The 71,525-nt window shown below is 45.4% G+C and overlaps 2 protein-coding genes across 3 annotated transcripts; one reads left to right on the top strand and one right to left on the bottom strand.

The window, feature by feature from the left end:
• Positions 1 to 27,547: 27,547 nt before the first annotated feature.
• IL2RA (interleukin 2 receptor subunit alpha) lies at positions 27,548 to 49,590 on the top strand. Its single transcript, XM_082239307.1, has 6 exons — positions 27,548 to 27,720; positions 36,383 to 36,577; positions 37,910 to 38,002; positions 39,886 to 40,126; positions 42,003 to 42,059; positions 49,324 to 49,590. The coding sequence occupies exons 1-6, from the start codon at positions 27,642 to 27,644 to the stop codon at positions 49,343 to 49,345; spliced, it is 687 nt and encodes a 228-aa protein (XP_082095433.1). The 5' UTR covers positions 27,548 to 27,641; the 3' UTR covers positions 49,346 to 49,590.
• A 2,868-nt stretch (positions 49,591 to 52,458) lies between these two features.
• LOC309541424 (endonuclease domain-containing 1 protein-like) lies at positions 52,459 to 60,615 on the bottom strand. Of its 2 annotated transcripts, none has more exons than XM_082239271.1 (3): positions 60,376 to 60,615; positions 54,534 to 54,844; positions 52,459 to 53,021 (listed from the first exon to the last, which is right to left on the bottom strand). In XM_082239271.1, exons 2-3 carry the CDS (start codon positions 54,816 to 54,818, stop codon positions 52,476 to 52,478), a joined length of 831 nt encoding a protein of 276 aa, XP_082095397.1. In that variant the 5' UTR covers positions 54,819 to 54,844; positions 60,376 to 60,615; the 3' UTR covers positions 52,459 to 52,475. The 2 variants fall into 2 exon arrangements, with proteins under 2 accessions (XP_082095397.1, XP_082095396.1); XM_082239270.1 differs by lacking the exon at positions 60,376 to 60,615 and adding an exon at positions 57,230 to 57,592.
• Positions 60,616 to 71,525: the final 10,910 nt, after the last annotated feature.

The following is a 71,525-nucleotide window of genomic DNA, read 5'->3' as shown; positions in this document are numbered from 1 at the left end:
AAACTTACTGTTGTTAGGTTTGTACACATTAACCCATTATCAAAGAGCATTTTAAAGGCTTTTTTTCTAGTTACTGACACTACTCTACAAGAACAAGTGTTGTTTTGTTGGATTTTTTTCAAATATCGAACTAGACAACATGCAAGGTCAAGGATATGTTAACAGCGCAAATATGAGAGGCAAAAATACAGGCCTCAAAAAATAATAATGCTGGCTATAAATCCACGTGCTTTCTACATTCCTTATGTGGCTCACAGCCTCAACTTAGTAGTGAATGTCACTAAAAGCTCACTGAAAATGACTTTTTTCCTGTTCAAGAAATATATGTTTTCTTTTCCGGGTCAACGTCACATCGGCAAATCCTCATGAACCAGGTGCCCACTTTCACCTTAAGACCATTATCAAACATGCAATGGGAAAGCAGAGGCGTTGAAAGCACTTCTGTTTTAATATGGAAAAGGTTTACAACACCTTATATTCTATTTATTCAGATAACAAGAGGTAGTGACACAAGGAACATAGCAAGTTCGTTGATGTTGAAATTGAAGTCTTTCAAATTCATTTGTTCTTTAGTGACACGGTATAACGTATTATTGAAAATTATTGTTAGTAAAATCTTACAAAAGTCTGTCGTTCTTCCGGAAGCAGTTAAAATGATACAGCAAGTCAAAAATGACTTGGCTTACAGTACAGTAAGACTTTTCATTGCCTGCACCCCCCAATCTTAAACAACTCCTCACCCACAATACAGCAAACAGACTTAACATGGACACTGGTACCAGAACCTGCAATAAACCCAGATGCCAACTTTGCTTCCACATCTACCCAGAGAACACCATCACTGGACCCAACATCCAACACACCATCTCAGGCTTGTTTAATTGCTCATTTTCAAACATTGTGTATGCCATCGAATGCCAACAGTGCCCTTCAGCTACGCCAAAGGATAAATGGACATAAATCTGACATCAGGAATCACAAGACAAGAACAGCCAGGAGAACACTTCAATCTCCCAGGACATTCAATACAGGATCTCAAAGCAGCCGTCTTAATACACAAGAATTACAGAAAGAGAAATTGTTGAATTACAACTTATTACTAAACTGATATGGAGGGACCTGGTCTGAATAGAAATATTGGATTCTTGTCTCATTACACATGCTAAAGCTGTTTTTGGTCATCTGCATACTATCCCCTGCTTCTTCCTGTAGGACTAATTGCAGTCAACAGGTTTACCATACCCATTGAGTCAATCACCCATCTCCTACTACCCTTCTGAGAAACACCCCACCCCACCTTCCCACTATATATAAGGGTCTGGTGACTTCTGTTTCAGTGTGTGAAGAAGTGTGCATGCACACAAAAGCTTACTCCCAGAACAAACAAGTTGGTCTCAGTGCCACTGGACAATTTTTTATTTAAAATCGTGCAGACTCCACGTTTGACGATATGCTGTTAGAAGCTAAATCAATTGCTGAGTAAATAGAATGCAAAACTGAATTTACATACACTGCATGCCCTTATGCCAGGAAACGCTTTTTTAGTTACGAGTCTACCAATGAGCCAATTACAGATCCACAGAAAAACTTTAAATTTTTATTTGTTCAACACGTCAATCACAAAATTAAAGATTTGAACTACTAAGTGAACACAATGACCATTTTTCATTTTTACAAAATATAGACAAATGGAGAAAATTAGAGACATGCCAGAAAAGAGCAGTGTTTCAATTTGCAACAGAAATTTGACTGCCGAAAGGGGGGCTGATATAGACGGAGAAGATTTATTTCACGAACTAGAACTATTACCAATTGTTTTCAAGACACAAATCCAGTGGATGTTTTCAATTATATATAGTCAAATAATTTGACATCCAATATTTTCTAACTTGTCCATATCACTACAGGTAACTGTAGCTGAAGGTGAAAGATCATTTTCGAAATTGAAATTAACAAAAATTATTTAACTCAAAGATCTGTTCAAGAAAATTGGAGATATGAAAGGAACATTTCGTACAAAGATTACCATAATGAAGGAAAAAAGTGGTAAGGACCTAACAGAAGCAGAAGATATCAAGAAGAGGTGGCAAGAATACACCAAGGAACTATACCAGAAAGAAATGGATGTCTCGGACACCCCAGGCAGTGTGGTTGCTGACCTTGAGCCAGACATCCTGGAGAGTGAAGTCAAATGGGCCTTAGAAAGCACTGCTAACAACAAGGCCAGTGGAAGTGATGGTATTCCAGCTGAACTGTTTAAAATTTTAAAAGATGGTGCTGTTAAGGTGCTACACTCAATATGCCAGTAAGTTTGGAAAGCTCAGCAGTGGCCAGAGGATTGGAGAAGATCAGTCTACATCCCAATCCCAAAGAAGGGCAGTGCCAAAGAATGCTCCAACTACCACACAATTGCACTCATTTCACACGCTAGCAAGGTTATGCTTAAAATTCTACAAGGCAGGCTTAAGCAGTATGTGGACCGAGAACTCCCAGAAGTGCAAGCTGGATTTCGAAGGGGCAGAGGAACCAGAGACCAAATTGCAAACATGCGCTGGATTATGGAGAAAGCTAGAGAGTTCCAGAAAGACATCTACTTCTGCTTCATTGACTACACCACGGGTGTCAAACACAAGGCCCGCGGGCCGAATCCGGCCCGCCAGACCTCGTCATGTGGCCCGTGTAGCCGCCGCCGGCCTTCACCTTTTATTCTCGCTTTTTTTTTGACACGAGAAAGCCGCCTCTTCAGCGCATGCGCGGCAGCCTACAAGCCAGAGAACGTCTGCCCTCCAGCGGCGGCGGCCGTTCTACACGGGAAACCTCCACTTTACATGTCCTTTACATAGTCCTACAGATACAGCCGGCCCTTTGAGGGTGACCAAACTGCTGATGCGGCCCCCGATGAATTTGAGTTTGACACCCCTGGACTACACAAAAGCCTTTGACTGTGTCGACCACAGCAAACTATGGCAAGTTCTTAAAGAAATGGGAGTGCCTGATCACCTCGTCCGTCTCCTGAGAAATCTGTGTGGGACAAGAAGCTACAGTTAGGGACTTCCGCGGTAATGGCTGAATTCACCTGATCGGGAGGAATTTGCTTCGTGGAAATTAGGGTCTGGCCGCCACAGCGAAGGCGGGGACCCACAAAAAACTCCAGGCGGGAGAAGCCTGTGAATGTGGGATTCGGCTGGCACCTTTTGCGCCTCCCCTACTTGCGGGGAAACCCATTTCGGGGATCCGGAGCGACGTGGGGTGAGTGGCGCGGTGCTTCTAATTGACTGCTTTTTTCACGGAGTGAAGCCACATTGCTGTTGCCGGAGAGCGCTGACCTTTTCCTGTGGACAATTTGATCTTTAAACAACTACCCGTGAGTAGAATGGAAAATTTAAACGTCTTAATTTGGCACCGAAACGGGGAGGTTTCAAACAGGAAGTCCACCTTCCCCTTTTGTAAATAGACTGAAGCAAAGAGGCTGCAAGCTAAAGTCTTGGAAAGCTTTTTATAATGGATTAAACTTCCATCGGGTAAAATCATCAAACCCCACTTGGCAGCAGGAGAAGAGGGGGGAAATTTTAGACTGCGTAAGCTTGCAGGAGAGAGTGAAGAAAGTCAAATTACCACCGCTCTGAACCTGGAAACGGGCTGCTTGTAAGACTGAAGTTTTGGATATGCTCATTAACTGTGAATAGATCGTTTGTTGACAGTAAGTTAAAGAGGAATACATTGTTTACATTGTCTCCTTCTGCCTTTTAAAAAGGAGTAAAAGTAATTGAAAATTGAAACTAACTTTATTGCTTGTACTGTGCTTAAAAGGAATGATACAAATAGAAATTGTTTCCCCCTAGAGGAAGCCCTTGAAATTGTTACATGAGCTGAGCTGGGGGAATTTCCAGCTGCAATAAGACTGAGAATCTGGGATTGACCTTGGACCGTTAAGAATGTTGACAGAAGAAGCTTTAGTGGTTGCATTATGTAAGATTAATGACTCACTGGAACAGCTCCATAAGACGACGGATGTGATGATTATAAAAACTGATAACTTGGAACAAAAAGTGACTAATTTGGGACAAAAAGTGAATATTAATACAGAAACTACTCAGGAATCGATACAGGGATCTACTTTGACATGGCAAATTGAGAAGGCGGGGGAGAAAGTTGTTGTTGTGGAACCTAAAGTAGCACAAGTGGAGAGGGAGAGAGCCCCAGCCTCACAGATGCAATTTGATGACTATAAGTTGATGCCTTTTATGACTGAATTTAGAGAAAGTCAAACTTTGAGGATTGGAGCCCCGCTTGGACTGGAGAAGGAAAGTTGGATAGATCCCTTCACACAGGAATTTATTCACCTTTGGGATCTGGACTTGGGTCAGGAGGAGACTGGAGTTGTGGGGACCGCCAGACTTGGAGGAACTTTGAAATACAACTGCAAATATCTTTTGAATTTTAGTTTTAACTATGGAGATCTGGCTGACTTGTCAAGAAGGAATAAAAACATTGCTAGGTGGGAATTTCCCCGAGATCTACTTTTCAGCATCAAAGGAAGGAAAATAAGAACAAGATCAGGAGAAGACAAAGTAAAGTGCATGTATAAATATGAAGACCTGCAGAAGGGACTTGGAAAAGAGTTAAGAGCCTCAGACAGAAGATCACCAGGTTGATGTACTATATGGAATTGACGGAAATGACTGGCAGAATCCGAGACCAGGGAGAAGAGACGGTGGAAGAATATTGGAAAAAGTTTAAAATCTATATATGGAAATAATGTAAAATTAATGAGTGTTAGAAAAATGTTGGAAGGGAATTATACAGCTTTAGTAGAAATGTTTTAAGGAATTAAGCATAAATAAGTATTATAGTATTAATGGAAAATAAGGTTAAAATATGTTAAGATAATCATATGACAGAAAATAGAGAAAGATGGAAAGGATTTGCTGAAATAATTACTAGAAATGGAATACAAAAAGGGAGGTGAGAGGTCGATGAAACAAGGGAATGAAAGAGGATATTGAGATGGTATGATGTGTTTTTTGAATTGTTTTTGCTTTCAACCAGGCAGAGGGCCTTCTCGGTAGTGGCACCCGCCCTGTGGAACGCCCTTCCAGCAGATGTCAAAGCGATAAACAACTACCTGACATTCAGGAGACATCTTAAGGCAGCCCTGTTCAGGGAAGTTTTTAACGTTTGATATTTTATTGTATTTTTGTTTTCTGTGGAAGCCGCCCAGAGTGGCTGGGGAGGCCCAGCCAGATGGGCGGGGTATAAATAATAAATTATTATTATTATAATGTGCTAATGTTGTGTTGTGTATTGTTTATATATTGTACTGTATTTTTTCTTTTGCTTTTTTCTTTTCTCCCTTTTGTAAGGTTTAAAAGTAATAATTTTTTTTAAAAAAAAGAAGAAGCTACAGTTAGAACTGGATATGGAACAACTGACTGGTTCAAAATTGGGAAAGGAGTACGACCAGGCTGTATATTGTCTCCCTGCTTATTTAACTTATATGCAGAATTCATCACGCAAAAGGCTTTCACCAATTGTGGGTAGTTAGTTGGAATTCGTTACTGTTACAAGTTATTGAGCATTATAAAAGGCAGCCAGCTTCACTGTTTTTCAGAGACTTAGAGCAGTGCTAATTGCTGTTAATGAAGAGCTATTGCTTAAAAGAGATGTCTTGTCGCCCATCTTTCCCACTATACAACACCTACAACATCTGCAAGCGCTTTCATTTTGTTTTAGTCTGGTTTGTCGCCGTTCTCAACTCTCCACGTTTTAAATCACGGCTGTAAATGATTTAGAAATGGTTTTTCAGAATAATAAAATAAAATGGTAGCCCCTTTGAGGTTCTCTTTGTAAACAAGCAGTGTCTCAATCTTAGGAGACCCATCTTAGAGGAGACCCACCAGGCAGAGCTGCCCCTGCCGTCTGAACTGGAAGGGAAAGATGATTTTGACACTATATACTTGAGGCGCAGGTTTGTGTGATGTGCATCTACTACTAGTTCCTTGGTGACGCCTTTCCAAACATTCATATGGTTTCTCCCCTGTATGGAATCTCTCATGTGGTTGACTAGAAGGGATTCCGCCCCCCATTCACGAGTTAACACATGTCCCTGGGGGCCACTACAAACAAGGCATGGAAATTCTCTTCAGCCTGCGTTTCAGCCCAGAACTAACCCTTTCCAAGCATGGTGAGGAAAGAAGGAATTATCCATTCTGTTGTGTATTGAGTCAAAGGATTTTATATCTGTATTATTATTGTCTGTATTTGCATTAGGGTAAAGTAACTGCCTTTTGGTTTCAGATGCTACAGCTACTACTGGTTCATTTAAGCTGCTGTATTTGGATCCTCTGTCTTATTGGTTTCCTCCAAAAGGCAGGACTGTGATTGCCTGATATTGTTCCCTCCAAAATGTATCCTTTCTAGCTAGTCCCCTGTCCCAATAAAAGTAGCTTTCCCCTCCTCAGGATTCAGTCTTGTTTGCTTTAATAAAGAAGTGTTACTAGAACTGTCTCCTGCATATTATGTCAAGAGAGCTGAAATCACAAACCCCACGTAACAACTGGCGACGAAGGTGGGATCCGGAATGCTGAGGAATGGTTGACCGCAGCCCTGCCTCAGAGACCGGATTGCAGCTAAGAACAAGACTCACTGGCCAGCTGAGAAGTCGACCCTGCCACAGGACAATGGAGAGTCCAAGGGTACTGGATCCCTTCCAGCCATTAGAGCCCCACACGTGGGAAGACTACGTCGAACGCTTCAAGTTCTTCGCAGTGGCTCAAGGGATCACCGATGACAGCAAAAGAAGGGCCACATTCCTGAGCTACTGTGGGCCTGAGACCTTCAAGCTGGCCAAGGCATTGCTTGCTCCAGCGAAGCTAAGTGAGACATCTCTCAAAGATATTCTTGCCTGCCTAACAAGCCACTTGGCGCCTACCGAGACCAAGATGGCCCGGCGGATGGAGTTTCATAAGAGGCAGCAGCGTGCTGGGGAGTCTGTATCTGCATTTCTAGCTGAACTGCGGAAGCTCGCTCAGCACTGCGACTTCCAAAATCTAGAAGAGACTCTCCTGGATCGGTTTATCGGTGGTCTGAGCAGCAAGAAAGCCAGAAGACGCATCGTGGCTAAAGAAGAGGTTACCCTTGCTTCAGCCTTGAAGGAGGCCACCGCCACGGAGAATTATGAAAGAGAGGAGATTGATGCCAGTCGCAAGGCCCCTAAGCCACAGATAGAAGTTGCGCATGCCATGGACGAGCTAGAGGCTACTCCGAGCCAGAGCCCAGTCCGTGAGGTCGAGTCAGTGCGTCAGGCCTGCACAGTGCACAAAGATCACTGAGGCAGGTGTCCATGTTGTGGCGGAAACCATGAGCGGAAGAGTTGTCGTTTCCGGGATGCTATGTGCCGGACGTGCGGGAAGACAGGTCACATCGCCAGGGTCTGTAGATCGGCGGCGTTGGGAGCGACAGGAGCACCTAGACTGGAGCATCGCAGACCACCCACAGCAACCCATTTTCTAAAGGACTGCCACTACGTAACAGAGATCAACGGGAGGGTCGTGCAGTTCCCAGCGCAAGGCAAGGCACACATCAAGGTGAAGATTGAGGGTCAGCAGTGCGACATGGAGGTGGACTCCAGATCTGGATTCACTATCGTGTCAGACCAGACCGCGAGGACATTCTTCCCCAGGGGTAAGTTGCCCCCTCTGGAGCCCTTTCCAGCAACCTTGCAGTCATACTCAGCGGGCCGCATCCATGTTATGGGAATGTGTGCCGTGAGAGTTCAGTTCCGGGACAAACAGGCTGTGCTCAAACTGGGGATTGCGAAGGGCATTCGCCCCAGTCTCCTGGGCACTGACTGGTTCCCCGCCCTGGGACTGAGTATATCAGGGCTTAATTCAATCCAAACCTGCCCTGAGATGAGCGAGGCATTATGCAAAGAATTTGCTGGTCTCTTTAATGGAAAACTGGGTTGTTATAAAGGGCCCCCAGTTGACTACGAGTTGGACCCTGAGGTGGTCCCAATCCGACTCAAGCCAAGGCGAGTGCCATTTGCACTGCAACCCAAGATCGAAGCAGAGCTGGATAAATTAGTCAAGCAGGGAGTTCTCTCACCCGTGGACTCTGCTAAGTGGGAGACTCCAATCGTCACGCCCCTTAAAGCAAATGGGGAAGTCAGGATCTGTGCAGATTACAAATGTACTATCAATAAGGCACTCAGGGGAATCATAGAATCATAGAGTTGGAGGAGACCACAAGGGCCATCGAGTCCAACCCCCTGCCAAGCAGGAAACACCATCAGAGCACTCCTGACATATGGTTGTCAAGCCTCTGCTTAAAGACCTCCAAAGTAGGAGACTCCACCACACTCCTTGGCAGCAAATTCCACTGTCGAACAGCTCTTACTGTCAGGAAGTTCTTCCTAATGTTTAGGTGGAATCTTCTTTCTTGTAGTTTGGATCCATTGCTCCGTGTCCGCTTCTCCGGAGCAGCAGAAAACAACCTTTCTCCCTCCTCTATGTGACATCCTTTTATATATTTGAACATGGCTATCATATCACCCCTTAACCTCCTCTTCTCCAGGCTAAACATGCCCAGCTCCCTTAGCCGTTCCTCATAAGGCATCGTTTCCAGGCCTTTGACCATTTTGGTTGCCCTCCTCTGGACACGTTCCAGTTTGTCAGTGTCCTTCTTGAATTGTGGTGCCCAGAACTGGACACAGTACTCCAGGTGTGGTCTGACCAGAGCAGAATACAGTGGCACTATTACTTCCCTTGATCTAGATGCTATACTCCTATTGATGCAGCCCAGAATTGCATTGGCTTTTTTAGCTGCCGCGTCACACTGTTGGCTCATGTCAAGTTTGTGGTCAACCAAGACTCCTAGATCCTTTTCACATGTACTGCTCTCAAGCCAGGTGTCCCCCATCTTGTATTTGTGCCTCTCATTTTTTTTGCCCAAGTGCAATACTTTACATTTCTCCCTGTTAAAATTCATCTTGTTTGTTTTTGCCCAGTTCTCTAATCTGTCAAGGTCGTTTTGAAGTGTGATCCTGTCCTCTGGGGTGTTAGCCACCCCTCCCAGTTTGGTGTCATCTGCAAATTTGATCAGGATGCCCTTGAGTCCATCATCCAAGTCGTTGATAAAGATGTTGAATAAGACCGGGCCCAAGACAGAACCCTGTGGCACCCCACTAGTCACTCTTCTCCAGGATGAAGAGGAACCATTGAAGAGCACCCTTTGGGTTCGGTCAGTCAGCCAGTTACAAATCCACTGACTGGTAGCATAGTCAAGACCGCATTTGACCAGCTTCTTTACAAGAATATCATGGGGCACCTTGTCAAATGCCTTGCTGAAATCAAGGTAGGCTACATCCACTGCGTTCCCTTCATCTACCAGGCTTGTAATTCTGTCAAAAAACTCATACCCCATTCCAGTCGTATCACATCTGTTGGCTAAACTGGCTGGGGGCAAGGTGTTCGCCAAAATTGACCTGGCACAAGCTTACCAACAGCTGCCAGTAACCCCACAATCAGCAGAAGCACAGACTATTGTCACACATAAAGGGGCGTTCAGAGTTAACAGATTACAATTTGGAATCTGTGTGGCCCCAGGGATTTTTCAAGGGCTCATGGAACGCCTGTTAAGAGGTCTGCCGGGGGTCTTGCCATTTTTTGATGACGTTTTGATTGCTGGAAAAGACCCACAGGAACTGGTTGCACGTGTCCGTGCAGTGTTGCTCAAGTTCAAGGAAGTGGGGCTGCAACTGAAAAAGGAAAAATGCAGTTTTGGGGTGCCAGCTGTGGATTTCTTGGGGTTTAAAATTGATGCATCAGGCATCCACCCCACAGATGCTAAGATTAAGGCCATCATCGAGGCACCACGACCACAGAACAAGACGGAGTTGCAGTCAATCCTGGGACTTATTAACTTTTATCATTCGTTTTTACCCCAGAAAGCTTCAGTAGCTGAACCATTACATAGACTGTTGCAGAAAAAGAATGTGTTACTAGAGAACTGTCTCCTGCATATTATGTCAAAGAGCTGAAATCACAAACCCCACGTCACAACACATTCTACCGTCTTACTTTCTACAAGTATCTGCCTGCTGTGAATCCCTCACGCCCCAGCTCCCAAGAGGATGAGATCAATTCTCTAAGGGTTATTTGTTGGGGAGATCACAATTAGCCCCCATCAACTTTAAACAGTTTATATGGCGAAAAGGTAGAGTTTACAGCCCTGTAAAAGCAGCAAGCCATCAGAAAAACACAACTGCAGGATTCAGCAGCACTTCTTTAAAAATATCCGGTCTCCCCCTCAACACCAGGCAAAGCAGGTGGACCCCACAGGACAGAATAGGCACTAGGTTTGTCGTAGAAATTAAGAAAATATTGTTTGTATGTGATGCCAATAAAAGGTTTGACGATGATGAATTAAGAAAATAAGTTGTAATATGTGGGGGTCCAGATCGCTGAGCAAACAATGGTTGGAATGTGGAAATATGAGGGAGGGGAGGCTTACAGAGTGGAAACTTGGTGGCACAGGAAGTCAAAAGCCAGTGCTGGCGGAGAAGGAAGCCAAGACGAATATTCTGCATTTCTTTAGGGGCAATAACATTTCTCTATTTTACTCAAAAGCACTGATAAACCTCATAGTACAAAAGCAAAACAAAACAATTCTGCAACATTAAAAATTTAGCAATCATTTCACCTACAATTTCCCCTCCTTGGTTCCCTCAAAATTTCAACTGATGCTGTGCATTATACTTTACTTTATACCAGGGGTCCTCAAACTATGGTCCGCTGGCTAGGTCTGGCCCGCCAGGGTCCTGAACCCAGCCCGCCTGGCAGTTGTCGAACCAGCCACTGTCTAATGGATCTATGGCAAAAGGAAGTACAGCGTGGCCTCTGCATCCAGCATCCGTTGCTACTGCGAGTGGTTAGTTGGTTGCGGGGAGGGGGAGCAGTGTGCGCACAAGAGGGACAATGCGATCCTGCACACACGCAGCAGGCAGGCTGGTGCTTTTGCGTTCTCTCTCTATGGTCCATGGCTGAGTTTCTTTGGCTGCGCTGCACAATGTGAGCGACGTGGGTGAGGCAGCTGGGGGGGGCGGTCGGTCGCCCCGGCAGAGCAGGTGAAAGGAGGTCCTGTCTCAGGATTGAGACAGGCAGCTGCTGAGCAATCTCTCCCCTCCAGCCCCCTTGGTGGGGGTCAGCCATGACCAGGTTTCAAAATGGGCTCCCCCAATTCACACAGATTATTGGTGTTTATTGGCTTAAGAGATCATAAGAGATCATAAAAAAGAGAAAACATATGAACAAGATGTGATGTGGAAACAGCAAGATAAGACTGGATAGAATTATGAACTCTGTTTGGACTGATTTGGACATTAAAGCAGTAGCAAGATGATCAGAATCCCCCTTCGGATCTTGAAATATGGGTCCCCTCAACAACAAAATTTAAAATTCGGCTCTGTAATTCGGAATTTATGTGATGTGATTTAATTGGCCGGTTAATAAAAATTATTTAAAAACAAAAACAAAACAAAATGGGCTCCCCCGTATTTAATGTGCATCATTGCTATTAAGTCATTGTTGCTGTTATATTGTTTTTGTAGCGTTACAGAATTTATCCTCGTCAATAAAGACAGACAAGGGTCCTTTTCCCAGAAAGGTCTGGTTTATTGTTTTAAGCTGCATAGTAGCACCAGCAAGATCATTCTCAAGGGCTGAGCCCCATTTCCTCTTTCAGGGGCCCTTTTATAATGACTGACAAACACATGTTAAGAGCGAGATTACAGTACATTATTTTGCAAATTAGCAGATTATAAAAAGAACAGTCTACCTTGCGCAGACAACCCAAGCAAATTCTAAATCTCTACGTCCTCATTTCTTCCCAGACACACATTGCTTGCACAAGATTTCAAGACCCTTCCACTTCCGCTTTTCTAACTGCCAATTCTTGCACTATTTCCTCAGTCAGACATTTTCTGGTCATGTTTGGGGCAGGGGCTGCTGGGGGGGGTACATAAATTCTATTTGATCTATCAGTAGCTCTGCATTTATTGGGTTTTTTTTACTAATAGATTGCTATGTCCAAAAAAAGAAAAATTGACCCTAGGGTGCAGGGTATTCAAAGAACAGTGGACTTACGATTACTTTTCCATGCGGTACAAAGAAAGCGGTTTCATTCTGCACCCGCTGTGGGACAGTTTCAAGAGCGTACAGTAGTCAAGCCTGGAGGTGACTGTCGAATGGATCACTGTGGCCAGGTCGGAGTGGGAAAGGGAAGGACCAACTGCTTGATGCGGCGAAGGTGGAAAAATGTTGCCTTGGCTGTTGCTGTAACCTGCGCCTCCATGGAAAGGGAGGCGTCAAGGATTACACCCAAACAGAAGGCAATGGTACTAATTGGGCCCCCAAAAGAGAAGGGAGTTGGCCCCATTGGTTTTGATGCTTACTCCTGTTTTAAGTCACACACACAGCCTCTATGCAATTCAGCTTTTACCATATTTAGTAAATTCTCTCTCAATAATAGCATCTGAATATATTAATTTCAGTAATACTAATCAGCATAAACACTCAACCATCTTTACAACACACTACCCAACTTTTCTCCTGCTCCAACATTCTCACTTCTCTACTCTCTCACCTTTTCTACTTCCCTTTACCTTCTCCAGCTCAGACTACTTCAACACCTTCTGCATAACATTTGGGACACAATTGTTCATCCCTTCTACAAATAAAAATACATATTTCAAAAATATAAGAAAGGTAGTGCAAAAATCAATTTTGGTATCAAATAGGGTGCTAATCCTTATTCTAAACTGAGCTGAGATTTATAATAAAATCTAACTTGCACACCCCTTTAAGTTTTAAAAGGTACAAATTATAATTAAAGCACATAACATCTCGTGTTTCACGGGGGTCTTTGGAAACAGATTCATCATACAATCACAGTTAGCAAGATGCAATCTTGAAAAGACTCGTTAAGTACGCACACAACAGGTCTGCAAATATTGCAAATTCCCTTTGCTGCTACCTGCAAGATGTAAAATATGTCAAATTTACAGGACCACCTCTATAACAAAAAGAGGTCATATGTTTTAATGACACAGGTACTCTTGCTCCTGCTTACTCTTATTTTAAGTGCAGGTAAAAATTAAAGCCTTCCATTTTTTACTTCAAAGCACAAGAGGGTAGAAATTATATGCACAAGACTAATCTGTTTATTACGTATTCATCTTAATTTGTTTGCAGGGCGATTAAAAGGACACTGCCTGTTTAAAGAGCATTCATTCTGATTTCTTTTCATGGAAGTGGCACGTCAAAAGGTATCGTTATCCCCCCTCTCCAGTGCATTTTCCTGGCATGTTCTCAGTTGGGGGGGTCTTATTTTGGGGGGACGTTAGGTGTGCTGTACTAAACATCCCAGTCATAGCACAATGTAAATTTAGCATAACTGCATGTAATTGAATCCTACCTGAAAATAGCAACAAGCTGGAAGCACGGTTAGTCTATTGACTACAAATATGCTGTGCCGCTCCTCTCCCAACAGCAGTGCAGGAAAAGGGAAGCAAGTGAGGCAGAGTTGTGCAAAAGGACCGCACAGGCTGTTGGTACATCCACACAACCCCAAATTTGCCCCTGCTGTGTTAGGAGGTGTGATGCAGCACCTCACCACACCAATAACTGGTTTTCTTTTTTATATATATAAATTTAATTTCAATATACAATATTTTAAAACCACAAACATACCAAAAAAGTAAAATAAACAAAAATAAACAACATCAAAACATAAATACCTTTCTCCAAAAGTACTAATTTCTATCCTATCATATCATATCATAGTTTTGACTTCCCTCCACCACGATTTAAGCTATATCACATTAATAACCTTCTTGCAGTTCCTTCTTACAACCACTGTCTTTACTTCACAGATTCTATAATTCACCTACTGTTATCTTGATATTTCCTAAGTTTTTTTCCATGTATAATATAAATTTGTTCCAATCATTAATAAATTTGGTCATGTGAAGAAGCGAAGAGGTTCTGGGGCTCTATATGATGAATTGAAAAAGATACTGAAATATACATTCCCTAAAAAACCAGAAGCATTCCTTTTAGGAATGGTTGAAGAGATTAGCAAAGACCAAATCATGTTCCAGTATGCAATGGCAGCAGCCAGGATATTGTTGGCACAAAATTGGAAAACACCTAATACCCCAACTATTATAGAGTGGCAAAACAAGCTATTTGAGTACTCAGAGTTAGCAAAAATGACACAGAAGATCAGGCATCAGACCAATAACTGGTTTTCAAATAAAAAAAACCATCTAAATACAGCAGAACAATCATGGAGAGGAACAAAAAAATCACGCCTGCCAACAAAACCGAAAATTCAGTGATTGAAAGTTCATTTTAACATGTGTCCAACAATATCCCACAGTATTAGAGCCCAGGACAAATGCCACTGTTTTATCGAGGTTTACACAGAAGGGAGTTGGTCTTGGTTTCAAGTGGGGTTATTGGGAGAGTCAAGTGTGCGCAGTATGCGATGCTTAAAAGTAGTATTTGATCCTGTCCTGGGTCAGAAAGCAGCTTCATTTGATAGCTTACCTAGGCCTCTAATGAACAACTGCCATGGATGTTCAGCCTGCAAGCCCCAGGTAAAGGCACTTGTGTTGCTTCTCTCCTGTATGGCATCTCCCATGCAGACTGAAGTTAATACCCTCCAACTGAATGTTTCCAAAAGGTGACAGAATGCATTAGAACACCTTTGGGGTTGCTATTGAAAAGGCAGGGGGAACAACTTTGTGTGAGTTAAAAGAAAGCATAGGGCCAAGCTTATTACAGCAAGCATGCATTGGTTTTTAGTATTTTTTAAAGTAGTCTCACAATTAAACAAAATCACTTTAAAACTAAATAAAAAAATGCAAGCACAAAATATGTGAATACAGATTGAAATCTTTTATTAAATCCACATTTTGGGATTATTCAAATCCCTTGACTTCCTTCCGACTCCCTCCCCTGGTTCCTTTTTATTATCTTGATTTATGCATGTCAAACATCTTTCTCTTTTGATTTTCTCCAAATTTAAACATTGAGCCTACCAAGTGGCAATAGTGACGGTCAAGAGGACCTCATTCGGCAACTTCTGTATCAGCAGAGGACAGGAAACTCTTTCAGGAGGTTCGTAGTCTACGTGGGGCTGCCCTTGAGACTGACCCAGAAACTCCAGTGGGTACAGAATGCCGCGGCGAGACTCAATACGGGGTCCTCGCCGCAGGATCACATTCACCCAGTGCTATACCAGCTGCACTGGCTCCCGGTGGAGTACAGGATCAGGTTTAGGGTGCTGGTTTTAACCTTTAAAGCCCTATACGGACTAGGACCCTCGTACCTACGGGACCGCCATTCCTGATTATGTCCCACAGAGAAATTTACGGTCTGCAAATAAAAACACCCTAAAGATCCCAGGCCTCAGAGAGGTTAGGCTGGCCTCAACTAGAGCCAGGGCCTTCTCGGCCGCGGCTCCAATCTGGTGGAACGCTCTGTCACAAGAGACTAGGGCCCTGCAGGACCTGACATCCTTCCGCAGGGCCTGCAAGACAGAGCTGTTCCACCAGGCCTTTGGTCAGGGCGCAGCCTGACCCCCTCCTCTGGCAATCTGCACAAAATTTTGCTTGATGGTTGCCATTAATTTGATTTAATTAATTTTATAATGAATGTTTTAGAACGTTGAACTATTTCGATTGTTGTTAGCCGCCCTGAGCCCAGCTTCGGCTGGGGAGGGCAGGATATAAATAAAATTTATTATTATTATTATTATTAACAGAACCATCTTTGCCATTGGGGTCCAATAAAGACACCCAAGATCTCCTGTTTAGGGAAGCTTTGAATCTTTAATATGTTGAATGTACTTTAGTGTTTTATTGGAAGCTGCCCAGAGTGGCTGGGGAAACCCAGCCAGATGGGCGGGGTATAAATAATAAATTATTACTACTGTAACTATTTTGTTGCAATTTGGAAAGGAGACTCCACCGTGGGGGGCCGGGGCCGGAGAGTGCCAGAGCGCTGTCTAGTCAAGTTGTATGGGATAAATCTCATACCTCTGAGGATGTGGACAGGCTGCTTGGACGAGTGAAACCTGTCTCCTTGATCCTTGCCCATCCCGACTCATAAAAGCAAGGCGGGCAGAACTGGGCTCTGTGGGGTGGGGAATGCTTCCCTCTGTTGAGAGTCCTCACAGGACCCCTGCAAGAAGCCATAATCAAACTGCTTCTTAAAACCATATTTGGACCCGGCCATTAGGGCAGATTAATCTCCAATATTCCATATTCCTGGGAAAGAGGATGGAGTGGGGTCACTGAACAACTCCAAAGGACATTTGGAGGATGCAGACCTTTTCTCCAGATGACATTTTTTCCATTAAATGTCCGTAAACAAATAAATCTTTCTATATATACAAGTTCTTGTTGTCCGTCTATATTCATTTACAAATATTGTTCAATAATAGTCCTAATATACATTTTTAATTCATTAAGATATTATTATCCAGTAAATTTCTTGTATTTTCCCGTTATGAGATATTATTTTTATTCTACTGGTTCCCTATTTCACATCATCTCTCTATATATAACATAAATTTCCCCCATTCTTTTTGATGTTTCATCCCCCTGATGTCGAATTTTTACTGTTAATTTGGCTATTTCTGCATATTCCATAACCCTGTACTGCCATTCTTCTATTGTAGACAATTTTTGCTGTTTCCATATCTGAGCCAGCAATAACCTCGCCACCATTGTTGTGTATAACAACAGTTTCTGGTCATTCTTGTCAATGTCTTCTGGGATCCTTCCTTTTCAACCCACCTCCTCTTCACTCTATCCGTTTTCCCTTGGAAAATACTTTCACTATGCTTTTTTATCATTTGGGTGAGGGTATCACCCCTTAAATCCCTGAGGCAGAAGCTACGGGTCCCACTCAGAAAAAGCAACTCAGTAAGAATCCAAAATCTGTTACAAAAATGTAGTCTGCCACAATAATTTTAGGCTCATTTAAGACAGAAAAGGAAGTGATAGGTTAGATAAAGAGCAAGATAGATAATAAAGTTTTGACAACATTCAAAAAGTCTCATTCTTTTTCCACACAAAAAGGAGGGCATGAAAAATCTGTAGGCCTTTCCCCCAACAGATTAAATCTTCTGCCATCTGGGGGCAGTAGATAACAGGTACACAAATTTGCTGGGGAACTGTTACGTGGGAGCCGGTTGAAGTTAAATCCTTCGAAGACAGGGGTCCTCTGGCTGGGGCGGGACGATATGGGATTGAGGGGGCAACTCCCATCTCTTGCGGGGGTGCAATTAGTGCCAGCACCGTCCGTTAAGAGTTTGGGTGTAATCTTCAATACCTCCCTCTCTATGGAGGCGCAGATTACAGCTATAACAAAGGCGGCATTTTTTCATCTCCGCCAAGCTAAGCAGTTGGCCCCTTATCTCTCTCGCCCTGACCTAGCCACTGTGATCCATGTGACGGTCACCTCCAGACTGGATTATTGTAACTCGCTCTACGTGGGGCTGCCCTTGAGACTGACCCAGAAACTCCAGCGGGTGCAGAATGCCGCGGCGAGACTCCTTATGGGGTCTTCGCTGCGAGATCACATCAATCCAGTGCTTTACCAGCTGCACTGGCTCCCGGTGGAGTACAGGATCAGGTTTAGGGTGCTGGTCTTAACCTTTAAAGCCCTATACGGCCTAGGACCCTCGTACCTACGGGACCGCCTCTGCTGGTATGCCCCACAGAGAAACCTACGGTCTGCAAATAATAACATCCTCAAGGTCCCAGGCCTCAGGGCCTTCTCGGCTGCGGCTCCAATCTGGTGGAATGCTCTGTCACAAGAGACTAGGGCCCTGCGGGACCTGACATCCTTCCGCAGGGCCTGCAAGACAGAGCTGTTCCGCCAGGCCTTTGGTCAGGGCGCAGCCTGACCCCCTCCTCTGGCAACCTGCACAGAATTTTGCTTAATTGGTTGCCTTCAATTTGATTTAATTAATTTTTATAATGAAATATTTTTAGATTGTGTAACTATTTTACTGTTTGATTATTTGATTGTTGTTAGCCGCCCTGAGCCCGGCTTCGGCTGGGGAGGGCAGGATATAAATAAAATTTATTATTATTATTATTATTATTATTATGGAATGAAGAATGTAAACTGAATTGCAATGTTCTTCGAAGGATAGCAATGCACACAAAAAAATCCCAAGCCACATTTCATCTAGCTCAACAACCTACTGATCAAGTAGCACATCTTGTAAGGACTTTTACCCACATGTAATACATACTTCATTATGTGCTTTAGCTGCAAGCAAACTGCAAAGCATAAATGGCTTGTTTAACAGTTAACATCTCAAAGTCCTAGAGTGTACCCATTTTTCAATTAATTGCTGTTTATATATATGTTGTCACACTGTTGTACTTGTTCTCTTAATTCGATTTCCTTTATTCAGTTGGCACATTAGCAAAACTGAATACAATTCTGGTCTTAATGGAAATATACAATTGTGATCCAACTCTGCTCATTTCACAAATAGTGACTGTTAAGAAATATAAACCTTGCAACAAAGCCTTCTTAGTTGTGTGCTTTTTAAAAAAGGTCAAGTGGTACTGTACCAATTTTACCATGGGTAGTAGGTCTTTAAAAAAAGTCTAACCTACACTTGATAAGAGAAAAGCCGACAGGCACAATTTTCCTGTCCTACACCTGCTTCTTGAGGTGGAAACAAAGACCTAACACAATTTTTTTAAAAAACCACGTCTGAAAAATGCAATTTGTTTTGTAGTTTGATTAATAACCAAATTTAGCCAAAAACACCTGTGAAGTTTTTAAAACTCTACACTTCTTTCTGTTCTGCCTTTCCTTCTTAGGTGTTAAAAACTTGGTTAGCTTTCTTAAGTCTATCAAAATTATGTATAGGAATTCCTAAGAGACTTGATCACACCAAGGTCCCAGAACAGCTGAATGCAGATTAACAGCAGCTGAGACTTTCTATTATTTTCTTAGCTAGGCATTTTAATTATTTTTCATTGTTTTGAATGGCTTTTTTTTGTTTCCTTATACTACTCCCTGATATTTCACTAGATGACAATACTATACACAAAAAACATTTCTTCATCCCAATTCCTCCCCCTGAAAACCCAATGAATTCAGGTAATTGTGCAATAAAGGTGCAAAATTGTTCCAGCTGGAGGGCTGCCTAGATTGTAGGAGCATTTCAGAAGTACATAGTCCTTTAACATTGGGGAGTGGTCCACTCAAACACTTATGTTTAGTCAGATTTCTCAAAGCTATGCAGGGCTCTGTAGATTCTGACTGAATAAATGCATTTCTAATGCAAAAAGCTAATGTATTAAATGTGTTTCAAACTTTTAGGTCAATTGCAGACTTTAATTCTTGAGTGTTTTAAATAGCTTTCATTGTTAACGCCATCATTTGAGTCTTTGCAAACCCACTGAGTTTGTTTTTAAAGCGGTGTATAAATTTTATGCCAAACTTTTACACCAAGGCCTAACCCCTAGACATGGCCAGGTTTAAGTAGTTTGAGACCCCCTGCCTTAAAGACTAGCAGGATTATGGTATATATGGGTAAAGTTCAGCAGATGCAGCAAGTGATATCCCATGTTGAAGGCACATAAGTTGGTTTTGAGCCCATTTCTGCAGTAATTTAAGCAATCTTGTGTGCTCAGAGACCTTTCCTGTAGCATTTTAGCTTGTTTTGCGAACTTCCACACCATCAGTCTTTCTCCTGGCTCTCAACCACCTGCCCAGATTCCCCAGAGTCAGGAGGCGATGTTTAATTGGAAAGCATTTTGCAGCTGCAAAATTTCCACCTCTAGTTACAAACAAACCCCCTCATTTTGGTGCCTTTCATGGTTGGTAGTCCCATGGAATGCCTCCACCCCAATTCCTGGGGCCTTCTTGGCAAACTTGCAACTAGCGCTTAGTAGGGCTAACTGGGCAAGTTATGAAATATAGAACCAGTAGATCAAACCTTCCACAAATCAACTTTTAATTCAAATTGCTTTTCTTTTTGCTGGTTTTAGTTTCACTTTGTTTTTACCAATAATTCTACTTTTATAAATTGAAAGTTACTTAAAAGCCACTTTTTATTCTTTTTAATCCTCTAACCTGTGCTGAGACCTCTGGAAGCACAGGTGAGAAATATCACTAACAGCCAACACCTGCATTCAACCAGATTAACCACCAGGTGGAATATCTAGCTAAGAACCAATTAAAGGGGGGGGGGGAATCCCAGCGTTTTCCTTTAGAAAAAACTGATAAATCCTCAGACACACAACAGAATTCCTCTGAAGTGCAAAAGCAGGCTTCTTAGGATAGCAACTGCCCCATAGTTTGCATTTCACACAGTTCCTAACCATTGCAGTTCTATTTAACCATTGTTAGTAACTGCAACCAAACTACTTGTTTCTGGAGCAAACAGGAACTGAGCCTTTTTTTAAAAAAAAAGAAAAAAGCAGGATTCTCAAAGCTTTTAGGTTGAATTGTCCTTTTTAAACGCAACCCTTTGCAACAGCATTTATCACTACAATGCAAACAACCAGTTCCCTTTAATTTACATTGGGTGGTTTATATTAACAGCAGTTCTGTAAAAATGACCTTTCTACAAACACCCCCCCTTTTTTGGGAACTGCCAGTAGTTAAGTGTAAAATAAACAGAGCTAGCTCTTTGTTGTAAAAAATAAATAAAGCTTTTGCATGTTGCATGTCAGGAGCAGAGGAGCAGACTAGCTTTCCTGGCCCTTAAAAGTTAAATATGAAGTATATGGCTTATTTAAAAAGAGAGAACCCTGCCGAAATAATCTCTGCACACAAAAAAAGCAAATCCTAAAAAAAAGCAGCGTTTTTAAAAACAACTCAACTGTGCTTTTCTTCTTAAGCTGTTTCCCCTCCACTCCCCCTAAAGCTCAACTGGAAATGGAAAATAAGCTTTCCTAAGCAATTACACTACTTTAATTTAAAATAGAAATGCTCCAAGCCAGCAAAAGGTTTTGCAAGACAAGCCCTAACTCTCCCCACCGCCTTCCCCCTCCGCTAACGCGCCGCGCTCATCTTAAACTCAGCTCAGCTCGCAGAACAGATAAGGGGAGAGAAGCGATGGATCGTACCAACTCAAGAACGACAAGAGGGGAGAGCTCTTCCCGATCGCCCTCTGCAGAACACCCCAGCTCAAACCTCCTGCCCGGGTTGCACACATCACCACAAACACTTTTTAAGTACTACCCTTGGTATCTGTCAAGCTTACACTGGGTTTCCCTAGCAGCGTCTCCACCTAAAAATCCTCTTGCATGCACCCCCCCCCGTTCATCTGTTTGGAACAACCCTTCCGAAAGGCTTGCAAAAGCTCCGGGACGCTCAAGCGTATGGGGTTTCCCTAGTGCTCTGAAGGGGCTGGAGTGAAGGTGTTAACCCTTTCTTCCCCACCCAGCGTTATGCACCAAATGGTTTTGCAGAAAACTGGCGTTGATGGATTCCCAAAACAGGCGTCACACTGGTTAGCATAGAAACCAACTCCTAGGGGTTGAGGGCTCTTCAGACCTGCCCCCCTAAAATATTTGAAGGGCCCGCCCCCGCAAGTTGATGGGCATTGACATTCAAATGGTTTGCGTGCCCCACGTCCTGTGATCAATGCTGTGGAGGGTCTCTGTGGATTTTTCTGCCTGGTGCAGCAATTTGTTGTTTAGTCGTGTCCGACTCTTCGTGACCCCCTGGACCATAACACGCCAGGCACTCCTGTCTTCCACTGCCTCCCGCAGTTTGGCCAAACTCATGCTGGTAGCTTCGAGAACACTGTCCAACCATCTTGTCCTCTGTTGTCCCCTTCTCCTTGTGCCCTCCATCTTTCCCAACATCAGGGTCTTTTCCAGGGAGTCTTCTCTTCTCATGAGGTGGCCAAAGTATTGGAGCCTCAGCTTCAGGATCTGTCCTTCCAGTGAGCACTCAGGGCTGATTTCCTTAAGAATGGAGAGGTTTGATCTTCTTGTAGTCCATGGGACTCTCCAGAGTCTCCTCCAGCACCAGAATTCAAAAGCATCAATTCTTCGGCGATCAGCCTTCTTTATGGTCCAGCTCTCACTTCCATACATGGTGCAGCAATAAATACACTCATACCTCGTGTTGCGTCCGCTTCATGTTGCGGCTTTTTGCATTACATCCCGTGGCGACCCTGAAGTACTGGAATGGGTTACTTCCGGGTTTCGCCGCTCACGCATGCGCAGAAGTGCTAAATCATGTTTTGTGCCTGTGCAGAAGCACCAAATTGCGCTGCACGCCTGCGCAGACGCAGCGCTTCGAGTGGCGGGCATTTCACGTTACGGATGGTCCTCCGGAACGGATCCCATCCGTAACACGATATACCACTGTATTGGATTGGAATTCTGTGGCATTGAAACTGTAACGCAATAAAAAACCATCTTCCTTTAGCAATAAAAGCAATAAAAATCCAATTAAAGATCAATAGGTATACTTAACACGGCAGATGTGCAATCTCCCTTACTGAGCCACCAATCCACAGGCATGCCAGGCCTAGAGCCACACCATACATTTTTGTAAAAAAAAAAAAAACGCATGCCATATATTTAACGCACGTAACTTTCCCTCAAAGATTCTTGGGAACTGTAGTTTGTTAAGGATGCTGGGAATGGTAGCTCTGTGAGGGGGAGACATGTTTTCTCGATTTTATTGTTTTATCTTTTCGTAAACTGCTTTGAGGTGGTGGTTGTTTTTTTACAATCAAGCAGTGTATACATCTTATGAAAATAAATAAATAAATAAATAAATGGACACTGTGTTTTAAATGTGCTTTGAACTGGGTTGAAATACATGGTGTAGATCCGCCCGGTGTCTGGCAGTAGGATAGGACAGAGCTACAGAGCCTTTTTTCCCACAGGAAACCTTTTTTTGATGGTGCAAATTGCACAATTTTAAAAGGAAGAAGTTTCAGATCTCATGTCCTTGATACGGCGCATTGTTGGAAAGAAGCGATAAGCCTTAAAATCAGATAAAGAATTAAGTAAAACCAACTGTCTGATACGGCCCTCCAAAACCCCGTGTGGGTAGCTGGAGGCCACGAATTCTTAAGAGAAGTGTTTACGAAGGTTAGGAACGGAAACCGTACCCTGTCAAATTGATAAGGTGCTGTTTGGCCCCTTGTATCTCAACATCTGAGACCGTCCCAGAGCCCAGTAAGCAAGTCTGGGAGCTTAAAAGTCTTTTCCAGGAAAACCCAGCACAGAGGAAGGTTTTAGGTTCTCCACTTTGCATGCATTTAATTTGTGCGATGTCAGCTGACCTGCTGGCAAGTAGGCGGTCAATAGCGAAAATTAAATGCACACAAGATGCGAGTTGACTGTAATTGTAATTATAGGTATTCCAAAACCTCCTGAAGGACACAGGTTAGCTTCCTCTGATCTACTGGATTACAGTGGTACCTCCAGTTGCGGACAGGATCCATTTCGGAGGTCCGGCTGTATCCCAAAGTTTCCGCAACCGGAAGCACTGCTTCTGTACACACACGTGGCGTGAAAAAGCACTTCTGCGCATGAACGTAGAGTGCTTCTCCGCAAGCGCAAGTGGCGAAACCCAGAAATATACTTCCGGGTTTGCCACTTTCGCATCCCGAAGTTAAGTTACCCGAAGGTAACGTAAGTCGAGGGTCTACTGTATTTCCAGTAAATCAGCAAGGAGTTTTGATTCTCAGTTGTGTATCAACAACAAAAAGTCCCTAAATTAGCCTATTAGAAACATTATTGTGGAGTGATTGAGCAGGAGTCTTCTCCCAATCCCGCCTGGGGTCAAGGAACATATAAACATATGTTCAGGGATACATAAACTTTGCTGCTTTTATTACTGTTTCAGACATCTGAGCAAATTAGGAATATGGCAAATTAAGCTGTTGGAGTGCGCCAAAATGGCCAAACTGACCGGAAAGCTCAAGAACCAAGAAGACAAAAACTTTAAGAAAGAATGGGGAAAACTTACAACTTACCTAGGAGACCACTGCAAGCAGATAAAAACGTTAGCAGGATTTTAATAACACTTGTGATGTAACAAATACTATGGATAATATGGAGAGGTACAATACATGAGTTATGAAATAACATGCCGTTGATGATGTTGACAGTTGGACCCACGGAAGGGAGGTGGGAAGTCGGGAGATTCAGAGAAACCTCAATATATGATTATGTATTTGGTATTGTTTTAACTTTTTGTTTGTAAAAACACATAAAAATTATTTTCAGAAAAGATGACTATGTCAGCAACTGCATAAACCTGGTTACAGGTAGATAGCTGTGTTGGTTTGCCATAGTCGAAACAAAACAAAACAAAATAAATAAATAAATAAATAAATAAATAAATAAAATTCCTTCCAGTAGCACCTTAGAGGCCAACTAAGTTAGTTATTGGTATGAGCTTTCGTGTGCATGCACATTTCTTCAGATACGTGTGCATGCACATGAAAGCTCATACCAATAACTAACTTAAAAGGTAAAGGGACCCCTGACCCTTAGGTCCAGTCACGGATGACTCTGGGGTTGCGGCGCTCGTCTCGCTTTATTGGCCGAGGGAGCCGGCGTACAGCTTCCGGGTCATGTGGCCAGCATGACTAAACTGCTTCTGGTGAACCAGAGCAGCGCATGGAAATGCCGTTTACCTTCCTGCCAGAGTGGTACCTATTTATCTACTTGCACTTTGACGTGCTTTCGAACTGCTAGGTTGGCAGGAGCAGGGACTGAGCAACAGGAGCTCACCCCGTCGTGGGGATTCAAACCGCCAACCTTCTGATCGGCAAGTCCTAGGCTCTGTGGTTTAGACCACAGCGCCACCCGCATCGCCATAATAACTAACTTAGTTGGTCTCTAAGGTGCTACTGGAAGGATATATATATATAGATATATTCAAGATATATATATATATATATCCTTCCAGTGCCTGAGGGCACCATGTAGACTGAAACCAACGCACAACGATACATTTGCTAAAATGAATTTCTGGCGAAATGGCTCTATTGACAAATAAACTAAGGGGTAATACAAAACAACCATTCATTCAAAAATGGGATATGTTCAATAGATATTTACAACAATGTAACAGTGATATAACGTCTACAGCAGTATTCAAATGACTCTTGTGTAAAGTAGATATTAAGAAATAAGGAAAAATGGTACGACATGTTGTAAGCAAGTATTAGAAAATATATTAAGAGTAAGGTAGTAATTAGAAGTACATTCAGTATTACAAACATCAATTACATTGGGAAATGATGGGAAGTCTACTTTATTTTATTTTACTTTACTTTATCTTATTTTATCTTAGTCGAAATAAATAATAAATAAATTCTTTCAGTAGCACCTTAGAGACCAACTAAGTTTGTTAATGGTATGAGCTTTTGTGTGCATGCACACTTCTTAGTTTAGTTAGAAAATAAGTGGAAAGAGTAATTTAATATTTAACTGCAAATTTACGTAAGGTTATTTTTTTCTTTGTATGTGTGGATTTAAGATACTGTATGATATCTATGAATTTCAATAAAGGATTTTAAAGGGGGGTAGAAAAAGAAAAAACAAAACCCCAGAAAAGTATGCCATAGTAAAAAAAAATAGTAAAAAAAAATATCTGGCACTATTTTACGTGCAGCTTCAAAATATTTAGCCGTCCTGGAAGAGATGGGGGCGCTCTGATCTGAAAGGGGCAAAAGAAGCGTCAAGTGCATATGATCAACCTGGGAATTTCCTAAAGAAATAGTTCAGTAAACATCAAAAGCGTGTCACGCTAAAAAGGGCAAGAACTCTTGACTCCACCTGCCATCTGACTCACCCATCCCAGCCACCAATGAGTGCAGCTGGATAAGTGGTTCCCACTGCCTGCTTGCTCTTTGACTCTTTGCCTGAGCCAAAAAGTGGAATAATAATAATAATAATAATAATAATAATAATAATAATTTTTATTTATATCCCACCCTCCCCAGCCAAAGCCGGGCTCAGGGCGGCTAACAACAATAAAACAGTATAAAAGTATAGCATAAACAACACTCTCAAATCATTCATTATAAAATTAATTAATTCAGGCCACTGGCAACCATTGGGCCAGAGCTCCGCGAAGATTGCCAAGGGAGGGAGTCAGGCTGTGCCCTGGCCAAAGGCCTGGTGGAACAGCTCTGTCTGGCAGGCCCTGCGGAAAGATGTCAAGTCCCGCAGGGCCCTGGTCTCTTGTGACAGAGTGTTCCACCAGATCGGGGCCACAGCCGAAAAAGCCCTGGCTCTAGTTGAGGCCAGCCTAACTTCTCTATGGCCTGGGACCTTCAAGATGTTTTTATTTGAAGACCCTAAGTTTCTCTGTGGGGCATACCAACAAGGAGGACATTGCAGCACACCTGACAAAGAGGTTCTGGAACAAGACCCATTGTGGAAGAATCCCAGGGAGAGGGCTTGATCCAAGAACACTCCAAAACCTGGAATACTGCATAGCGCCTGCTCTCCTGTAGCGCCGGATGCATCCAAGATAATAATAATATTATAACAATTTATTATTTGTACCCCGCCCATCTGGCTGGGTTTCCCCAGCCACTCTGGGCGGCTTCCAACAAAGATTAAAAATACACTAAAATGTCACACATTAAAAACTTCCCTGAACAGGGCTGCCTTCGGATGTCTTCTAAATGTCAGGTACAGTGGTACCTCCGGTTACGTACTTAATTCATTCCGGAGGTCCGATCTTAACCTGAAACTGTTCTTAAACTGAGGTACCACTTTAGCTAATGGGGCCTTCCGCTGCCGCCGCACCGCCGGAACATGATTTCTGTTCTCATCCTGAAGCAAAGTTCTTAACCCGAGGGACTATTTCTGGGTTAGCGGAGTCTGTAACCTGAAGCGTATGCAACCTGAAGCGTATGTAACCCAAGGTACCACTGTAGTTGTTTATCTCTTTGACATCTGATGGGAGGGCGTTCCACAGGGCAGGTGCCACTACCGAGAAGGCCCTCTGCCTGGTTCCCTGTAGCTTTGCTTCTCACAATGAGGGAACCGCCAGAAGGCCCTTGGAGCTGGACCTCAGCGTCCGGGCAGAACGATGTGGGTGGAGACACTCCTTCATCTATCCTGGGCCTCGGCCATTAAAGATGGTGCTTTAATTCTCCTTTTCCGTGCCACACTTCAGTCCATCCTAGACCAGAGACGAGCAACCGACCGCTGGCCTGGGGGACACTATAATAATGGCCACACAAGGAGTTTGGGTAGAGCTGTCCACTCTCTGCCAAGCTCGTCCGCAGAGCCAGAAAACCACTTCCTCCTCCTCCACAGCAAGAGCAAAGCTGTGTCACACCTTGACAAGAAAATGTGGCTTCCTGGATGAGTAGTCCTCACACCTGAGAAGGCTAGTTTCGCCTATTCTTAGACAAGGAGGGGGGTGGTGGGGGAGAGTCAGGGAGAAACGCTGATCAGACTTGAGACAACGAGTATATAAATATGTTATCAAGTCCCTTTCCTCCGGCTCTGCACTAGAGAGGCGTGTCGGCTCGCAGTCAGTCAGTGGAAAACCTCCTGCCACCTTCAGAACCAGCTTAGGGCTGGAGAAGACATGGGTGGCTTTTACACTGGACTGGGGCTACTTCTCATATGGGGGATTTTCCAACCTACCACTTTGGCTGCCACTGATGGTAAGTAGCAAACCGCTGCAGCTGTCCTCTGGCTGTCCTAACTGTATGGGTTCGACCTGATGAATTACACCACAATCCTGACCAGTTTTAGGTAAAGGTAAAGGGACCCCTGACCGTTAGGTCCATTCATGGCCGACTCTGGGGTTGCGGCGCTCATCTCGCTTTACAGGCCGAGGGAGCCGGCGTACAGCTTCCGGGTCATATGGCCGGCATGACTAAGCCGCTTCTGGCGAACCAGAACAGCGCACAGAAAAGCCATTTACCTTCGCACCTGAGCGGTACCTATTTATCTACTTGCGCTGGTGTGCTTTCGAACTGCTAGGTTGGCAGGAGCAGGGACCGAGCAACGGGAGCTCACCCCGTCGCGGGGATTCGAACCACCAACCTTCTGATCGGCAAGCCCAAGGCTCTGTGGTTTAGACCACAGCATCACCCGCGTCCCTGTTTCCAATTTTACTTGAAAGTAAATAAGGAAATAAATAAGGTTTGCAATAGGACTTACCAGTTTTACTCGGAAGTAAATAAGTCCTATTACAGACCCTCCAAGTGTCCCTATTTTCCAGGGACAGTCCCAGATTTACAGAAGTCGTTCCAGTTTCTGATTTTATCCTAGAATGTCCTGCTTTTCCTTAGGCCGTTCCAACTGGAGAAATGTTGGAGGGTTTGGAGTTATGTGACACCCCAAGCCAAGGAGATAAGTAGCTGTAACAACCTTTAGAAGATATTTGAAGGCAGCCCTGCATAGGGAAGGGTTTTTTTATGTTCTATCATGTTTTTATATGTGTCTGTTGGAAGCTGCCCAGAGTGGCTGAGACAACCCAGTCAGATGGGTGGCATTACAAATAATAAAGTTGTTTTTAATTTTATAAAAAATATGGGGTATAAATAATAAAATTATTGTTGTTGTTGTGGAATAGGGTGTCCCAATTTTCAGTGGGAAAACGTTGGAGGGTATGCTAATAATTAAGTGGGACTTTCTCCCAAGTAATTGGACTTAGGAGGTCAGCCTTGATGGATTAAATGTGCACATAAGTAAAAACAGTTTGAGAAACACAGAAATTTGCCTTCATCGGGTGCCAGTAACACAAGGAAGCTAGCTCAGTCTGAGTCAGATCTTTGGTCCCTCTAGGATATCATTGTCTACAGTGTCTAGTGGGATTCAGGCATGGGGCAGTCCCAGACCTCCTTGCAGGTTCCAGGAATTGAACCTGATACCTTCTGCCTGCAGTGCGCATGTTGTGCCACTGAGCTTCCCAAATAATGCGCTCCAGAATGGGCATGCACACCAGGAAAGGGCCACCTAACGCAATGGCTGATCATCTGCCTTGCTCTGAGGTTAAATCCCTGGCTTCTCTAGCTGGGACAACGAGAGACCCAATGAATGTGTACAACACTGTGCAAAATGGACCAATGGTCTGTCTCCATATAACACAGTCTATTTTTAAGGGATGTCATCCATTATACGCTGGAAGGAGGTGAAACACATAGAATATGTTTTCCAGAGCAGAAGGAAAGCTTCCCTTAAGTGTTGCTGAAGTATATCCATGATAGATAGATAGATAGATAGATGATAGATAGATAGATAGATAGATAGATGATAGATAGATAGATAGATGATAGATAGATAGATGATAGATAGACAGACAGACATGCGTATACACAGAGGTGTGTTTTGGCTCTTGGATGGCTGATACAACAAGGTCCTGTACACAGACAGAGTTTGTATTACCGTATTTTTCGCCCTATAGGACGCACCGTCCCATAAGGCGCACCTAGTTTTTTTGGGGGGGGGAATAAAGGGGAAAAAATTATTTTCCCCCAGGCGCGGGGCTGGGGCAGCCCGAGCTTCCCCCGACCCCAGCCCCCAAACAGACAGCTCTCTGCAAGCCATGGGAGCCCAGCGGTGGCTCCCGCTGCTTGCGGAGAGGTCCACGAAGCCTGGACGCGCTGATCTCAGCGCACGCAGGCTTCGGGATGCCGGCAACTCTCCCCAAGCAGCGGGAGCGTTCCCACTGCTTGAGAGGTCCGCGAAGCCTGGACGCGCTGATCTCAACGCGCGCAGGCTTCGGCTGCTTGCGGAGAGGTCCGCGAAGCCTGGAGAGCGAGAGGGGTCGGTGCGCACCTACCGCTCTCGCTCTCCAGGCTTCAGCAAAAGCCTGCATTCGCTCCATAGGATGCACACACATTTCCCCTTCATTTTTGGAGGGGAAAAAGTGCGTCCTATAGGGCGAAAAATACGGTAGTGGTCAACCTGAGGTGGAAGACATCATAGCCTTATATACTCAAGAAATTGCTTTCATAAACCTCTGTTCACACAAGCAAGCAGCTAGGTAGAAATGGTCCGCATTCTTTTGAGTGACAATAATAGCTTCGTAACACAGAGAGTGGACCTCTATTCCGCTGGCTTCAAGGGGGGCAAATCAGGAAAAAGGAGTTAGGTAAAATCACTGGAAATCATTGTGGTGAGTTGGTGGTTTAATTTGAAATCAAGCTGGATTTCAGTTTGTTGGCGTCCCTGGTAACCTCTCTTACATTGCAGATGTTGGCTCAAATTATGGGTGTGTGATCTCAATTACTTCATTGGTACTGCTGCTGCAGTTTTGTCATAGACATGGGCTAGAACAATAAACTTATATTGAATTGAATATATTCTGCCTTGGTCAGACCACACCTGGAATACTGTGTCCAATTCTGGGCACCACAATTTAAGAAGGATGTTGACAAGCTGGAATGTGTGCAGAGGAGGGTGACCAAGATGTTGAAGGGTCTGGAAACCATGCCTTATGAGGAACAGTTGAGGGAGCTGGGCATGTTTCGCCTGGACAAGAGGAGACTGAGAGGAAATATGATGGCCATCTTCAAATGTCTTAAGGGATGTCACATGGAAGAGGGAACAACAAGCTTGTTTTCTCCTGCTCTGGAGGGTAGGACTCGAACCCATGGCTTCAAGTTACAAGAAAGCAGGTTCTGACTAAAAATTAGGAAAAACATTCTGACAGTAAGAGCTGTTCGACAGTGGAATGGACTTTGTTGGGAGGTTGCAGACGCTCCTGCCTTTGAGGTTTCTAAGCAGAGGTTGGCTGGCCATCTGTCATGGATGCTTTGGTTGAGATTCCGGCCTTCCAACTCTACAATTCCGTGATTCTGTCAGGGCCGGCTCTACGATGAGGCAAAGTGAGGCAACTGCCTCAGGCTTTGGCCCGCCCTGTATCCCCTAAGCTAAAATCCAGTGGAAGACATTGCTTCCAAATCCAGTGGAAGGCATTGTAGTTTGAAATATACTCGGAGTCAAGAGTGGATTTCATGCTCTTTATTCAGCTCATAGTGGTGAGGAGGAATGGAAGTTCCCCCAGAATGTCTGCTTTGTATACATTATTTACACAATGGGCCCCACTTGATTGACTAATTCCGGGATTCTCCTGTAGGCCAATCAGGTTGCGTATTCACTTCCACCTGGAGCTGGATTGGGTGGCTCCTGTGGACCAATCAGACTGCTGCATTCTGGATCCTATTGTTCTAGGACCAATCAGACTGCTGCCTTCTGAATCCTATTGTTCTAGGGCCAATCAGACTGCTGCATTTTGGATCCTATTCAACTCAGTACATAACATCCTTTCACCCGTATTGGAGTAAGATTCAACTACCAGTCCAACTGGCTTCTGTATATACCTTGGGGGGAGGGTGCCATCTTGTCCTTCGCCTCAGGCTGCAAAAAGTCTTGAGCCCGCCCCGAGTCCTATGGTTAAAATGACTAATAGGCGCCCTGAACCATTTACTGGTCCTCAGCCAAAACAATATGTCTGTGCATGTGCTTTGCGTGTGTATAAGATGGTTTTAAGGTCACTCCCCTCCCCTTCTCTAACCTAGTAGCAAGCTGTGGTTCTCCTGCAGGACTGATGATCGGAAGAGAGAGAGAGAGAGAGAGAGATTAACCGCATACCTCAGCCACATATTCTGAAACGAAAGCAGGCTTATCAAATAAAAAAGTCTCCGCAAGCTACTTCCTCATAAAGGGGTGACACATTTCTGCTAAGACTTCAAACGGTTCTTTGAAAGCAGCGGGCAGCCTGGGATTTCCATTTTTCATCTGTTTCTGACGCTTATCTTTCGTTCATTCCCCCCTTTGCCCCAAAACTGCCTATTCTAAAGGGCACTCTTGATTAAATGAGTCACAAGAGAGTCATAGCGTAGTTGCAGGGTGAAGCTCAAAGCCATCTCTAAAGAGCATTTACAGGAAAATCCTAATACGTGTCTACTAACACTGTTTGTGTTGAGATAATTGCATTGTAAGGGGTTGGGCTAGAAGTTTAGGACTACAATTCCCATCATCCTTGACCACTGGTCCTGCTAGCTAGGGATCATGGGAGTTGTAGGCCAAAAACATCTGGAGGGCCGAGGTTGATGAAGCTTGTTCTTAAGCCACAGTCACCACACCATACATGTGAATAACTATGACACTACTTCAAATAGCCATAACTTCCCCCAGAGAATTCTGGGAGCTGTAGTTTCTTAAAGGTGCTGAGAGTTGTTTGTCACTTGCCAGAACTACAATTCCCAGAGTTCTGTGGGACAAGGGATTGTTACACCACTCTGGGAATTGTAATTCTGTGAGGGGGATGGGGGCCTTCTGATAACTCAGGCATAGGCAAACTCCGGCCCTCCAGATGCTTGGGACTACAATTCCCATCATCCCTAGCTAACAGGACCAGTGGTCAGGGATGATGGGAATTGTAGTCCCTAAGTTCTGGAAGGCCGGAGTTTGCCTATGCCTGTGATAACTTAACAAACTACAGCTCCCATAATTGCTTGGTGGGGAAAGCCATAACTGTTTAAAGTGGTATGGTAGTGCTTTGTATGCATGGCGTGTGAATGTGGCCTCAGTTTCTCATCCTTCCAATCTTCAGTTCAGTTCCTCATAATTCCACACCCGTTTACAATTTATTAATTTTTAAGTCCTCATGAAAACATGTCAGCATCTTAATGCAAATTTCCCCAGATGTACACATTTGCTGTAGTGATCAGGTGGGATTGCTATGAGGAATTATAACAAATATAGAGTAAGCCATCTGTGTCAGCAATGAAAGCGTTGCGTTGACTGGGTTTAAACTATTTTGATATGATTCTTGATCAATCCACACCTCTGCATCCCTGTTCCATTTCTCTTTCTTGACCAGTCACAGTACACAGCCCAGTTGCTTCGTCAGGCAGGCATCCAGGGTCGTCAAAGACAGTGGGCAGTTTCTTTGATGTAGCTTTTCTGATATGTTAATCTTAGGATGTTAATCTTAGGGCCAGGAAACAGATCTCACATGAAGGTGATAATGATCGCTGTCCTCCTGGCAATCCTTCTTATCATGTATATTGCTTGTTTATCACCTCTGGCACTCCTTTGTAGTTCTGTTCTTTATTTACCCCATGCTTAATTAGTTTTAGTAGTTTAACTTTGTCCCCACGTGGGGTCTGTTAAAATGCTCAGAAGAAATCTGATTGGTTCTTACAAACACTCTGTAAAAGTTATTTTGTGAATACAACGACCTGGGGACCTGGGCCAAGGGGTGGTGGCAGAGAGAGATTATTATACGCACCCTTCCCAGAGTCTTGCTGGTTCAAGCCTCTGTGTGTATTCTTATTAATCAGAGTTCAATCCTTCCTTTACTTTGTGAACGCCTCAATTTGCGTGTGCAGTTTTGCCCGTTATACACATTTTTCCAAAGCAATTTCACTTAATATAATGTCTTTTCATACGCTGTTTTCGGCAATGAGTGCGCACTTGCCCCAACGTTATACATTTAATTGGTTGGAGGACTGCACTGTGCAACTTGGAGAAGTGTGAATTTCGAAGGATGGCTGTGTTTCGATTTGCATGTTGGTTTAGAAAGTGTGAATTAGGTAATTTCCCCTTTAAATGCAACTGAGTTGAATCTCTCTCCCATCCCTCCAGTTGTGATTTGTGGACTTAAATCCCAGTAATATTTCCTAGGGGAGCAGCAAAAGCGGGAGGAGCGATGGATGTATATGTATTATTGTCACACACACACACACACACAGAGGCAAGCAAGAGCATTTTCAGAGTTCAGGGACGCATTCTGACTAGACACACAAGTCTGAGGAGGCTGTGGAACAGGACTGGTGAGGGCTGTGGCGTGGGGAGAGTCTTGGGGACTGACCAGAGAGATTTGGAAGGCTGCGTTTGTCTCCCAGACCTTGGAAATGCAACAACAAGGATCATCCAGTTTGCAACTAAAGGGTTAATTCTGTTAAATTAAATTATTATTTGTTATGTACTGAGTTGAATAGGCTCCAAAATGCAGCAGTCTGATTGGTCCTAGAATAGGATCCAAAATGCAGCAGTCTGATTGGTCCTAGAACAATAGGATTCAAAATGCAGCAATCTGATTGGTCCTAGAACAATGCAGCAGGATGATTGGTCTGCAGGAGCCACCCAATCTAGCTCCAGATGGAAGTGAATCCACAATCTGATTGGCCTACAGGAGAATTCCAGAATTAGCCAATCACGTGCAGTCCATTGTGTAAATAATGTATATAAGCAGATACTTTGGGGAAACTTTCATTCCTCCTCACCACTATGAGCTAAATAAAGACATGAAATCCACTCTCGACTCTGAGTATATTTCACTATTATTATTTAAAAGACATCTGAAGGCAGCCCTGTTTAGGGAAGTTTTTAATATTTAATGCTGTATTGTTTTTAGCACTCGGTTGGGAGCCGCCCAGAGTGGCTGGGGAAACTCAGCCAGATGAGCGTGGTATAAATAATAAATTATTATAAATTATTATTCTAAACAAGAGAGGGACTGGTAGAGACATTTCTTAGCAACCAGGCAGTGTGTTTACTGAGGTAGCATGTGATTGGCTGTGCTGTTCTGAGGGAGTTTTCCCCCCTCTGTATGACTGGTTGACTGTCTTCCCGCTACGAACCAGGCCAGAAGTAAGAAAGGCTTCTCTGTTCCTTTCCTCTCAAATTATACGCTGTTTCATTCAGTTTCTTCAGTGAAGTGTTGGCAGGATTTATTTTCCTCCTGGACGCTGCTTGCGTTATTACAAATTTTGTATCTGTGGACTGCTGTTACTTTAGATCTAAAAACTGATTACATTTATGTATGAGTTTACACATCTGAGCATGGATTAAGTTTGCTTTATTTCTGTCGTGCCATATGGGTCACTTTAAGAAATAAATTTTGTATCTGGGGATTGCTGACCCTTGTTACTCAAACCAATACTGTGCTTGTCCATATACAGTGGTACCTCGCAAGACGAATGCCTCGCAAGACGAAAAACTCGCTAGACGAAAGGGTTTTGTGGTTTTTGAACTGCTTCGCAAGACGAATTTCCCTATGGGCTTGCTTCGCAAGACGAAAACGTCTTGCAAGTTTGTTTCCTTTTTCTTAACACTGTTAATACAGTTGCGACTTGATTTTGAGGAGCAACTCATAGAACGTGGTGTGGTAGCCTTTTTTGAGGTTTTTGGTGATTTTTGAAGCTTTTCCAAAACTTTTCCAACACCATGCTTTGCAAGACGAAAAATTCGCTAGATGAAAAAACTCGCGGAACGAATTAATTTCATCTTGCGAGGCACCACTGTAATCCTTCTTTGTAACAGTCGTTGCTTACTGCAACCACAACTATGCTATAAGATCCACTAGCCTGTAATGTTACATATTGTATGTACAGTTGTTTATGGTTTTTTATATTATTTTTGCTGTAAAAATGTGTGAGATTACGAAATTGTATTTATTTGCATTACCCAGAGCCTGTTCTTCTGATGAAGCCTAGGATGGCAAAACAAGGCTAATATTTCAGAAATCCTTGTCTTAGACTCTGTGAAAGGATTTTGTGGAACTGTAACAACCCTTCATGTGGATTACTGGACTCTTTGAACAGACAGGTAGAATAGACACTTCTGCAGTGTTGGATGGCAGGTTGAGAGGAGTTCCCTACCAGGACAGACTTTGCTCCTGTGCTCAAGACATTGCTTCTATAAAACATATTTTGTTGCACTGTGCAAAATATGAGCAAGCCAGGGCTGAACTGATATTACCCTTGCTGGTACCTATCCCGGGAAAATCAGAGGCTCACTATGTCAGGTTCCTATTGGAAGACCGGACAAACGCTAGAAGATTAGCAGTGGCAAAGTTTTTATCGGTGGTTGCAAGAACCAGTGATCCCTATATTCTGAACAAAATGCTTGTTTAACCTGGAGGTAGGCTATATGAATTGTGTATTGCTTTGTAACGATTTGTTGGGTCTCTGGACCATAATAAAGATTGATGATGATCATAGAATCATAGAATCATAGAGTTGGAAGAGACCACAAGGGCCATCGAGTCCAACCCCCTGCCAAGCAGGAAACACCATCAGAGCACTCCTGACATATGGTTGTCAAGCCTCTGCTGACTTATACATGTATGATGACTTATACATGTATGAACTGACTAGAGAATGAACTGATTCACTGGGTCTTCTGCATTTTTCGTTGAACTTTATGAAACTTCCGTTGAAATCTACAATTTGATACAATGAATAGTATACCTTATTTATTCAAAAATCCAGCCGGTTACGTCTTATTATGCATTATTTGAATGGCTTTGCTAACATCCCGTATCCCTGGTTCACACATGCAAACTTCCTTTCTCTTTTGCAGAAGAGTGCCCCGTTCCACAGATAATCAAGTTTGCGGAATACACTGCTCCTGAAGGGTATGTTGTGGGCACACCTGCCCGTTACAGTTGTCATAAAGGGTACCAGAGAAAACCAAGGAAAAGCAGTCTTCTGACATGCAGGAACGTGGGCGGTACAGCTAAGTGGAACAGAACTTCTCCGCTCCCAATTTGTGTAGGTAAGAAGTTGTGTTTCTGGGAGACAGAATGAATTTCTATACCTTGTCTTCCTCTTTGAAGTCAGCTGGAAGATCTGAGAAACGGAGAGAAGCATCTGCAGGTAAAAACATCTGTTTTTACATGTAACGCCACTTTGCAAAAAAGAAGAATGGCAGCCGATCGTGGCCATACTCGGCTCGACCTCCTAGAACCAGTGATGGTGGTGAAGGTCCTTTGTGGGTGTCTGCAAGCAGTTGGAGGGTGGTTAATGGATTGAAATTGAATCCCAACAAAATGGGGAGACAGGGGGCAGGGAAGTGTGAGGGACTCGCTGGTCCTGAATGAAGAAGAAGAAGAGTTTGGATTTGATATCCTGCCGCTGTGGGTAAAAAGTCAGCGCCTAGGACTTGCCGATTGCATGGTCGGTGGTTCGAATCCCTGCGGCGGGGTGCGCTCCCGTCGTGCAAGTAGATAAATAGGGACCGCTTACCAGTGGGAAGGTAAACGGCGTTCTGTGTGCTGTGCTGGCTCGCCAGATGCAGCTTGTCACGCTGGCCATGTGACCCGGAAGTGTCTGCGGACAGCGCTGGCTCCCGGCCTATAGAGTGAGATGAGCACACAACCCTAGAGTCTGTCAAGACTGGCCCGTACGGGCAGGGGTACCTTTACCTTTCACTCCCCTTCAGGAGTCTCAAAGCGGCTCACATTCTCCTTTCCCTTCCTTCCCCACAACAAACACTCTGTGAGGTGAGTGAGGCTGAGAGACTTCAGAGAAGTGTCACTGGCCCAAGGTCACCCAGCAGCTGCATGTGTAGGAGTGGAGACGCGAACCCGGTTCCCCAGATTACGAGACTACCGCTCTTAACCACTACACCACACTGGCTCTCCAGTAACTGTAAAGGACCAGGTGTGGAGCCTGGGGGTCATTTTGGACTCACAGCTGCCCGTGGAGGTGCAGGTCAACTATGTTTCCAGGGCAGCTGTCTACCTGTTTTACCTGTTGCGACAGCTGAGACCCTACCTTCCTGTGCACTGTCTCGCCAGAGTGCTCCATGCGCTGGTTATTTCCTGCTTGGACTACTGCAATGCGCTCTACCTTTGAAAAGACCTGAATGTAACCTGAAGCGTATGTAACCCGAGGTACCACTGTATTACTACTACTCTGCCCGCTTTTGCTTCTGGCTCCACCCACCATGGTTATGTGGCTCCTGCCAGGCTCACCACAAGGGAAAATGGACCCTGGACTGAAAACAGACACTGCTGCTTTGCTGTTCAACGCATGCTGCACCTAAAAAGCCAACACTTCTATATTGTTTGGAGTACCTTATTTTCTTCCTCTTTCTTCTGCACAGTTGACCCGCAGCAGACTCTTCCTCCTACAGTACATTCTACAGCAGGAAACTGGAGCATAGCTTCCATCAGCCCCCAACCTACAAATCAGGCAGGTAAGACAGACACTTCTATCTTCGTATCCCATAGCCTAAAGGTGAAGTCACTCCGCAAGTGGGGATATACCCGCACAGGAAACAAATAAAGGCAAAGAGTAAACTGGTGCCCTGTGTGCCACTCCAGTTAGGGGCATTATCCTTCCGAATACCATTGCTTTTCAGTTTTATTTGTTTTATTTCTATGACCTCTTTTCACTTACATGAGTCACAAAGTGGCTTGGATACAATAAGCAATCACGCAGCGCATCACCATTGCATCATAAGTTACTGTATTTCCCCGTGTATAAGACTATATTCCCCCCCCCCAAAAAAAATGTTTAAAATTTCTTAATTTGGGGCTCATAAATAGGGGTCATCTTATACATGGGGGCATCTTATACATGGAAAAATACGGTATATAAAACGATTAACAAATCACCAATGAAACGGCCACCTTCCATACGACATTAACAAAGCAACTAAAAAAATATATAGATCAAACAGCACAACCACAAGAAAAGTCGTACAGTGGTGCCCCGCAAGACGAATGCCTCGCAAGACGGAAAACTCGCTAGACGAAAGAGTTTTCCGTTTTGGAGGTGCTTCGCAAAACGAATTTCCTATGAGCTTGCTTCGCAAGACGACAATGCCTTGCGAGTTCCTGCTGGTTTATTTTTTCCTCCCCCCCCCTTTTTCTAAGCCGCTAAGCCGCTTCTCAGCTGATCCGATCAGCAGATAAGCCGCTAAAAGCCTCTATAAGCCTCTAAAACCCGCTAATAGCGCTAATCCGCTAATCCGTCAATGGGCTTGCTTCGCAAGACGAAAAAAAACGCTAGATGAATAGAATCACAGAACGGATTCTTTTCGTCTTGTGAGGCACCACTGTATTATAAAATTCACAAAGCACTGCAGCCCTCGTAATCCACAAAACAATTCACAATGCCTGTTGCTGGCAACCACAAGACGGAAGAGGGCTCTTCTGCTTGAATCCTGCCTCAGTTTCCCCTGGGTATCCAGTTGGCCCCTGTGAGAACAAGACGCTGCGCCTGATGAGCCATGGGCCTGATCCACCAGGCTCCTCTTCTGACGCCAGCAGGGTTGGAGAAATTTTGGAAAGTTCAGAAGTAGCAGAACATCTCAGGTGGATAGGTGGGATTCCTAAGGCATGGGGTGCTATTAATCCTGTACGTGTCCCTGATCATGCATTTAACACAAATGTAACCATGGAAAGAGGGACGCAGGTGGCGCTGTGAGTTAAACCACAGAGCCTAGGACTTGCTGATCAGAAGGTCGGCGGTTCGAATCCCCGCGACGGGGTGCTCAGGCGTTTCCGTGCGCTGCTCTGGTTCTCCAGAAGCGGCTTAGTCATGCTGGCCACATGACCCAGAAGCTGTATGCCGGCTCCCTCGGCCAGTAAAGCGAGATGAGCGCCGCAACCCCAGAGTGGGCCACAACTGGACCTAATGGTCAGGGGTCCCTTTACCTTTACTTTAACCCTGCAAAAGTGATATCTTTGAGATCTTGGACCCAGAATTGTGGTGACAGTCCGGCCCTATCATTAGGTAAAGTTTGGCAACCACCTCAGGTGGCAGGTACAGGAGAACCCCCTTGCTGTACCTCTCTGTTGGGTTGTTGCACCCCTATAGTAGACCTGCTGCATTGGGTGCCGTAGACGGTGTCAAACAGCTTTTGAATCTCTGTCCTTGATGATCTCATGTACCCGCTTCTCATTTTCTCCTGCCTTGGTTTTTGTACTACCTGTAAAACAACGGCGAAAAAAATGAGTTCACGAAATTGAAAATAAAAATATATGGCCCTTAAAAACAAACAAACAGCCCCTGCTTGTTCCTGGCTCCATCACTGACTGTCAGACGTCTTCATTTTCTTCTTCCGCCCTGTAGGCTTCTGCGGAGAACCAGAACCCCTCAGCAATGCCGACGTTAAAGTGACAATGTACCACGTGGGGCAGAAACTGCGCTATGAATGCCTGGAAGGCTATCGAGGAACCGTCCCCTTCTCTGAAGTCAGCACCTGTGAGGCTTCTGGTGGAAAAAACGTTTGGTCTAAGTTAAATCTCCATTGTAGCACACAACAGGGACACACCAGTGACACACCACGGGGTTCTGGTGCAGGTAAGATGAGGTTTAAGAGTAAACGTTGCATAGTAACAGGGCACTTTCCCCCTTACAGAATATCCTAGGTTCGAACTAATAACGACGATGGCCACCATATTTGTTGTCCGCCTGTCTCCACCAACCTTCCCCAACTTGGTGGCCTGCAGCTGCTTTCTGCTACAGCTCTCATCATACTTGACTACTGGCTGTGACGGTTGGGTCTGATGTGTCAGGAGTCTCTGCCTGTTGGCTTCCCTCCTCCCCTACTTCAGCTTCTGACACTGATTCTAGACTTCTTTCATCATCATTGCTATGTGTACCAGCGTGGTTGCTCGAGAGCGAATAAGCAAGACCCCCACTGGTCTTTTCAAGGCTTTATTATTGGTACAAAAACATCCACAGTTCAGAACGTCTCAATTCCATGTCTTGCTCAGTCACTAGCAGAATCTGGGAGTGGGCGGTCCTTAAACTTGCCCCAGCAGAGCAGTCTTTTGACCCCATCCTACGCCTCCCCTCTCTGTGCGCAAACCAACTGCGCAGAGAGGGCGTGGGCAAAGGGGGGCCTGTCTCCCCCCCCCCCGCTTTGCTCAGGCTCGGTGTTGTGGCTGTCCCTTGCAACCTCCGAGCCCTGCATCCCTTCCCCACTGGAGGTGTGGTTTCCCTCCTCCCCGGAGGAAGAACTACTTCTCACGATCTTCGGAGGCTCCCTGTAACCCAACTGCCCTTCCACCTCTCGCCTCTGAGCTGATGGCAGTTCCCTGACAATCATGATTCCTTTATATGCCACCCATGTATATATTATATGCCACCCATGTATATATTTAAGTTCTAAGAATTGCTTGTGTCCATAAAGACACATCCACACTATGCACTTTTTTAAAAATTACTTTCCCCAAGGAATTCTGCGAACTGTTGCTTACTCCTCACAGAACTTAAACTACAGTTCCCTTTTTTGGCGGCAGTGGCAGCAGTGGCGGCTGGGGGAGTCACCTGCTTTAAATGTATATTGTGGATGTGACCAAGGAGCTGTGTTATACTGACTCACGCCAATCATCCACAGAGTCCAGCACCCTCCTCTCCAACCGGCACCAGCTCTGGTGCCCCATACAAGGGTCTCATTCCAGTTTCCCATTTTTTCTTCTTCCTCCTCCAGAGTTAGGAGAGAGCATTTTGCTTACAAGGAGGACTCATTATAGGAGTCACAGGTGTTGGGTGGGATCAGGGCCGGATTTAGGTTTGATGAGGCTCTACGTTCCTGAAGGTAATGGGGCCCTTTATATGTCCAGCTGTCCTTTGTCAACAACAAATTGTCACTGTTCTTTGTGTTGAATATATGCTATACAGTGGTACCTCGGATTACAGACCCTTCAGATTACAGGCTCTTCAGGTTACAGACTCCGCTATCCCAGAAATAGTACCTCAGGTTAAGAAATTTGCTTCAGAATGAGAACAGAAATCACGCAGCGGGAGGCCCCATTAGCTAAAGTGGTACCTCAGGTTAAGAACAGTTTCAGGTTAAGAACGGACCTCCAGAACGAATTAAGTTCTTAACCAGAGGTACCACTGTATGGTAATTCATGGACTTTATATGTATCTAAAGCCATTTGCACATAACAAATAGGGAGCCTACACAACACAAAACACTATTGCTGCATGTAGGTTTTATTTCATTTGTTTTTTATCTTGTATTTTGGAAATGTACATCCAGTTTGTTTTCCTTTAAAAAAATGGGGGGGCAAGAGAGTGTAGCCCTAAACTGTAGCTTGTTTAGCTTATACATAAATCCCACCGTGGGATGATAAAGAGAAAGCAAGCAGAACGTGGACCTGAAGCATTGATAGTATAAGCCAGCCATTTCCTCACTCCCTGACTATGTGGTTTCCTTTTCGTTTTATAGCTCTCAGCCTTGCTGCAATGACCAAGTTCATCATCTTAGAAGGAATCCTCGCAGGAACTGTGGGGTAAGTGGCCTTATAAAGTGCCCTTTGCACCGGAAAAGCTGTAACCTAAAACTGTAGTTTCTGTCAGGGACTGGGCAGAGGAGGAATGGTGGAGGCCATCTCTCCAGCCTGACCCTTCCAGAGAAGAAGACAGTTCAGAATTACAGCAGGGATTTGAGGGAAGTCACAGCTCAGAGGCAGATGAGGGGTGTGGTAGGAATTTTGAGGTCTTAGATATACAGTGGTGCCTCGCAAGACGAAAAGAATTCGTTCTGTGATTCTCTTCGTCTAGCGGTTTTTTTGTCTTGCGAAGCAAGCCCATTGATGGATTAGCGCTATTCGCGCTATTAGCGGCTTTTAGCGGCTTATCTGCTGATCGGATCAGCTGATAAGCGGCTTAGCGGCTTAGAAAAAGGGGGGAAAGGGGAAAAAAACCAGCAGGAACTCGCAAGACATTTTCGTCTTGCGAAGCAAGCCCATAGGAGATTCGTTTTGCGAAGCACCTCCAAAACGGAAAACCCTTTCGTCTAGCGAGTTTTCCGTCTTGCGAGGCATTCGTCTTGCAGGGCACCACTGTACATAGATCAGCACAGGAGAACCATTTTTGGTTCCCAAACTGACCAGGTGTTTTCTCTGCAAGGAGAGAGGGGGTCAGGGAGCCTTCCCATTGTCTCAGGAATTGAGTAATCGGCATTTTAATGGGTGGCAGACTATCAGGAAAGGCAACCAGATAACCTGGCAGACAGGAAAAACGACGACACATTTTCTGTGATGTAGATATGATGTTTGTGGGGGGTGGTCTTGGGTTACACCCCTTCTGTGATGTATGTATGATGTATGGAAGGGTGGTCTTGAGCTCCAGGGCAGGGAATTTAAAATGTCTATACAGTGGTGCCCCGCAAGACGAATGCCTCGCAAGACGGAAAAGTTTTCCGTTTTGGAGGTGCTTCGCAAAATGAATCTCCTATGGGCTTGCTTTGCAAGACGCCAATGTCTTGCGAGTTCCTGCGGTTTTTTTCCCCCTTCCCCCCCTTTTTCTAAGCCGCTAAGCCGCTTATCAGCTGATCCGATAAGCCGTTAAAAGCCGCTAAAAGCCGCTAAAAGCGCTAATAGCGCTAATGCTCTAATCCGTCAATGAGCTTGCTTCGCAAGACAAAAAAACCGCTAGACGAAGAGAATCACAGAACGGATTCTTTTCGTCTTGCGAGGCACCACTGTACAGGGGTACCTCTGGATGCAAACGGGATTAGTTCTGGAGCCCCGTTTGCCTCCTGAAGCGAACACAACCCCAGATGTTTAACGGTCTATTGATCCCTTTGCCACCACTGTGCTCGCTTCCCCACTGCCACCAACCAGTTACTCTCTGGTAAAACACTGAGTCCAGACAGTTGTTAAAAGTGAACCCAAAAAACCGTTTATTTTACAAGCATTAACAAGTTTATGGTTTCTCAGATAATATTCCTCTTAACTTTAGTATCTTTATCTTCCTAATGCCTTCTGACTGATTATCTCAACTGTTTCACCAACTCCTCTTAACAGATTCTCACACCAGACTAGCCCAACCCACAGACTTCTCTTCTCTGTCTCTTCTCACTCCAGACTGTCTTTTCTACAACTCTAACCCCCTAAAATACCTCTGTGCTTAAACCTTATACACAGTTAAATTTGCCCCCTGGGTCCCCATTGGTTAGTCATTTTACAATTAGTTAACCCTTTCCCTATGAACCCAGTATGATGTCACACACATAGGAGGGCAAACACCACACCTAGCGGCACTCAGCCCAGGGCCTTGAGCACTCGCAGGCTCCCCGCTGCCCCAAATGGTCCACCCGCCACCTGCCCCTCAGCTGTAGGGTGGCTGAGTGGGAGGAGGCAGGCAGACTCCTTGGAGGCCCCGCGGGCGGCTGGGGTGGCTGGCCCCGCCCCCTGCACAGGGTGTGCACACCGCCCCAGGCACCCGATTGACTTGCTCCGCTGCTGGACTCATGAGGAAGTGGGAGAGATGGAGCGGGCAGAGATTCACTTGGGGCAATGCCATTACAGTGGTACCTCGGGTTAAGTACTTAATTCATTCTGGAGGTCTGTTCTTAACCTGAAACTGTTCTTAACCTGAAGCACCACTTTAGCTAATGGGGCCTCCCGCTGCTGCCGCACCACCGCTGCGCGATTTCTGTTCTCATCCTGAAGCAAAGTTCTTAACCCGAGGTACTATTTCTGGGTTAGCGGAGTCTGTAACCTGAAGCGTATGTAACCTGAAGTGTATGTTGTTGGAGTCGGAACTTAACAGGTTAAGTTTGTCCCATGATGCCTCAACATTCTGACGTCAGCTTTAGAAGCTGGGAGGAGTTTTCTGTTCTCTCTCAGTTGTTGAGAGGAAAGGACGAAGTTTTGCCATGGCTGCAAGGAGTCCTGGAGGTTTCTGAGAAATGTCGCAATAAAGAACTGTAAATAGACACGAAAGAAGGCTCTGTGTGTCTGTGGGAAGCAACGTGACAGCTTTGACCGCTGTGTTCACTCTGCTAGCCGTGACCAGAGGAAGCAAGAACGCGCAGCTGAAGGAAGCGTGCCGGGCTGTTGTTAAAAGCTAAGTTGGGTCGTAAACCCATTAGCCGGTCACGGTTGATAAAAAACATTCACAGGTTATGGGACGTAAATCACCGCTTGTAAAGCTGTCGCTGGGGCTGCTGGAATGCTTTGAAGTTCTGCGTTCGGAAGCAGTGGCGCTGACGGAAGCGGGGCCTGTGTCTGAGGCAAGCAAGCAACCTGAAAGACGCTGTGCTGAATGCTGCAGTGCTAAAAGCAGCAGGGAATCGTTTCTCCACGGACAGGAGCCAGAAGAGCTTGTGAGTAAAGCTTGTGGGCACCTGGGAAGAACGGGAGACTATGGACAGAAAGCCTGTTGAAAAAAGGCTGCTTAGAGCTGAGAGCTGTGCCTAGCGTTTGAAGGCAAGCTGATGTCGATGCCTGAGACAGCTTTGAGTCCTGCCTGAAGTGGTGAGGCAGTCGATCTCAGCTGGGAGCTGACCTGCTAGACCGGGAGCTGGAGAGCGGCTGTTTGTTTACGTGAGTACGCTGGGCCCCGGGGGAAGATGGCAGATGGCCAGGAGGTGATTCAAGCTCCGTTTGAACAGCTTGAGGAACTCACCGCCCAAGCGTGGAATACCTGGGCAAGATGGGTGAGAGCGTGGTTTATAGCCACGGAGGTTTGGGACATTTCCCAGAGGGAACCAGTGCAACTGGTGGACAGAGATGCAGGAAAGCTGCAGTCTGCTTCTCTGGAGGAGAAAATGCAGAGAGAGAAAGCTGACAGAGCTGAGATCTGCATGTTGCGAGCTAGCGTACACGCTAAGCTGTTGCCGTGTTTGGAAGGCATTGAGTCAGCCTGTGAAGCCTGGAAGGTGCTGAGGAGTTTGTGTCAAAGCTCAGCAGGTGGCCAGGAGCAGGGGGATGCCGAGGGCTCAGCCAGAAGCCCTGAATCTACAGCCTCACGGAGTGCTGTTGGAAGTGTTGGGGGGGCAGAGAAGCCCAAAAGCCAGTTTGGAAAAGTTTCCACTGCGTATGCTGAGAGAAAGTGCTGTTTCAGCGGGGGCGGAGCTGATGTCCCGGAAGCTGTGCTAGCTGAGAGCTCACCCCAGTACTTTTCCACTCGGAGGTGCTACGTGTGTAATTCTCCAGAACATCTGCGAAGAAATTGCCCCCACCGGAGAAAGGAGGCAAGGCAGGATGTTGTCAAGGTCAACTCACATGGGAACCAGTCGGGTTACCATGGAAACCAGCCTGGGAAAGGAGCCAGGCGTGCAACTGAGTCTGGTGGACGTGACGGAGACCAGGGGAAGATTTATCCAATAACTGCTAGTATGGCATTGGTTGAGAACAGCTGTGAGAAAGGCTCAAAGTTTTGTTTTGTGATAGACTCAGCAGCTAATTGCAACTTGATTCCAGAGACCCCTGCTGTCGAGATGTGGAATTGCAGAGCAGTTACGCTCGGAAAAACAGTTCAGTTTGCAAATGGACAGAGAAATAATGTCACTAACGTTGTAAATGTGTTTTTTTCTGTTTTACAGGAAACGTTGGAGTGTTGTACTGTTCCAGGGATACAGCACTGTCTTTTGTCTGTGCCTTATTTGTTAAAGAAGGGGTTTAAGGTTTGCTTCGAGGATAATGCCTGCACAATCTCCAAAGGAGGGAGGATGCTTGCCAAGGTTAAAAAGGGGCAGAATGATCTCTTCATTCTTAAAACGTCTCTGGAGGGTGGTGGGAAGGTTGAGAAAGCACAAGCACTGCGTGCTACAATTCCCAATCATGATTCATGCGTACATGCTTGGCATACACGAACAGCTCATAGTTCTCTTGAAGAACTACAGGTGCTGCCAGAAGTTTCCAATGGTTGTAATATCTCAGAATGTGGACATGCTGTAAGTTGTGAAACTTGCAAACTGGCAAAGTTAAAAGGATGCAGTTATCCAAAGGTTGAAAGGATAACAACAAGGCCTTTTGAACTGGTTCACATAGATTTGTGGGGTCCTGTAAAGGAACCAAGTCTGGGAGGGTCAAGGTTTCTGCTCTCGATGCAGGAGGATTTTACTCAGAATTCCTGGATACATGGTCTCAAATCCAAGGATGATGCAGCACAGCTGATCAAAGGATGGATTGAGGGGGTGGAACAAAGGTTTTCCACCAAAGTGCAAGCTGTCACAAGTGACAGAGGAGCTGAGTTTACAGGTTCTGCTTTGCAGAAGTACTTTCACAAGAAAGGGATACATCACACAGTGACTTCACCCAATCAGAGGGGGTGGGCTGAGCTAAGATGTGAAGCTCTGGTTAAAACTGCACAGGTGTTGCTGGAAGACTCTGGGTTACCTCCAAGGTTTTGGCTGGAGGCAATCAAGTATGTAAGCTTCACCTGGAATCGCACCTACAATTCCATGGTAGGGGACACACCGTTTGGGTTGTTGCATGGCAGGAAACCCCAGATTCATTTTTTGCGTATGTTCGGGTCACGTGCGTCTGTGCCGGTACCTGCTGCTTTGCAGGGGCCAGATGGATCCAAGTTCCGAAAAATGATCTTCTGTGGGTATGAGCCAGCAGCACGTGCATGGAGGTTTGCTTTCCCTTCAGGTGATCAGAGTAAGTTGCTGATCAGCAAACACGCTGAGTTCTATGAACAGGATGTAAGGTCAAAGACTCCTGTTGGGCGGGATGTTCTCTCAGAATGTCTTTTTGATTCAGAGCAGGAAGATGCTGGGGAGGAAGAAGAAGAGGCTGAGTCTGCTGATGACGACCAGGTCACAGACCAAGGTCTGGAGCAGGGTGGGGCATCTCCACAAGTTGTTAAAAGGGAGATCAAGAGTGAGCCTAGTTCTCCGATGAGTGTAAGGGAGAAGATTCGAAGTCGTTATAAGTCAGAGGGGGAATCCCGGGATGCAGAGGACACACCTGCTGGTGATGTTGTGTCAAGGGAAACATCTGAGTTTGTGCCCAGACGGTCTAGTCGCACAACGAAGGGTGTTCCACCTGAAAGATATCAGGCCACTGGTGCGTGGGTTAGTTTCGCACAGTGTGAACCTGAGAGTTATGTGGTAAGTCCACAGGTTTTGTCAGAATGTGACGCAAGAGGGGGTGTTGGAGTCGGAACTTAACAGGTTAAGTTTGTCCCATGATGCCTCAACATTCTGACGTCAGCTTTAGAAGCTGGGAGGAGTTTTCTGTTCTCTCTCAGTTGTTGAGAGGAAAGGACGAAGTTTTGCCATGGCTGCAAGGAGTCCTGGAGGTTTCTGAGAAATGTCGCAATAAAGAACTGTAAATAGACACGAAAGAAGGCTCTGTGTGTCTGTGGGAAGCAACGTGACAGCTTTGACCGCTGTGTTCACTCTGCTAGCCGTGACCAGAGGAAGCAAGAACGCGCAGCTGAAGGAAGCGTGCCGGGCTGTTGTTAAAAGCTAAGTTGGGTCGTAAACCCATTAGCCGGTCACGGTTGATAAAAAACATTCACATATGTAACCCAAGGTACAGTAGTGCCCCGCAAGACGAATGCCTCGCAAGACGGAAAACCCGCTAGACGAAAGGGTTTTCCGTTTTGGAGGTGCTTCGCAAAACGAATTTCCTATGGGCTTGCTTCGCTAGACGAAAATGTCTTGCGAGTTCCTGTGGGTTTTTCCCCTCCCCCCCTTTTCCCAAGCCGCTAAGCCGCTTATCAGCTGATCCTAAGCCGCTAAGCCGCTTAACAGCTGATCCGCTAAGCCGCTTATCAGCTGATCCACTAAGCCGCTTAACAGCTGATCCGCTAAGCTGCTTAACAGCTGATCTGCCAAGCTGCTTATCAGCTGATCCGCTAAGCCGCTAAACCGCTTATCATCTGATCCGCTAAGCCGCTAATAGCGCTAATCCGCTAAGCCGCTAATGGGCTTGCTTCGCAAGACGAAAAAACCGCAAGACGAAGAGACTCGCGGAACGGATTCTTTTCGTCTTGCGAGGCACCACTGTCCCACTGTATTCCAAGTGGCTGCATTCCCAAGCCTCTCTCTGTGAATATTGAGGAAAAGCAGATGGAAAGGACTTTTCCTTGTCCTGTCCGTTCCTGGCAACCTTCTGTGGCAGCTGGTTCCTCTGCCGCCTGATAGTTACGTTCTTAACCTAGCACCCTGAACCTACCTTAATTTGATCATGAAGGCTTTCAAAAGCAATAGGACTTCAGTTAGCTTGGTGGGACTATCTTTAGCTTGGGTTGGAGGTCATGGATGCGGCTTGCACAGGGGTCAGTAAACTTTTTCAGCAGGGGCTGGTCCACTGTCCCTCAGACCTTGGGGGGGAGCGGACTATATTTTGGAGGGGGAAATGAGCGAATTCCTATGCCCCACAAATAACCCAGAGATGCATTTTAAATAAAAGGGCACATTCTACTCATGTAAAAACACGCTGATTCCCGGACCATCCGTGGGCTGGATTTAGAAGGCGATTGGGCTGGATCCGGCCCCTGGGCCTTAGTTTGCCTACCCACTGACTTGCAACTTGACCGCAAATGTCGGTTCAGTCGCTTATCTTGCTCTATCTGTTAACCTGGCTGCCACATAGCAACTGCGGAACAAGTCTTAGTTGAGAGCAAAGGTGGAATTAGAAGAACCAATCAAACTTGGGAATAGAGTTCTGGGATGTTGGGAATCAGAGAAAAGTTTGCAGTTTCTTCTGTGGTCAACATCTTAGCTTCACCTTTCCAGACACTTTTTTTTTTTTTTACAGTGTGTGTGCGTGCGTGTGCAATAACTTACCTTTTCTTTTTCTTTTTTAGATTCTATTCTTGCTGCTTGTAATAAGCATTTTTCTACAGTTTATGCCTGGACTAATCTTCCATCTGGATTTTCCTGGATTGTATATCCTGGCAGCCCAACTGGTCTCTAGTAATGTGAATCTAAAACCACGGAAGTTTATGCCTCCCAGGATTTCACTTTGGGTTGGTAGTTGGTCTTCTTCTAAAGGACTGTGTAGTTAGGACAGCCTTGCTAATGCAGTAAACTTTTGATTAGAGACATTCTGGGCTTTAGGTGTCCCAACACAGCATTTAAAGGTAAAGGTACCCCTGCCCGTTCGGGCCAGTCTTGCCAGACTCTAGGGTTGTGCACTCATCTCACTCTATAGGCCGGGAGCCAGTGCTGTCCGCAGACACTTCCGGGTCACGTGGCCAGCATGACAAGCTGCATCTGGCAAGCCAGCGCAGCACACGGAACGCCGTTTACCTTCCCACTGGTAAGCGGTCCCTATTTATCTACTTGCACCCGGGGGTGCTTTCGAACTGCTAGGTGGGCAGGCGCTGGGACCGAACGACGGGAGCGCACCCCGCCGCGGGGATTCGAACCGCCGACCATGTGATTGGCAAGTCCTAGGCGCTGAGGTTTTACCCACAGCGCCACCCGCGTCCCTAACACAGCATTTAGCAGCTGTTAATTTGTAGTTAATTTAATCTTGCCTGTTGTTCTGCATAGAGTTAAGTTTAAAAGTTCCATCTTCATATTCTGTTTTGTTTTCCATGTAAACAACATTTGCCCAAGATTCATTCATGCATAATATGATGTTGATTTCCCTTTTATTATGACGCTCATATCGTTCATGCATTTGCTGGACTCCTGCTGGTGTATTTTTGAAAAAATAAATTCCATACAGATTTTCGCCTCTTGCAATAACACCCCCCTCTTGCACATTGGGGAAAATTAAGAAATATAAATTATCTTGCCCCCACCATATGAAAGCCAGTGTGACTTGGTGGTTAGAGTGCTGGACCGGGACCCAGGAGACTAGGGTTCAAATTCCTGCTTGGCCACAAAGCTCACCTTGGGCACAGTCTCTCAGCTTGGCATACCTCACAGGGTTGTTGTGTGGGTAAGATGGGAAGGAGAGAACTGTGTATATATCACCGTGGAAGGAAGACAGGATGTAAATGTAATAATACATATATCTGCAGTGACAGTGGGGCCTTTCTCGTCGTGGCCCCAAAGCTGTAGAACTCCTCCCCAAGGGTAGGCTACCTTACTCATTCCTTATTGGCTGTTAGATGCCAGGCAGCAGGGACGCGGGTGGCGTTGTGGGTTAAACCACAGAGCCTAGGACTTGTTGATCAGAAGGTCGGCGGTTCGAATCCCCGCGACGGGGTGAGTTCCCGTTGCTCGGTCCCTGTTCCTGCTAACCCAACAGTTCAAAAGCACTTCAAAGTGCAAGTAGATAAATAGGTACCACTCTGGCGGGAAGGTAAACGGCGTTTCTGTGCGCTGCCCTGGTTCGCCAGAAGCGGCTTAGTCATGCTGGCCACATGACCCGGAAGCTGTGCACCGGCTCCCTTGGCCAATAAAGCGAGATGAGCGCTGCAACCCCAGAGTCGGCCACGACTTGACCTAATGGTCATGGGTCCCTTTACCTTTACGCCAGGCAACTAGCCTCCCAAGGGCTTTTTGCCTTGCCCTGATCCATCACCCACCAACGTTTCTATTGCCCTGTGTTCCTAAAGGGAGAAGGGAGCCTCTTCATCAAGGAGTTCAGTTACTGTGGGGCCACCCCTGCAAAGGACCGGTCCTTCTCACCAACCACATTTTCAGCCGAGATGAGCTAGAAAGCAAAACTGGGACATATTCATAGGGGGAAAGCCAGGCTAATACTAGTGGTGGGGAGGCCTTCAGCCCAAATGTGCCCTTTCAGGCTTTCCTATCTAGCCCCTAGGACTCTCCCCAGACTATGAGCCCCCCTTCCCAGGTCACACCTCTCACTGTCACCCTCCTTGGCTGCTTTTGCTTGGCTGGAATGTAACCTTGAACTCTTCAGACACCTCTTGGTTGTCTGGATGGACCAACAGGGTGTGTGCATGTCTGTACACACCTCCAATGTTGCTATGGCTGGCCTGTAGCTACTGCACTTGTTTGCTCTGCCCAAGGTGTGTCCCCCCCCTCATTTTATTTTCTCTTTCTTTCTCTACCCCCTCTTTTCTCATTGTATCAACAAAGCATCAATAAAAAAAATTGTGCAAAAAATTAATATGTGCTGCTTGTGCATTGGAGCTTCAGTGTGTACAAAAAAATTCCTGAACTGAGAGGCAAATGGAACCATGGCAGGATCCGGATTAGAAACACAGTGGGGGCAAATGTTTAAAGCTCCCCTCCCCTCTATACCAGCTTCCTGATATGGATCAGCGGCAGCAGGCTGACAGGCGAACTAATGCCACTGTACTGGAAGAAGCAAAGATCACCAGTGTCGATGCAATGATTCTTCAACACCAGCTGCGTTGGACTGGTCATGTTGTTCGGATGCCTGATTATCATCTTCTGAAACAACTACTCTATTCCAAACTTTAAAATGGAAAGCGTCATGCTGGTGGTTGACAAAAGAGGTTTAAAGACTATTTCAAGGCGAATCTAAAAAAATGTAGTATAATAATAATAATAATAATTTATTATTTATACCCCACCCATCTGGCTGAGTTTCCCCAGCCACTCTGGGTGGCTCCCAATCAAATGTTATAAACACCGACAACTGGGAAACACTTGCCTGTGAGCGCTCCAATTGGAGAACAGCCTTTGCCAAAGGTGTCATGAGCTTTGAAGATGCTCGAACTCAGGACGCAAGGGAGAAACGTGCTAAGAGGAAGGCACGCTTGGCAAACCCTCACCGGGATCAGCTCCCACCCAGAAACCTATGTCCCCGCTGTGGAAGGACGTGTGCATCCAGAATTGGCCTCCACGGTCACTTTCGGACTCACTGTTAAAACTGTGTTAATGGAAGACAATCTTACTCAGCTATGAGTGATTGCCAAAGAAAAAAAACCCAGGCTGACTACTTACAGAATAATAATAAAAAACCTTGTACTTAAGGTCAAACCTTGTGACTAACATAACATGTGACTAACATAACGTATACTTCAAAATCACTAGATTCATGCAGGATGTCTCAGTGAACAAGGCTTTATTCCCGGGGACAATCACTATCAAATAGAGAGATGTGACTCTGGTTATACAACTCTGCCAGCTTCTCCTCCAACTGCCCCAGAGTGAGAGTCTGCACTGCGTTTTCGTCATTCCGGGCAATTATGGCCCAAGATCTCAGGTGATTGTTGTCTATGACACAACAGGCTGCAGACCACACATGGTTGGGCTTGTTGACCCTCCCTTTGGCAATGAAGCTATCCCCTGGCACTGCGCCCACCACAGCAAAGGTTTCCATGCATCCTTCGGTCTTGCTTGCCATCGTCGACTGCTCGTAGTGGTTCCAGGCCCCGCCGTTCAGCTTGATGTACTGCGGCACAATGTTGGTCAACGTGAAGGTGGAAGCCTTGGCGTCCCGGTCAGGCTGGTGGCCATTGGGGTTAAGGTGACCCCTGTTGAAATCGGTCAGGTTCTTGTAATCTAGCAAAACGGCCTGGCTGCCTTTAAGTGCTTCCTGCATGTCATCACCTTCCTGCAGGAGGGATCCTTCCGTTTCCATTTCGGGCGGCAGTGCTAAATCCAAGAGCTTTAGAAGAAAGAGAGACAGGGGTGCAAGCAAGGAAGAAGAAGAAGAAGAAGAAGAAGAAGAGGAGGAGTTTGGATTTGATATCCTGCTTTATCACTACCCGAAGGAGTCTCAAAGCGGCTAACATTCTCCTTTCCCTTCCTCCCCCACAACAAACACTCTGTGAGGTGAGTGAAGCTGAGAGACTTCAGAGAAGTGTGACTGGCCCAAGGTCACCCAGCAGCTGCATGTGGAGGAGCGGAGACGCGAACCCGGTTCCCCAGATTACGAGTCCACCACTCTTAACCACTACACCACACTGGCTCCCCCTTCTGGGTCTAGCCCATCTCCCCATCTTTACTTGGAATGTTTACTTGGAAGCAAGCCCCACCAATGAATCCAAAATTCCTGTGTGGGATTTGATCCCATACCAGTAAATTGAGATTGCCCAATTTCTTTGGATTTGGTGCTCTATGCAAGAAACCTCTATGCAAGAAACACGCTTCCACCCTCTCCAAGAACATTTTTTGTGATAAGGAAAGTGCTCTGGAAAGTGAGGGATAACAATTGTTTGATGTGAGTCTATCACTCTTAACCACTACACCACACTGAGAAGACAAAGGGAGTAATTGAGAAGACAAACCTGCCCCCCCCCCCGCCGAACACTGCCTTCAACCACCTCGCTAGGCTCTCCCCACTTTCAGCAGTAAGATGTGTTGGGGTGCTATGCCTCCCCAGATCCGGATTTCCTCGAGAACTTAGGCATTTTGCAATGTCTGAATTCCCTCCCAAATAGGCAGGCTGAATACTACTACTACTACTACTACTACTACTACTACTAATAATAATAATAATAATAATAATAATAATAATAAATATATTTATACCCTGCCCATTTAGCTGGGTTTCCCCAGTCACTCTGGGCAGCTCCCAACAGAATATTAAAAGCACAATAAAACATCAAACATTAGAAACTTCCCTAAGCAGGTGCTTTCTAAAAGTCAGATACAGTGGTACCTCAGGTTACAGACGCTTCAGGTTACAGACTCTGCTAGCCCAGAAATAGTATCTCAGGTTAAGAACTTTGCTTCAGGATGAGAACAGAAATTGTGCGGCGGCAGCAGGAGGCCCCATTAGCTGAAGTGGTACCTCACGTTAAGGACAGTTTCAGGTTAAGAACAGACCTCCAGAACGAACTAAGTTCTTAATCTGAGGTACCACTGTAGTTGTTTATTTCCTTGGCATCTGGTGGGAGGGCGTTCCACAGGGCGGGTGCCACTACTGAGAAGGCCCTCTGCCTGGTTCCCTGTAACTTGGCTTCTCGCAGTGAGGGAACTGCCAGAAGGCCCTCAGAGCTGGACCTCAGTGTCCTGGCTGAACGATGGGGGGTGGAGATGCTCCTTCAGGTATACTGGGCCATTTAGGGCTTTAAAGGTCAGCACCAACACTTTGTATTGTTCTCAGAAACATACTTGAACACAAGTGGGGACACTGAGTTTAAAGCAGCGGCTCTTGTCTGCTCAGACCTCTTACCTGCGGTTCAATCCTCCATGTGTTCGGCCTCTTTGCCTGCCCAGGGTTGTAGATGTATGCAGAGAACACCGGGATGCGGTTGTCTCGGTCGTACAGAGTGGCAAAACGATACTGGTTTTTGTACCGCTGGCAAATCCGAGCCGGACGCGGGGGAGCCAGCCCGATACTCGGAGGGGTTCCTCTGAAGAAAAACTGGGGGCAGGTGTCTTCAAAAGAGGTCACCACCTCGGCGCTCCCTGGCGAGTTCAGCTGGCACACCGCGACGAGGAGGAGAATCGGCAACATCGTGCAGGCTCCTCAAAACCGAGCGGCTGTTTGGAGAGACGCTTGTTTAAATGCATAGTTTCATTAGCTGGAAACAACCCCTTAAGGGTCTAACACACTAACCTAGGTATAGGGAACACTTGGCACTCCAGATATCGCTGAACTACAACTCCCATTAGCACCAACAAGCGCAGCCAACGGCCAGGGGTGTCAGAAGTTGTCTTTTTCCCACACCTGCTCTAACCACTAGCCTGCAATGGATCTCATTTCCTCCCACCTAGGGAGGGAAGGATCCGATAACTTCAAGTCTCTCCATTTCTCCAATCCTAAATTCAGGACCCCACATTTTCTGCAGGAACTTTAGTGCCAATTTCTCGTAAATAAACACATTTTGAATACATTTCTTTAAGCGTGCATATTTTGCAAGCTGTTTCTTCTAATATAACACATTTTGTGTGTTGTTATCTTCACTTTATGCATTCAGATTTTTAATGCAAACTTTCACATAGGCAGTTTTGGGAACATTGCTTAGCTGGAGCACAGCATTGCAAAATCAGGAGAAATGTGATTTATGAAAGAGAGCTGTGTTCTGGTTCCCATGGTGTTTCGGGAAGTGTGATAGAACCAACTCTAAATGCAAAGTGAGCTGAATTTCTCTCTCCCCCCCCCTAATCTCCACTGCAGATCTCTCTGCTTAAATAGTCAGGAGATTTATTTATTTCTTAAGAACAGAGTGCTCCTCCCGACCCAGGTCTAGCATTGCTACCACTCTTCCCAGAAACCATGCAATATGCCTCCTTTAAAGATCTAATCATCCACCTAGCAATAGCAGCGAGGCTGGAATTCACCAAGCTTTGGAGAGCTCAGTCTCACTTCATTCTCTAAAGGGATGCTGGAATAAGATAGGTCAGTTAGCATTTGCAGAAAGTTACGAAGCACAAGAGACAACATAGAGGGGTTAAATCTAAAAGATCATTTGCAGTTATTTGGTTTCCATTGGTCAAACTCATTTTATAACAACAGGGAGCAGTCCTTCATTCAGCTCTCCACCTAGACATTTTTTGCCTTTAGCTTTAAATCTATAAATTAACTTTGTTGGCCTTCTATATTGCTGCATCTGGATAGCTCAGTTGGTTAGAGCGTGGTGCTGATAAGGCCAAGATAACAGGTTTGATCCCCATACGGGACACCTGCGTATTCCTGCATCCCAGGGGGTTGAACTATACATAATCCTCAGGGTCCCTTCCAACTCTACAATTCCATTATAGTCGTACCTTGGAAGCTGAACGGAATCTGTTCCAGAAGTCCATTTGACTTCCAAAACGTTCAGAAACCAAAGCACAGCTTCTGATTGGCTGCAGGAAGTTCCTGCAGCCAATCAGAAGCTGCGGAAGCCACACTGGACATTCAGCTTCTGAAAATCGTTCAAAAACTGGAACACTCACGTCCGGGTTTTGATTGTTCAGGAGCCAATTTGTTTAGGAGCCAAGGCATTTGAGATCCAAGGTACAACTCTATTCCATTCTATGGTTCTATTATCTTCTCCATGACTGTTTGACTGTTTCCTTCTTTCTGCTCATTTGCAAGCTGCACCAAGTTTCAAATCAAGCCTGTGTCCCGTTCGTTTTTATGTGGTTTTTTTATTGTAAAAAAATCAGTAAAAATCATATTTAAAAAACAGGAGAGCGGAAGAAGGAAATTGTTTTAACAGAGAATAAAATTGCTTTGTGTATATAATTTTTATTAAATCTTCTGCTTTACAGTTTAAAGTACTCATTTTTACATCCTTAAAATATCAATGACTTCCCTTCTTCTCTTTCCATGGTTCATTTCACATTATCATAAACCCCTGCATATTTTACAGAAACTATACCTTTCAGTATTCCATTGTTACATCCACCATAACTTATTTACACTGTTGAATTTAGCTTAATGCTGCCAGTGTTTTCAGCTATACACAGTTCTTCCCCATATATTCAATAAATGTTTTCCAATCTTCTCTAAACGTATGTTCTTCTTGTTCTCTTATTCTATGTTAAGTCTGCAAGCTGCGCATATTCTGTCAACTTGAGTTGCCATTCTTCTTTGGTTGGGACCTCACTCGCTTTCCATTTTTGGGCTAACAAAGCATGGGCCACAGTAGTGGCGTACATAAATAACCTTTTTTGACACCTGCAAATTTCAGCCTGAATTTTCCCCACCAAAAAGGACCCTGGTTTTGGGGGGAGAGTACTTTTAAACATTTTTTTCAATTCATTATGGATCATTTCCCAATACCCTTTTACCCTTTTACAAGTCCACCACATATGAAAGAACGGTCCCTACACCTCTTTGCAACTCCAGAAATTATCTAATTCAGTCTTATGCGTCTTAGCAAGCCTACTTGGCGTTAAATGCCATCCGTAAATCATTTTCAAGTAGTTTTCCTTTACCTTCTGGAAGGCTGACACTTGTGTCGGTTGACTTGTTCTCCTCCAGGCAGGGCACAAGAATATAAGCAACATGCAACCCTGAGATTGACTTCTTAAATACGGTTCCCAAAGGAAAACGATAGCAGGCTATCTAGCCCCTGATTAACTTCCTCCAACCCTTGTTTGAATACAGTTTCCAATCTATGCGGGTGCCCAAATTAGAATGTGCTTTTTCTTCTTCTGCTGCAGGGATTTCTCAAGGTTAGGCAACGGTCCTTTTACTGTAAAGGCGTTATCAAACTGCTTGTGGGATAAAACTCCCTGGCTAGCTTCTGTCGCCGATTTTGTGAGAAAGTGCCCAGATGAGTTGAAAGCTGGTGACCAGATATTTATGGCCAGACTCTTTTCAAGTCTTCCGCCTTATCTTGACCCTGACAAGCACAATCAGATACAGTATTTGTCATGGCCAGCTGCAAAAAGGGTGAGGATGCTGAGGGTTTTCTTATTGGTCAGGGCTTTCGGGCAGAGAACAGTGCATTAGGAGTGGATGTGGGGAAACTCCCCTTCTAACATCTTTGCATATATAGCAGCACAACCCATTACCAGGAAAAGACAAAATTATACTCAGCGCTGTATTTTTCCACGACAGCAAACCAAAGCTTCATAGAATCATAGAATTGGAAGGGACCCAGGGGTCATCTAGTCCAGCCCCCAGCAATGCAGGAATCTCAACTGAAGCATCCATGACAGGTGACCATCCAACCTCTGCTTAGAAACCTCCAAGGAAGGAGAGTCCTGTTAGGATATCGATGTTCCGTTCCACATTAAGAACAGGTGTGTGGAATTGTTGTATGTCACATGTCTGTTTACAGTCCAACACAGCTTGCTGGGAACTTCGGTTTGTGTATAGCTTTTGCTTTAGCTGCTTGCTTGGACATGAAAGGGGAGAGTCATGTTTTTCATTTGTCCTGAATAAACTGCTTGTAAATACGCTTTAAAGGTAAAGGGACCCCTGACCATTAGGTCCAGTCGCGGACGACTCTGGGGTTGCGGCATCCATCTCACTTTACTGGCCGAGGGAGCCGGCGTACAGCTTCCGGGTCCTGTGGCCAGCATGACTAAGCCGCTTCTGGCGAACCAGAGCAGCACATGGTAACACCGTTTACCTTCCCACAGGAGCGGTACCTATTTATCTACTTGCACTTTGACGTGCTTTCGAACTGCTAGGTTGGCAGGAGCAGGGACTGAGCAACGGGAGCTCACCCCGTCATGGGGATTCAAACCGCCAACCTTCTGATCGGCAAGTCCTAGGGTCTGTGGTTTAACCCACAGCGCCACCTGCAAATACACTTTACATATGCCTCTTTCTGCCCTTCCATTGCGAAGAGTTATTTACTCTGCTGATTAGCGTGTGCTCCAGCTCCTGAAGAGTTCTGAAGCTGCAGGTCGCTGTTTCATGCTGTGTCAAGGACCAGAGATCGCCCAGCTACCGGCTGGTGGTCTGGAGCCACCTGGGGGCCTGCAAATTGCCTCCGTTTCCTTGGATGCATCTCCACAAGTCCACCACCTCTCGGGGAGACCGTTCCCCCGTCAAACAGCTCTTACTGTTAGAAGGTTCTTCCTGATGTTTTGTCGGAATCTCCTTTCTTGTAACTTGAAGCCATGGGTTCAAGTCCTACCTTCCAGAGCAGGAGAAAACAAGCTTGCTCCCTCTTCCATGTGAGAGCCCTTGAGATATTTGAAGATGGCTATCATATCTCCTCTCATTCTCCTTTTTTATCCAGGCTAAACATACCCAGCTCCTTCAACCATTCCTCATAAGGCTTGGTTTTCATCTTGGTTTCCCTCCTCTGCACACATTCCAGCTTGTCAACATCCTTCTTAAATTGTGGTGCCCAGAACTGGACCCAGAATTCCAGGTGTGGTCTGACCAAGGCAGAATAGAGTGGGTCTATTCCTTCCATCGATCAGGACACTTCACTTCTGTTGATGCAGCCCACAAATCCTCAAGAGCTTTTTTAAAAAAATACAGCCTTTGTAGCTGTGGCTGCTCATTTGCGTGGCTTCACCACCATGAACACACACGTCACTAGCAGCACTGCCAATTGATTAAACAAAACACAAGCAGGTGCTGCTTTTCATGGAATCGGGGAAAGCATCATTCTCTTCAGTTTGGTTTCCGGAAGAATCAAGCAAGAGTCAGACTCAGAAGTGGACAATAGTTGCCAACCTTAATCATAGGAAAATACAAAGCTACCTTATAGAAGAAGAGGAAGAAGAAGAAGAAGGAGGAGGAGGAGGAGGAGGAGGAGGAGGAGGAGGAGGAGGAGGAGAATTTATTTATACTAACTGAATATTAAAAACACAATACAGCATCAAACATTAAAAACTTTCCTAAACAGGGCTGCATTCAGATGTCTTTGAAAAGCTAGATGGTTGTTTATTTCTTTGACATCTGGTGGGAGGGTGCTCCACAGGGCAGGCGCCACCACTGAGAAGGCCCTCTGCCTGGTTCCCTATAACTTCACTTCTCGCAGTGAGGGAACCGCCAGAAGGCCCTTGGAGCTGGACCTCAGTGTCTGGGTAGAACGATGGGGGTGGAGACGCTCCTTCAGATATACAGGACCGAGGCCGTTCAGGGCTTTAAAGGTCAGCACCAACACTTTGAATTGTGCTCGGAAATGTACTGGGAACCAATGCAGGTCTCTCAGGACTGGTGTTATATGGTCTCGGCGGCCACTCCCAGTCACCAGTCTGGGTGCCGCATTCTGAATTAATTGCAGTTTCCGGGTCACCTTCAAAGGTAGCCCCACGTAGAGCGCATTGCAGTAGTCTAAGCGGGAGATAACCAGAGCATGCACCACTCTGGCCAGACAGTCTGCGGGCAGGGAGGGTCTCATTCTGCGTACCAGATGGAGCTGGTAAACAGCTGCCCTGGACACAGAATTGACCGGAGCCTCCATGGACAGCTGTGAGTCCAGAATGACTCCCAGGCTGCGCACCTGGTCCTTCAGGGGCACAGTTATCCCATTCAGGACCAGGGAGTCCTCCACACCCGCCTGCCTCCTGTCCCCCCAAAACAGTACTTCTGTCCTGTCAGGATTCAGCCTCAATCTGTTAGCTACCATCCATCCTCCAACTGCCTTGTATTGTGTCTGACCATCTACCTTAGCAGTCTTGACACTGGCAGGCAGCACTTTGTCCAGGGTTTCCTGCAGGGCTGTCTCCTCCAAAGCCCTGCCATAGATGAGTGGAACTTGCCAGACGCTCTGCCATTGAGCTCCAACCCTTCCCCAGCTAGGATCTGCAATAAGTTGCAAGGATTTCTCATTTTGCCTGCAGTGCACCTGCCAAGTGAACAGCACCTGATAAGGAAAGCAAAATTACATGCCTCTAGATCAGCAGTAAATGTTCTGTGCCTGGACGCACCGAGAATTTGCCTGGCACAGTAAAATGTTACAAAACAAAGACGATTTCTCAGTTTCCTTTTCCCACACTTGATGAATGGGTTGTGTTGGTTTTTTTAATTTATTTATTTTTTAAAAAAGTCATTTGCCTATAGTGAAGAGCATGCCAAGCAAAACTGCAGGAACTCTGGCTAATCTGAGTCAAAGGCTGCTAGTGACTTCTCAAAAACCCAAAGCTCAAAGTTCCCCACTCAGGTTCAGAATAGTTTCCCCTTTTCAGTTTCCACAACTGCGTCATTTGTGGTGACTTATGCCATGCAGAGTCGAATGTGAAAAAATGAACTCTGTAACCAGAGCCTATGTGTTTATGAACATTACCATGTATCTAAGACCTCAAAATTCCTATCACAGGCAACACTCCACAAGAGAGGATGTTCAAAAAGGGGTTGGGGGCTGCCAGCTCTGCAGGCGAGGGGCGATGTAACTGGGCTCCTGGGCCCCACAGGGGTGCCACAGAAAGAAGGCAGTTGGTCGAGGGAGCCATGGACTCAAAAAGGCTGAAAACCTCTGATCTAGGAGAAGAGGAACCGGTCGGACAAGTTTTCTTTGGAAGACAATGGCCTTAGCTGGCCACGGACCTGAGCTCACCAGCACCTCAAACAATAAGCTAGCTTGTAATAGCCACAACTAAGAGATGGTGCTCTGGATAAAAAGTGGGGGCAGATATTTTCCCAGCCCTCCCTCCACTGGCTGGATGATCCTTCGCGGAAGAACAATAGTCTGAGTTGTTGTGGGTGTGTTGCAGGAATTTTTGTATAGGTTGGGGGGGTTGCCCCTCCAGCAGATAACATGCACATGCAGCCCACTAACAAAATCAGCACAATCACTTTTGGGACTTTTGTGATTTGTCCCCACAGAACACTTCATCACAGTTTCTTCCTATCTATTCAAAGGGCCTTTGCTGCACGATACCAAATGTAACAATTCACTGATAAATGTATCTATCTACTGTACTGGTTCACAGGGAAAACTTCAGAAATTCATATAGACATGTGAGCTCAGCTACTCAGCAGCCCCTCTGCCTGAGTGATAATTCCTGGCATCCTGATACCTGAGTGCCAGACAGGTACAGGTTCCAGAAAGAACAAACCCAGATGAAGACAAAAGGGTGTGATTAACTTGGCTGGGAAACAGGGAAATGTAAATATCTCTTTTGTTACACTTGATGCCCGACTCTTCATGACCCCATGGACCAGAGCACACCAGGCACTCCTGTCTTCCACTGCCTCCTGCAGTTTGGACAAACTCATGCTGGTAGCTTCGAGAACACTGTCCAACCATCTTGTCCTGTCGTCCCCTTCTCCATGTGCTCTCCATCTTTCCCAACGTCAGGGTCTTTTCCAGGGAGTCTTTTCTTCTCATGAGGTGGCCAAAGTCTTGGAGCTTCAGCTTCACGATCTGTCCTTCCAGTGAGCACTCAGGGCTGATTTCCTTCAGAATGGATAGGTTTGATCTTTTTGCAGTCCATGGGACTCTCAAGAGTCTCCTCCAGCACCATAATTCAAAAGCATCAATTGTTTGGCGATCAGCTTTCTTTATGGTCCAGCTCTCACTTCCATACATCACTACTGGGAAAACCATAGCTTTAACTATATGGACCTTTGTTGGCAAGGTGATGTCTCTGCTTTTTAGGATGCTGTCTAGGTTTGTCATTGTTTTTCTCCCAAGAAGCATCTGCAGTGATCATGGAGCCCAAGAAAGTAAAATCTCTCACTGCCTCCATTTCTTCCCCTTTTATCTGCAGGAGGTGATGGGACCAGTGGCCATGATCTTCTTGAGGTCTTAGATATATGTTAAATGTTCGTAAGTGTACCAACCAAGCACGTACGGGAAGTCCAACCTAAAACCATTTTTTATTCCCAAACTGACCTCAATTATTTCTCTGCTAGGTCAAAGTGGGAAACCACCCCATTGTCTCTTTCCTCACAAATCCTGTCTTAAGGGCACATTTAAGATATGAATAGGGTGTGAGCCTGTGACCTGGCCCAGGAACTAAGTATTTATCATTACAAAAGTCTGACCTGGCTCCCCAGGCAATCCAATCAAGTGACCATTAAACAGGTAACCTGGCAGACAGGAGGTAAACAAAGAACTCAGATGTCAAAGAGAAGAACTACCATCAGACTTTTAGAATCATAGAATCATAGAATCATAGAGTTGGAAGAGACCACAAGGGCCATCGAGTCCAACCCCCTGCCAAGCAGGAAACACCATCAGAGCACTCCTGACATATGGTTGTCAAGCCTCTGCTTAAAGACCTCCAAAGTAGGAGACTCCACCACACTCCTTGGCAGCAAATTCCACTGTCGAACAGCTCTTACTGTCAGGAAGTTCTTCCTAATGTTTAGGTGGAATCTTCTTTCTTGTAGTTTGGCTCCATTGCTCCGTGTCCGCTTCTCTGGAGCAGCAGAAAACAACCTTTCTCCCTCCTCTATGTGACATCCTTTTATATATTTGAACATGGCTATCATATCACCCCTTAACCTCCTCTTCTCCAGGCTAAACATGCCCAGCTCCCTTAGCCATTCCTCATAAGGCATCGTTTCCAGGCCTTTGACCATTTTGGTTGCCCTCCTCTGGACACGTTCCAGTTTGTCCGTGTCCTTCTTGAATTGTGGTGCCCAGAACTGGACACAGTACTCCAGGTGTGGTCTGACCAGAGCAGAATACAGTGGCACTATTACTTCCTTTGATCTAGATGCTATACTCCTATTTATGCAGCCCAGAATTGCATTGGCTTTTTTAGCTGCCGCGTCACACTGTTGGCTCATGTCAAGTTTGTGGTCAACCAAGACTCCTAGATCCTTTTCACATGTACTGCTCTCAAGCCAGGTGTCCCCCATCTTGTATTTGTGCCTCTCATTTTTTTTGCCCAAGTGCAATACTTTACATTTCTCCCTGTTAAAATTCATCTTGTTTGTTTTTGCCCAGTTCTCTAATCTGTCAAGGTCGTTTTGAAGTATGATCCTGTCCTCTGGGGTGTTAGCCACCCCTCCCAGTTTGGTGTCATCTGCAAATTTGATCAGGATGCCCTTGAGTCCATCATCCAAGTCGTTGATAAAGATGTTGAATAAGACCGGGCCCAAGACAGAACCCTGTGGCACCCCACTAGTCACTCTTCTCCAGGATGAAGAGGAACCATTGATGAGCACCCTTTGGGTTCGGTCAGTCAGCCAGTTACAAATCCACTGAGTGGTAGCAGAGTCAAGACCGCATTTTACCAGCTTCTTTACAAGAATATCATGGGGCACCTTGTCAAATGCCTTGCTGAAATCAAGGTAGGCTACATCCACTGCGTTCCCTTCATCTACCAGGCTTGTAATTCTGTCAAAGAACGAGATCAGGTTAGTCTGACATGACTTATTTTTCAGAAATCCATGCTGACTATTGGTGATCACAGCATTCCTTTCTAGGTGCTCACAGACTGTTTGCTTAATGATCTGCTCCAGAATCTTCCCTGCTATTGATGTCAGACTGACTGGGCGGTAATTTTTTGGGTCCTCTCTTTTCCCCTTTTTGAAAATAGGGACAACATTTGCCCTCCTCCAGTCTGCCGGGACTTCGCCTGTTCTCCAGGAATTCTCAAAGATGACTGCCAGTGGTTCTGAGATCACATCTGCCAGTTCTTTTAATACTCTTGGATGCAGTTCATCTGGCCCTGGAGACTTGAATACATCTAAACTAGCCAAATATTCTTGTACTATCTCCTTAGTTATTCTGGGCTGTGTTTCCTTTGCTGAATCATTTGCTCCAAATTCTTCAGGTCGGGCATTGTTTTCTTTATCGGAGAAGACTGAGGCAAAGAAGGCATTGAGGAGTTCAGCCCTTTCTGTGTCCCCTGTTTGCATTTCACCATCTTCTCCTCTGAGTGACCCCACTGTTTCTTTGTTCTTCCTTTTGCTACGAACATACCCATAAAAGCCTTTTTTGTTGCTTTTAACCTCTCTAGCAAGCCTGAGTTCATTCTGTGCTTTAGCTTTTCTGACTTTGTGTCTACACGTGCTGGCTATTTGTTTGAATTCCTCTTTGGTGGTTTCCCCCCTTTTCCATTTTTTGTACACATCCTTTTTTAATCTTAATTCAGTTAAAAGTTCTTTAGATAGCCACCCTGGCTTCTTTAGGCACCTTCCATGTTTCCGTCTCATTGGTATTGCCTGACGTTGTGCTTTTACTATCTCCCTCTTAACAAACTCCCAGCCATCATGAACTCCCTTTCCTTTTAGTATTGCTGTCCATGGGATCTCACCCAGCACTTCCCTAAGTTTTATGAAGTCGGCTTTCTTAAAGTCAAGAAATTGAGTCCTAGTATGCTTGGCTGCTCCTTTCCGCTGTATAGTAAACTTCAGAAGAGCATGATCACTCGCGCCTAATGATCCATCCACATCTACCCCACTAACCAGGTCATCTGAAGGCAGCCCTCTTTAGGGAAGCTAAGAAGACATCTGAAGGCATCTGAGGACATCTGAAGGCAGCCCTCTTTAGGGAAGCTTTTAATGTTTAACAGACCACTGTATTTTAATGCTTTGTTGGAAGCTGCCCAGAGTGGCTGGGGAAACCCAGCCAGATGGGGGGGGTATAAATAATAAATTCTAAATTAAAGGGAAGTCTTCTTTCTACACATAACTGTTAGTCTCTTTCTGCACAAAACTGCTCCACAAAACTGCTCCACCACAAAACTACTGGAGCTGTCCCTCAGCCCACAACCACCACCCCCATCCCCCCTTCCCTCCCTCCTGTGTTTCCTTTGCCTGCATCCGCTTCTTCAGAAGCTGTGTCTCAGCCAACATCCACTCCCCCCCCTCTTTCTCCCCCCCCCACTTTCTTCCCTCCCTCCTTCCACCCCTCCCTTGCCTGCCTCAGCTCCTGCCTGTTTCACGGGAGCTGTCCGTGTTGCACTTTCCCAGGCAAGGCAGAAAGGGCTCCTATCCTTAGAGGAAGAATCTGCGTGGGCTGGTGAAACCCCATCAGCTTTACCTGTCTCCAGCTCAACCCCATCAGCTTTCCCTATTTCCTACACTAACCCAGGCACAGCACAACAACAGGTGCTATATGAAACCCTTTCTTATTCTGTAATGCGAGAATTAAGAAGGGCCATTGTTGATTCTGGTCTCAAATCCACTTATGTGACAGGAATGCTGGATGGAATAGCAACTGCTTCAACTGCAATCGCCCAGGTCATTTTGCAAAAGAATGCAGAGCACCTGGCGGTGGGGCGCACAGGAATGGTGATGCCAATAAGGCTAAACCTTCCAAGAAATGCCCAAAGTGCGGTAAAGGCTATCACTGGGCAAATCAGTGCAGGAGTTTGGGAAACTCCTTAGGCCCCCCCCCCCCGCCGCCGTTAGTCTCCACTATTAAAACCATCTCAAAGGATACACGCTCTGATTTTACCATCGACTTAATTAATCAAAAAACCAAAGACACTGTTTTACCCGGTGAAATTGTGCTTATGACCACCCAATTACCTCCTAAAGTCGCAGGCTTAATTTTACCCAAATTTTCTGCGACCAAAGAAGGAATCCAGGTTATTCCTGGTGTTCTGGATCCTTTATCCCACTCTTGATATCGCCGCTCTGTGAAATTGACTAACGATTGTGATGCTTTTGTCTCCTTTTTCAGTAGGTCTGAATATATCTCTTTAGTTATTTCTCTCTTAGGAGTCCCTGGATTGGCTGTACGGAATCGTGTGAACATTAATTCTTCAGCTTATTCTGCAGAAAAAGCCCTGAATTTTACTTCACAAGCTTCTCACCTTTTGAATAAAGAACAGAGTGAATTTCACTATGGACTTTTACAAAATCGTTCTGCTATCACTATTTGCTGATGCTTCATCATTATGGCTGTGAAAAAGTGGACAACATGTGCTGTTTCAATATTACTGATAATTCCAAAGCCATCCAAAAGCAGATCTCTCATTTGACCTAATCTTACTTGGCTTCGTAATCTCTTTCAATATGCCCTTGTCATTATATGCATCTTAATTTTGTTATGTTGCTTCCTTCAAAGCGTTCCTGGCCTCATAAGTCTTTTCTCTCGGCTTCTCTCTCCCCCTCAACCACCTAATAAACTTCTCGCCGCCTACTTTGCGAAATGGCAACACCAACAGTAAACCTAAGGTGAGATGTGGACGGATTTACTTTGGGCATGCGTTGGCAAACCACGTATCCCGAAGTATTCTTGTCCCATCGATCCTGGACGGATTTATTTTGGGCATGCGTTGGCAAACCACGTATCCCGAAATATTTTTGTCCCATCGACCCTGGCTAACTTATTTTGGGCATTTGTTGGCACACCACTAATCCTGAAATATTTTTGCCTTATCTACCCAGAATGCCTCGCAAACAAGAAAAGAAAGGGGGAGATAAAGGGAAGTCTTCTTTCTACACATAACTGTTAGTCTCTTTCTGCACAAAACTGCTCCATTTTGGGGAAGTTTTGCTCCTCTTTTCTCTTGCTTTCTAAAGAAGTCTTGCTCATAGGTTTTTCCCTGCTTTTGCACACACTCTACGAACCTGCTCTTCACGCCTAGCTGACCACATTCACGGAACTTGATTATTACATTGTCTCATGCTATGATCAATCATTAAGTAACAGACATCCCAAGCTCATGGAAAACAAACTGTACCTGCTCTCCATGCCTAGCTGACCGCATATACAGAACCTGATTGTTATATTGTTTGTGCCAATTAATCCCTAGTTACAATTCAATTAGGAGGCTTCATGCCTGTCTAGTTCTAGCTCCGATTCTCAGCCTTCTCTTCATCAATGATAAATGATCACATGTAATCCCCACCTTTCAGATGTAATTCCCGCCTTAGTACTTATGTTAACCAATTACAAGTTTCTGTGTGTATGTATCAACCAATCAGCCACAGGTCCACCTGTGGCAATGCTTGCAATATTCAATAAAATAGGCTCTCAGGGCCCGCCCTGACAGACGCCTAGCTACACCTGCCTCTCTCGTCTCCTGTGATTTTTCATTTCTACACAGTGGTATTGATCTAAAGGGTGGCAATTTCAAAAGTCTTTATAAGCCCTTGCACGGCATTTTGGGGGGTCCTCCTCCTCTCCTGCGTGTGTTGAGTGAGGACCCTGTTGCAACAGATCAATAAAGATCAGGCTTACTAGCTGCTTTGCTTCTCAATATTCTCTGGTTGGCCTTTGTTATTTTCTCCTACCAATAGAGAACCTACGTAAGGACTCTATATGGGCTCTTGGATACCCCATAAGGGAAAAGGGCAGATTTTTGTTTACAACACAGTTGTACCTTGGTTATTGAACGTAATCCGTTCTGGTAGTCTGTTCGACTTCTGAAAATGTTCAAAAACCAAGGCACGGCTTCCGATTGGCTGCAGGAGTTTCCTGCACTCAATCAGGAACAGCGTCAGATATTAGGGTTCCAAAGAACGTTCAGAAACCGGAACACCCACTTCTGGGTTTGTGGCTTTTGGGAGCCGAAACGTACAAGTACAGCCATACCTCGGGTTGCGAACATGATCCGTGTGAGAGGCACGTTCGCAACCCACAGCATTCACAGCCTGAAGCGCTGTGACTGCGCAGGCGCATGTCATTTTGTGCTCCTGCACGTGCACGAGAGCCAAAACCTGGAAGTAACCCGTCCCAGTGTGATAGGAATTTTGAGGTCTTAGATATATGTTAAATGTTCATAAGTGTACCAACCAAGCACATACATAGATCAGCACAGGAAGACCGACCTGGAACCATTTTGATTCCCAAACTGTCCCAAACTGACCAAATGTTTTCTCTGCAAGGTCAAAGGAAAATGGAAAAGCCTCCCCATTGTCTTTTCCTTCACAAATGCTGTCTTAAGGGTATGTCTGTGTTTGAATAGGGTGTGAACCTGTGACCTGGCCCAGGAACTAAGTATTTATCACTATAAAAGACTAGCCAGGCTCCCCAGGAAATACAATCAAGTAACCTGCCAGACAGGAGATAAACAACGACAGGAGAAAAACAACATTCAAAATTTCTGTTACAGATAGGTAGCCGTGTTGGTCTGCCATAGTCAAAATAAAAAAAATTCCTTCTAGTAGCACCTTAAAGACCAACTAAGTTAGTTCTTGGTATGAGCTTTCGTGTGCATGCACACTTCTTCAGATACACTGAAACAGAAGTAGCCAGATCCTTCTATATAGTGAGAAGGTGGGGAGGGGTATTACTCAGAAGGGTGGTGGGAATGGGAGATTGGCAGATAGCTGAGATGAGCCTGTTGACGACTCTTAACGACTGCAATAGGTCTTACAGGAAAAGGCAAGGGGTGAGAAGGTGAGAAATGGCTTAGTCGTGTATAATGAGATAAGAATCCAATGTCTTTGTTCAGACCAGGTCTCTCCATGGTTTTAAGTTTGGTAATGAGTTGCAATTCAGCAGCTTCTCTTTCCAGTCTATTTCTGAAATTCCTTTGTAGTAAAACAGCTACTTTGAGATCTTGTATAGAATGTCCTGTGAGATTGAAGTGTTCTCCTACTGGTTTCTCTGTTTTGTGATTTCTGTTTTAGACAGCCTTTTTGTGATGTAGGTGTGATGTATCTGGGGGGTGGTCTTAGGTTACACCCCTTCTGTGATGTATGTATGATGTTTCTGGGGGTGGCCTTGATCTACAGCGTGGCAATTTCAAAAGTCTTTATAAGGCCCATTTTTCTGGGTTCCTCCGCTCTCCTGCATGTGAGGGGAGCACCCTGTTGCAACAGTTTAATAAAAATCAAGCTTACTAGCTGCTTTGCTTCTCAGTATTCTCTGGTTCGCCTCTGTTATCTTCTCCTACCGATAGGGAACCTATGTAAGGACTCCATATGGGCTCTTGGATACCCCACAAGGGAAAAGGGCAATTTTTGTTTAGAACCCCAGTACTTCTGGGTTCGGCACGGTCCGCAACCTGAAAACGCGCAACCTGCAGCTTTCATAACCCGAGATATGACTGTACCAAGGCATTCGCAAACCAAGGCACAACTGTCCAGAAATCAGCTATTGTTTGAATCTGCCACTGGCACTAACCAGTCTGTGGATGTTACTTTTTTTTAATCATTACATTTACACTCCATGTTTCCTCTAAAGACCTCAGGAAGGCATACCTAGGCACCCACCCTCTCATCCCCTCCCCCAACCACTCTGTGAGGTAGGCTATACTTACAGAGTGAAGTGGAAATGTCATTGTTGGAAGGACGTCGCTGTCAGCTTATAGAATCATAGGGCTGTAGAGTTGGAAGGGACCCTGAGGGTCATCTAGTCCAACCCCCTGCAATGGAGAAATCTCAGCTAAAGCATCCATGACAGATGGCCATCCAACCTCTGCTTAAAAACCCCTGACAAAGGAGAGTCCACCACCTTCGGGGGTGGAGAGGTTCTGTTCCACTGTCAAACAGCTCTTACTGTCAGAAAGTTTTTTCTGATGTTTAGTGAGAACCTCCCTTCTTCCAACTTGAAGCAGGAGAAAACAAGCTTGCTCCATCTTCCATGTGACTGCTCTTAAGATATTTGAAGATGGCTCTCGTGTCCCTTCGCTGTCTCCTTTCTCTTTGACATCTGGTGGGAGGGCGTTCCACACGGTGGGGGCCACCACCGAGAAGGCCCTCTGCCTGGTTCCCTGTAACTTGGCTTCTCGCAGTGAGGGAACCGCCAGAAGGCCCTCGGAGCTGGACCTCAGTGTCCGGGCAGAACGATGGGGGTGGAGACGCTCCTTCAGGTATACTGGGCTGAGGCCGTTTAGGGCTTTAAGGTTCAACACCAACACTTTGAATTGTGCTCGGAAACGTACTGGGAGCCAGTGTAGGTCTTTCAAGACCGGTGTTATGTGGTCTCGGCGGCTACTCCCAGTCACCAGTCTCGATGCCACGTTCTGGATTAGTTGTAGTTTCCGGGTCACCTTCAAAGATAGCCCCACGTAGAGCGCTGTAAAAACATGCTGATTCCCAGACTGTCCGTGGGCCGGATTGAGAAGGCGAATGGGCAGCAACCAGCCCCCGGGCCTTAGGTTGCCTACGCCCTGCCTTTGAGCATCTTTATCACCTTTCTTTGCACACATTCCAGCTTGTCAATATCTCTTTTTCAACTGTGGTGCCCAAAACAGCTCTTAACGTCAGAATGTTTTTAGTAAATATACTCAGGAGCTGATAACGCCAAGGTTGCAGGTTCGATCCCCGTACGAGACAGCTGTATATTCATACATTGCATGGAGTTGGACTAGGTGATCCTAAGGTTCCCTTCCAACTTGATTCTATGATTCTATGTTTGTTTTGAGCTTATTATACTCAGACTTCCAAGTAAGTACACCTTGCAGTAGTAGCTAGGCATCTAGGTCCTATCCATGCCTACTCAGATAAGAGTCCAATTAAATCCATGGTGATTTAGCACAGAATCATAACTTTATCCTACATGTGTTAACTCAAGAGGAAGATTCCACTATGTTGAGTCCGGCTTACTCCCGAGTAACTGTGCACACTGTTGCACAGTGGAGCCCAAATCCTTGCATATATAACTGTGATGAAGAGTGCTGGTTTAAACTAGTAAAGGTAAAGGGACCCCTGACCATTAGGTCCAGTCATAACCGACTCTGGGGTTGCGGCGCTCATCTCGCCTTATTGGCCGAGGGAGCTGGCGTACAGCTTCCGGGTCATGTGGCCAGCAGGATTAAGCTGCTTCTGGCTAACCAGAGCAGCGCACGGAAACGCCGTTTACCTTCCCGCTGGAGCGGTACCTATTTATCTACTTGCACTTTGACGTGCTTTTGAACTGCTAGGTTGGCAGGAGCAGGGACCGAGCAATGGGAGCTCACCCCGTCGCTGGGATTTGAACCGCTGACCTTCTGATCAGCAAGTCCTAGGCTCTGTGGT

The sequence above is a fragment of the Podarcis vaucheri genome (assembly GCF_965113315.1).
Source record: "Podarcis vaucheri genome assembly, chromosome: 10".
NCBI lineage: Eukaryota > Metazoa > Chordata > Lepidosauria > Squamata > Lacertidae > Podarcis > Podarcis vaucheri.
The sequence above is the reverse complement of the archived record's forward strand: the minus strand, read 5'-3'. Positions and strand labels throughout refer to the sequence as shown.

Bases quoted from the DNA above. Each gene is read 5' to 3' on its own strand.
- IL2RA (XM_082239307.1), top strand. From the start codon at position 27,642: ATGGGTGGCTTTTACACTGGACTGGGGCTACTTCTCATATGGGGGATT. The intron at 38,003-39,885 runs GTAAGACAGACA...TCCGCCCTGTAG, and splicing joins CCAACCTACAAATCAGGCAG to GCTTCTGCGGAGAACCAGAA. The intron at 40,127-42,002 runs GTTTAAGAGTAA...TATAGCTCTCAG, and splicing joins TCTGGTGCAGGTAAGATGAG to CCTTGCTGCAATGACCAAGT.
- LOC309541424 (XM_082239271.1), bottom strand. From the start codon at position 54,818: ATGTTGCCGATTCTCCTCCTCGTCGCGGTGTGCCAGCTGAACTCGCCA. The intron at 53,022-54,533 runs GTAAGAGGTCTG...TTTCTTCTAAAG, and splicing joins CATGGAGGATTGAACCGCAG to CTCTTGGATTTAGCACTGCC.